The sequence below is a fragment of the Bombina bombina genome, chromosome 5 (genome assembly GCF_027579735.1).
Source record: "Bombina bombina isolate aBomBom1 chromosome 5, aBomBom1.pri, whole genome shotgun sequence".
NCBI classification, from domain to species: Eukaryota; Metazoa; Chordata; class Amphibia; order Anura; family Bombinatoridae; genus Bombina; species Bombina bombina.
Window position 1 is genome coordinate 106,038,673 of NC_069503.1, and position 72,089 is coordinate 106,110,761.

General features: G+C 40.0%; 1 protein-coding gene across 1 annotated transcript; it reads left to right on the forward strand.

Moving 5' to 3' along the window:
• Positions 1–44,800: 44,800 nt before the first annotated feature.
• On the forward strand, positions 44,801–55,258 carry LOC128660018 (gastrula zinc finger protein XlCGF52.1-like). The gene is made up of 3 exons (XM_053713619.1): positions 44,801–44,917; positions 51,619–52,378; positions 52,801–55,258. Exons 1-3 carry the CDS (start codon positions 44,899–44,901, stop codon positions 53,300–53,302), a joined length of 1,281 nt encoding a protein of 426 aa, XP_053569594.1. The 5' UTR covers positions 44,801–44,898; the 3' UTR covers positions 53,303–55,258.
• The last annotated feature ends 16,831 nt before the right edge of the window (positions 55,259–72,089 follow it).

Genomic DNA, 72,089 nt, shown 5'->3' on the forward strand with positions numbered 1-72,089 from the left:
ATACCGACAAGATCCGTACCACCATCTAAAGTCAGTAGTTATGAGTTTTACGTTACAAAGCTGTAACATAACACTCATAACTAAAGTGTTAAAAAGTACACTAACACCCATAAACTACCTATTAACCCCTAATCCAAGGCCCTCCCACACAGCAAACATTATAATAAAATTATTAACCCCTAATCTGCCACTCCGGACATCGCCGCCACTATTAAAATTTATTAACCCCTATTCCGCCGCTCCCCAACATCGTCGCCACTATAATAAACCTATTAACCCCTAAACCGCCTCCCTCCCACATCGCAAAAACTAGTTAAATATTATTAACCCTTAATCTGCTGTCCGCCCACACCGCCGCTATAATAAACCTATTCATCCCTAAACCGTCACCCTCCCGCATCTCAAAAACTAGTTAAATATTATTAACCCCTAATCTGCTGTCCGCCCACACCACCGCTATAATAAACCTATTAACCCCTAAACTGCAAGCCCCTACAACAAAATATACTAAAATAAACTATTAACCCCTAAACCTAACGATCCCCTAACTTTATATTAAAATTACAATTTCCCTATCTTAAATTAAAACTTACCTATCAAATAAAAAAAAAATATTTTAAACTAACAATTAAACTATTATAATTATTAAAATACAATTAAACTACCAATTAAATAAAACTAAACTACACATTAAATGAATCCTAACACTACTCTAAATTACAAAAAGTATCTAATTACAAAAAACTAAATTCCGAAAAATAACAAATTATCAAAAATAAAAAAGAATTACACCTAATCTATTAGCCCTATCAAAATAAAAAAGCCCACTCAAAATAAAAAAAACCCTATCCTACAATAAACTATCCCCAAAGATATCAGCCCTTTTACCTGTAAAAAAAAAATAATACAAACACCCCCCCAACAGTAAAATCCACCACCCACCCAACCAACCCCCCAAATATAAAAAAAAATATATATATATAAAATAACCTAAGCTAACCATTGCCCTACAAATGGCATTTTTATGGGCATTTAGCTCTTTTGCCTTGACCTTAAAAGGGCATTCAGCACTTTTAGAAATAGCCCAAACCCTAAGATAAAATAAAAACCCACCCAAAAAAACCCTTAAAAATACCTAACATTAACCCCCGACGATCCACTTAGTTGTTGAAGTCCCGCTTGAAGGATACATCCAGCCAGCAAAGTCTTCAGCCAGGTGGCCTCTTCTATCTTCATCCAGCCAGCACGGACAGGGTCCATCCTGAAGACATCCGGCTCAGAGCATCCTCTTTATACGATCATCGCCGTAAACTGAAGCTTCAATGCAAGATAGCGTCCCTTGCATTCCTATTGGCTGAAAGATTTCAATCAGCCAATAGGAGCTGCTAAAATCCTATTGGCTGTTCCAATCAGCCAATGGGATCGAGTTCTCATTCTTTTGGCTGATTGGAACAGTCAATAGGATTTTAGCAGCTCCAATTCCTATTGGCTGATTGAAATCTGTCAGCCAATAGGAATGCAAGGGACGTCATCTTTGATGGCGTCACTTGCATTGAAGCTTCAGTTTACATTGGCGACCGTATGAAGAGGATGCTCCGTGCCGGATGTCTTCAGGATGAACCCACTCCTCGACGGCTGGATGAAGACTTCTTGCCACCTGGATGAGGACTAAGCCGCCTGGATGAATCCTTCAAGCGGGACTTTAACAACTGTAAGTGGATCGTCGGGGGTTAGTGTTAGGTATTTTTAAGGGTTTTTTGGGTGGGTTTTTATTTTGTTTTAGCTTAGGGTTTGGGCTATTCCTAAAAGAGCTGAATGCCCATACAAATGACCTTTTCAGTGCAATGGTTAGATTAGGTTATTTTAGATAGGGTTTTTTTTTCCATGGGGGGGGGGGTTTACTGTTGGGGGGTGTTTTGTATTTTTTTACAGGTAAAAGAGCTGATATCTTTGGGGCAATGTCCCACAAAAGGCCCTTTTAAGGGCTATTGGTAGTTTATTGTAGGCTAGGTTTTTTTTATTTTGATGGGGCTATTAGATTAGGTATAATATTTTTTTTATTTTTCATAATTTGTTTATTTTTTTGTAATTTTAGTATTCTTATTTTTAGTAATATTAGTGTTTATTTTTTTAACCCCTTAATGACAACAGCACGTTTCCATTTTCTGTCCGTATGGGACCAAGTCTATTTTTACATTTTTGCGGTGTTTGCGTTTAGCTGTAATTTTCCTCTTACTCATTTACTGTACCCACACATATTATATACTGGTTTTCTCGCCATTAAATGGACTTTCTAAATATACCATTATTTTCATCATATATTATCATTTACTATAAAAAAATATAAAATATGAGGAAAAATACACACTTTTTCTAACTTTGACCCCCAAAATCTGTTACACATCTACAACCACCAAAAAACACCCATGCTAAATATGTTGTCCTGAGTTTAGAAATACCCAATGTTTACATGTTCTTTGCTTTTTTTTTTGCAAGTTATAGTGCAATAAGTAGCACTTTGCAATTTCCAAACCACTTTTTTTTCAAAATGAGCACTAGTTACATTGGAACCCTGATATCGGTCAGGAATCCCTAAATATCCCTTGACATGTATGTATATAATTTATTTTAGAAGACATCCCAAAGTATTGATCTAGGCCCATTTTGGTATATTTCATGCCACCATTTCACCACCAAATACGATCAAATAAAAAAAATCGTTCACTTTTTCACAAATTTTTTCAAAAACTTTAGGTTTCTCACTGAAATGATTTACAAACAGCTTGTGCAATTATGGCATAAATGGTTGTAAATTGTTCTCTGGGATCCCCTTTGTTCATAAATAGCAGACATATATGGCTTTGGTGTTGCTTTTTGGTAATTAGAAGGCCGCTAAATGCCACTGCGCACCATACGTGTATTATGACCAGCAGTGAAGGGGTTAATTAGGGAGCATGTAGGGAGCTTTTTGGGGTAATTTAGCTTTAGTGTAGTGTAGTAGACAACCCAAAGTATTGATCTAGGCCCATTTTGTTATATTTCATGCCACCATTTCACCACCAAATGCGATCAAATAAAAAAAAAAAACTGTAAATTTCTCAAAATTTTAGGTTTCTCACTGAAATCATTTACAAACATCTTATGCAATTATGGCACAAATGGTTGTAAATGCTTCTCTGGGATCCCCTTTGTTTAGAAATAGCAGACATATATGGCTTTGGCGTTGCTTTTTGGTAATTAGAAGGCCGCAAAATGCTGCTGCTACCACACGTGTATTATGCCCAGCAGTGCAGGGGTTAATTAGGGAGCTTGTAGGGTTAATTTTAGCTGTAGTGTAGTAGACAACCCCAAGTATTGATCTAGGCCCATTTTGGTATATTTCATGCCACCATTTCACTGCCAAATGTGATCAAATTAAAAAAAAAAAAGTCAACTTTTTCACAAACTAAGTTTCTCACTGAAATTATTTACAAACAGCTTGTGCAATTATGGCACAAATGGTTATAAATGCTTTTCTGGGATCCGCTTTGTTCAGAAATAGCAGACATATATGGCTTTGGCGTTGCTTTTTGGTATTTAGAAGGCCGCTAAATGCTGCTGCGCATCACACGTGTATTATGGCTAGCTTACGGGGTTAATTTTAGCTTTAGTGTAGAGATCAGCCTCCTACCTGACACATCACACCCCCTGATCTTTCCTAAACAGCTCCCTTACCTCCCCCACCCTACAATTGTCCCCGCCATCTTAAGTACTGGCAGAAGGTCTGCCAGTACTAAAATAAAAGCTATCTCTGATTTTTTTTAAAAAAAAGCATATTTACATATACTGCTCTTTAGGATCCCCCTTAGCCCCCAACCTCCCCGACCCCCCCTACAAACAGCTCTCTAACCTCCCCCTCTACCTTCTAGGGAGCCATCTTGGGTACTGGCAGCTGTCTGCCAGTACCCAGTTTACAATATAACAAGTTTTTTTTTCTTTTCTGTAGTGTAGCTTTCCCTCCCCCCTTTCTCCCATTTAAAAACTTTTTTTTTCTGCAGTGTAGCGGTTCCCACCCACTCCTTCCCCGTGCACTTGCCCGCCCCCCTCCAAGATTCAAACACATCAATGGCCACCCACCCGCCTCCCACTTCAGCTCCCACCCACCAACGAATGCGGCCATCGATGTCCGGTGCAGAGAGGGCCACAGAGTGTCTCTCTCTGCACTGGAGGGGTAAAAATGGTTATTGCAGGATGCCTCGATATCGAGGCATCCTGCAATAACCGGAAAGCAGCTGGAAGTGATCAGTATCGCTTCCAGCGCTTGTTTTACCTGTGGACGTACCAGGTAAGTCCATTGTCATTAAGTGCCAATTTTTGAGTGACGTACCTGGTACGTCTATTGTCATTAAGGGGTTAATTTTAGGTTTTAGTGTAAGGCAGGTTAGGTTTTATTTCACAGGTAAGTTTGTATTTATTTTAACTAGGTAGCTAGTAAATAGTTAATAACTATTTAATAACTAGTCTATCATTAAAAATCCATTTTCTTTATTCAAATAAGGATAAAATCCATGACACCAAAACACAAGAGAATACAATACAGGCTGGTCTGACTAGACTAGTTTCGGCATAGTGTCGTAATCATAAACCTGCTACACAATACTGATGCTCATTTTGTGGAGGAGAGTACTCGTATGATGAATAGATTGATTGAGAGAGGCTATCGGCCAAAGATGGTTAGAAATGTGGTTAGAATGAACAGACAGGATACTTTTAGTCATAAGCCAAAAACTACTGGGGATGAACGTGCTTTGTTCATCACACAGTAGTCCTCTGAGTTTTATGATATACTAGGCCTAAAGACAATGGTTGAGAAAGGGTTTAAATGTGTGTATTTGAGAAATCTGACCCTGGGCAACATTCTGTCTCCCACTCAACTTCCACAAAAACAACAGCCAACAGCTTGGCTAAGTGTTAATGGGGGGGGGGGGCAGATGCAAAGCAGGTGAATCCAATGTAGAAGGAATAGATTTTTACTCGTGTCACCAATCAAACCTTTGAAACTAAAGGTTGTGTGAAATGCTCAACATCCTATGTTGTATATCTAATTGAATGTGTCCATCATCGATGTCAATATGTAGGTATGACCACTAGAGACATACAAACTAGGATACGTGAGCACCTTGGCTAAAAAAAACCCCAAGAAATGATGCTCCGCCCTATCAAGACGTTTTATTGAGGTACACAAGGGGTGTGTGAGAGCCTTCAAGTTGGGGGCAATTGAAACCATCAGGCGACCACCCGGGGGGGGGGGGGTAACAAAGATGAGCTCCTGTCTAGGCAAGAAGCCTTCTAGATTTTTAAATTACATACCCAAGTCCCTGATGGTTTCAATTCAGAGTTTGATTTAATTAATCATTGGCACTGAACTATTGTTTGTGCATATATTAACATACTCTGATATGGGTCCTTTATAATACAAACATGATGACCCTTTAGTCATAATGTAGATTTGTATCATTGCTTATATATATATGGGGTCTTGTCTTGTTCATTTTTAGTGCACTGGTACCCTTTACACATTTTCATATATATATATATATATATATATATATATATATATATATATATATATTTGGCAGCTATCATCTCTGCTCCCGTCTATACCATAGATATTATGAAAAACTATGGTTACTTTAGATGTAATTTTATATTTTTTAGCACTGAATAGGTATAGGGGGGCCAATTATATGTTTGGGTTAGTAATAATATACTCATAATATATTTGAGCGATATTTGTAACTAATGTTATGTAAATACTGTTTAAAGCCGCTTTTTCATGAAGTTTGGTACAAATTAGTCCTCCTATATACAATGTCAAAGTCTAATTTTGTTTTATTATGTTATAACCACTATGTTCAAAACAAATATTGAGTAAGATAATTAAGGGGTTAAAGAGGAGGTCCTATTCCTCCCTTTCAATTAACCAATACTTGTGCAGGATACCCTTTTTAAGATGTCCACTTCCCATTGTGTAGCAGGTTTATGATTACAGCACCCCGCCACTACCCAAAGGAGGTAGTGAATGCCAATACCCTAGATACATTTAAAAATTATTTGGATACATTTCTGTCTATAAACAAAATTCATGGATATGATTGCTAGTGTTAAATGGGTCACTTTTTAGTGGGATTATTTAAGCTTAACTGGAGCTTTTTGTATATATTTTAGATTTGTATAGGTTGAACTCGATGGACTTCGGTCTTTTTTCAACCTCATCTACTATGTTTTTGTTTAAATTTGAATCATGAAAGTTTAATTTTGACTTTGCTGTTCCTTTTAATGCGTTTCTAATAATTTGTCATTCCAGTGTATAAAAGTATAAAGAGTAATGGAAATGTCACCTTTAGATTTATTTGTGTATATAAAATAGCTGTAATTGTACACAGCCTTTTAAAATACACTTTATAAGGCACCAGTTTCTACTTAGCAAATGCAAGAGTTTCTATTAAATAAAATACACATTATACGCCACCAGTTCCTACTTAGCAAGTGCAAGTTTATATTAAATCAAATACACATTATACAGCACCAGTTCCTACTTAGCAAGTGCAAGAGTTTATATTAAATAAAATACACTTTCTAAGGCACCAGTTCCTACTTAGCAAGTGCAAGAGTTTGTATTAAATAAAATACATTTTATACGACACCAGTTCCTACTTAGCAAGTTCAAGAGTTTATATTAAATAAAACACACGTTATACAGCACCAGTTTCTACTTACTAAGTGCAAGACTCTATATTCTGACTCGATAGTTGTGATAGTGATCTATACAGGGGCAGAACTATCGGCGATGCAGCAGTCATAATCACGACGGGGCCTCTGGGAGGTCCCCCATAAGGGGGGGCCCATGCTTAACCCCCTAGTGACCGATGACGTGCAGGGTACGTCCGCAAAAAAAAAGGCAGTTAACGCCTGAGGATGTACCCTGCACGTCGTCGACTAAACTGAGTGCTGGAAGCGATCAAGATTGCTTCCATACACTCTTACAGTATTGCAGGGATGCCTCGATGTCCAGGCATCCTGCAATACTGTTCCAGAGTGCCGGGACCAGATTGATCACTCCCCCACGAGTGATCACTTCTGGTTTTGCTCCACATGGAGCACGGCAGTGCAGCAGAGCATCAGAAGCAATCGGACACGCTTCCGATGCTCTGCTTGTGTGCTAAGTGCCTCGGTGGGTCGAGGCACTTAGTTATAAAACAAAATAATTAAAAAAAAAAAAAGTTATAAAAATAAATAAAACCCCTATATAGCCCCCCTTTCCCCACAAGGCTTCCAATATGGTGATGCCCAGTGCATCATGGGGCCTCTGGGGGGTGTCCCTAGCCTGCCTCATCATAGGGGCAAGCTTTGGTCACCCAATCTGAGCCTCCCACCCAAAAAAAAAATCATAATAAAATACTCAATTTGTCTGATCATGTCAATATTTGTAAATATTGACTCTGATCAGTGTGGATCTCCCTCCCTCTCCTAACTTGCGATTCTGTTGGAGAGAGAGAGAGACTTGTGTTTAGCAGAGAGAGATTTATTTCTTTTATTTGTTAAAAATGTAGAGATCCAAAGGCTCTTTTCAGAGCCATTATCCCCTAGCTTGCCAGTGATCACTATAAATCACTGGCAGTAGCATAGCTGTACTTTTTTGCTGTCTGTGCATTTTTTTAGGGGTTCATTTTAGTTGTCATTTTTTTAAAAACCCAACGGCTCTTTTCAGAGCCATTTAGTTAATTAATTAATTTTTAATTTGTTTTTCTGTGACAGATACAATAATGTCACATAAAACATATAGTGCTGAGGAGGCGTATGCCATCCTTGCGTCAGAGTCAGATGCCTCTATGTCTGACTCAGACCCTGCCATATGCTTAGATACATCATTATATGCAGTCTCAACTGATAGTGATGTATCTGTGGCTGCTAGCCCCCCTGCCAGCAGGAGGCGTGTTGCTGCCATTGCCACTGAAGAGTGGGTAACGCCTCGTCTCCAGAGGCCAGATATCCCACCCTTCACAGCATATCCTGGCATAAATATAGATGTGGCAGGTTTTAGCCCCCAACAGTTTATGGAGGTGTTTCTGGGTGATGATGTATTGGGGAACATTGTCGCCCAAACTAATTTATATGCCCATCAGTACCGTGCTGCAAAGCCTGAAACATATTTGGCAAAGCAGCAATGGGCCCCCATCAATGTGCCAGAATTTAGAGTTTTTACATTTCACTAATCAATTTTTTTTCTAAATTTGGGGCTGTTTTTTTTTTTTTTTTTTTTTTTTTTTTTTTTTTTTAACCAAAACCCCTGTCAAACCTATGCATGGGGGACATAAATGTTCTCAGGGTGCCTTGCAGAAAACAACCTGAAGTATTTTTTTTGCACTAACTTACAACAGTCTCTCCTAAATCATAGTCCAAAAGCAGTGTGTGTAAAAATGAAAATTGAAAAATTACCACCATACACTTTCTCCAATTTTTTTTTGGCTAAAACGGTTGCTTCAAACGCATCAAAGCACACCATATACAATACCTTGGGGTGTCAACTTTTCAAATATATGCACATTCATGGAAACAAATAAATTGGGGTATTATAAAAGACCCCCAAAAAGACAATAGGCAAAATAAAATATGTTAAATGTGAAAAAAAATCACAAACGCATGTCGGACATTTGGCATTGCACCCCCCAAAAAAGCCAACAAACCCATGCATAGGTGATATCACTGTACGCAGGAGATGTTGGTGAACACATATTGGGGTCTTCTTTGGCAGTAACACATTACAGGAGCTGAGAATCCATGTCTAAAGTACAATGTGTGTGAAAAATAACACAAATGACTGCCCAATAGTTTGACAAAGACTAGTGGTTGAATTAGTGCATGGAAAGTGTTAAAATACCAGCATTTGAAATACCCTAGGGTGTCTACTTTTCAAAATTATATGGTTTGATGGGGGTAAATTACATTGGCCGGCATCAGAAATGTCCTAAATAGGACATGGGTGCATGGGATATGAAAAATCCAAGTTGAAAAACTGGAATGTGCCCACTACTTTTCAAAAATATATGGTTTGATGAGGGTAGTTTACATTGGCCGGCTTCAGAAATGTCCCAAATAGGACATGGGTGCATGATGACGGATGTGAAAATTCCAAGTTGAAAAACTGGAATGCGCCCCCTACAAATAAGGCCTTTTAGCCCCCAGAGAACCTAACACACCGATACATGGGTGGTATCACTGTACTCAGGAGATGTTGTTGAACACATATTGAGTTTTTTTTTGGCAGTAACACATAACAGGAACTGAGAATCCATGCCTAAAGTAAAATGTGTGTGAAAAATAACACAAAAAAATGACTACCCAAAAGTTTGACAAAGACTGGTGGTTGAATTAGTGCATGGAAAGTGTTAAAATACCACCATTTGAAATACCCCAGGGTGTCTACATTTCAAAAATATATGGTTTGATGGGGGTAATTTGCATTGGCCGGCTTCAGAAATTTCCCAAATAGGACATGGGTGCATGGTGACAGATGTGAAAATTCCAAGTTGAAAAACTGCAATGCGCCCCCTACAAATAAGGCCTTTTAGCCCCCAGAGAACCCGACACACCTATACATGGGTGGTATCACTGTACTCAGGAGATGTTGTTGAACACATATTGAGGTGTTTTTTGGCAGTAACACATAACAGGAACTGAGAATCCATGCCTAAAGTACAATGTGTGTGAAAAATAACACAAACAAATGACTACCCAAAAGTTTGACAAAGACTGGTCGTTGAATTAGTGCATGGAAAGTGTTAAAATACCAGCATTTAAAATACCCTAGGGTGTCTACTTTTCAAAAATATATTGTTTGATGGGGGTAAATTTCATTGGCCAGCTTTAGAAATGTCTCAAATAGGACATGGGTGCATGATGACAGATGTAAAAATTCCAAGTTGGAAAACTGCAATGCGCCCCCTAAAAATAAGGCCTTTTAGCCGCCAGAGAACCCGACACACCTATACATGGGTGGTATCACTGTACTCAGGAGATGCTGCTGAAGACATATTGGGATGTTATTTGGCAGTAACCCTTAACGTTCTCAGTAAATGTATTCTTCAATTGCTATTTTGTCACAAAATCACCACTTTTTTGGTGGTAAAATGGTTTCATGGAAAGAGTCAAAATACCCCATGTTTAATACCTTAGGTTGTCTTCTTTTAAAATATATATACATGTGAAGGGTTATTGAGGGATTCCTGACAGATCAGTGTTACAATGTAACTATCGCTAATTTTGAAAGAAAATGGTTTGGAAATAGCAAAGTGCTACTTGTATTTAGGTATGTATTTTATAATTGTTTTTATAGTAAATTATAAGATTTTATGAAAATAATGGTATCCTCAGAAAGTCCATTTAATGGCGAGAAAAACGGTTTATAATATGTGTGGGTACAGTAAATGAGTAAGAGGAAAATTACAGCTAAACACAAACACTGCAGAAATGTAAAAATAGCCTTGGTCCCAAACGGACAGAAAATGGAAAAGTGCTGCGGTCATTAAGGGGTTAAGCACATTACATTTTTTTTTTTCAACCTATTTTTTTTTCCCCCAAAAAAATGTCGCCCCCCTCCATTTGATGTCCACTAGTACTCCTACTCCTCCTGTTCTGACAGTTTTAAATCAGAGCATTGCCGGGGGTTATCATGGCAATGCTCTGAAACATTTCCTGCTTAGCGGGAAAGGACAGAGCTGCAGAAGACAGAGGCGGAAGACAGAACTGCAGCTGACAAGACACCAACTAAGGAGTCACCACATTTGCTTAGCGACGTTACTGGTAAGACTGTCATTTTAAGCAGTTTTAAAAATTCTTAATTACTCTTCTTCCGGGCACGTTTACATTCCATTCCACAAATGAGTCCTAGTGCAGCTTTCAGACCAGGCTTTGCTGTTGCTGGAAGAGCAGGTTATTGTTCTTTTGTAAAGAAGCTCCCTTCCTTGCAGTTGCACCTTAAACTTTAGGTGTCTTTTGTAAATTATGTTATGTTGTGCATAGTTGTTGTTAAAAAGGTTCCAGACATTTGCTTGTGAATTTCTCAAAGGAGCTAAATAAAAAATAAAAAAAACATGTATTTTTGTATTGTGAGAAGTTTCCAGTCATTAAGGAGAAAGATGCACATCACATATATACTAGGAATATATAAATATTAATCTTCTACATTTACTTTTAAACTTCTAGTTAACTTTAAAGTCGGTGACAGTTAGAAAGTATAGAAGCTCCAGCTCTGATAGTGAATAGGTGAGTGACACTAACACAAACGTCACATGATACGTTCTGCAATACAGCACAACCCAGGTATTCACTCAATAATAATATACTGTATCTGCTCTGCATTACACAGTGCATAATGTTTCAGTCACTAGCCTTTAAATAATTACAGACTGTTGCAAGCGCCAGACAGTATTAGAGACTCATTCTCGGCCCTGTACGAGCCATTTCATTTTGCATAAGTAGCAGAGAGAGCGAGACAGTCAGTGACAGAAGTGCGGATAGTCTGCAGACTGCGGTGCAGTAATTTAAAGTGACATAGTCATGTATACACCATGTGCAGGCCTGTGCAATGTTGTTTTTTAAACATTAACAAATGAGTGCTTGATCATGTCAGTCACTGTATTCCTTCCTTCGTCACACAGTGCAGGAGTGTTTGTCCCTTTCTCATTTTAAGTGTAAGTTGTCATGATTAACAATTTTTTTTATTGTGTTACATGGTGCAAAAAAAGGAGTAAAATGTATAAACAAGCAAATTGTTTTTTTTGGGGGCCCTTCGTGGATTCTTGCACCGGGGCCCTGAGGTTTCTAGTTACGCCTCTGGATCTATCCCTTGCTGAGACCTCTATGCCTGGCCTCTATAAGAAGATACAATCACTGCAGACAATCCTTGTCAGATAGCTGAACTCACCATTACCTTGTCCATCCACAAAGTTGCTTTATTCTGAATATCGGGATAAAGCAGATAATAAGATACAGCAGATGAATGGTTACAGTATTTAAGCGGTCAAAGTTGATACTGTTCATAGCGTGCAATGTAGATTAACATGTGTGCTTGTTACATGAGGCCTGTTAGCTGCAGCCATGACACAGGAAAAGCATCATCAAACTACAAGGGCGGAGCAATACACAAAAGGGAAATGCATAATAGGTCTGAGGGAAGATACTACAGAAAACAGGAGCGTTACTAAAAAAGGTCACTAGATGGCAGCACAGAGTAAACATAGAGAAGCTTTGAGAAAATGGCATAGAGAACTATATAATTTCTAACTATATCAACCTGAATATTAACAGAGGCTATCTGATATTCTATGCCCCATTGGGGTGGCAGACTTCCCGTCTGGCATAGTAAATGTCACTATTTAAATCGTAACGGAAGTTATATATAACAATGTAATTTGCCTAGATGTCTTGAAGACCTGAAAGATATAAGGAGAACATACATATAATGCAACAGCAACTATAATATAAGGCTTCTAGTTGTGTCAATTAAAGTTTGAGATACTTCCTTCTTGAAGTGACAGGAAGAATCCGACAGCATACGTAAGTAAGCTCAGTCTCCAAAGGGCAAGAGCAAAATAAGTTCTGTGATCGGTCTGATGAAAGTTTTTATAGTCCCTTGCCTTGCAACTTTCACCTCCACCTTATGCACCTTACCATCCTCACTAGGAATGCTTTTTTCAATCAGTCCCATGGGCCATTCAATTCTTTTAGCTTGCTGGTCCTTGAGGATAACAAAATCTCCAACCTTGATGTTGGGGTTCAGACGTTTCCATTTCCTGCGTCCTTGCAGAGTAGAGAGATACTCCATTCTCCAACGATTCCAGAAGCAGTTGGCAAGGTGTTGTACTTTGATTGATTATGGCAGATGCTTCTGCCAGGAAGGTGGTTAGAATCTCATGGGTTCGTCTTGTGGATTTCAAGTCCATAAGCATGGAGTCCAGTATTTTATGTGTGATGCCTATCATTCTCTCCCATGAGCCACCCATGTGGGAAGAATGAGGAGGATTGAAAATCCATGTACAGCCCTTTTCAGCTAAAAGGTCTTGAATTGACCTAGAGTTGAGATGTAACTCTCGACAGGCTCCAACGAAATTAGTTCCACAGTCAGATCTTAATGTTTTGACTGGTCCTCTGATGGCAAGGAATCGCCTTAGAGCATTGATGAAACTTGAGGCATCCATATATTCTATTACTTCAATGTGTACTGCATGCACACTCATGCAAGTGAACAGCACTGCCCATCGTTTGCAATTTGCTTGGCCACCTCGAGTTCTGCAGGCTGTTACCATCCATGGTCCAAAGACATCCAAACCAACATGAGTGAAAGGTGGGTCAGTACTTAACCTGTCAGCTGGCAAATCTGACATTTGCTGTTGCTGATGTTTACCTCTTAATTTACGGTACTGAATACAGCTGTGCAGTGTAGCTGTAATCTGTCTTTTTGCTCCTATAATCCAAAGACCTGCAGCTCTTATAGCACCCTCTGTGAAGTGTCTACCTTGGTGCTTAACCCATTCATGGTAGTGACGTATGAGCAAAGTGGTGATATGATTGTGAGCAGGTATAATGAGAGGATTCTGTTCTTGACCTCACAACTTAGCCTTGTTTAATCGTCCTCCAACCCTTAACATGCCATCATCGTCAATGAATGGGTTCAGGTTAGCCATTGGACTGTTTTTTGGAATGTCTCTCTTGTCACGGATACATCTACTTTCTGAGCCAAAGACATCCTGTTGTACACAGCGTATTATGAACAGTTCACTTTCAGCAATATCCTTTGCAGAAAGAAACCCTTGGCACATGTGCCAACCTTGCCAGTGAGCATCTGTGGGCTTTGTGTGAAAGCACTGTGCAATATGGACTAACCTTGCAATGGTACATACAATGAAGCTCAAAAGGGTACAACACCTTTACAGACAGATTAAACCCATGAAAGACTAGAGGAAGGCTGGTAATACACAATTAAAACGTCCATTTATTGGTTACTTATAGTAAAAACTTATAAAGGCACAGTGAACTCAGACCTGATGGTCTGAGTTCACTGTGCCTTTAAGTTTTTACTATGAGTAACCAATAAATGGACATTTTAATTGCGTATTACCAGCCTTCCTCTAGTCTTTCATGGGTTTAATCTGTCCGTAAAGGTGTTGTACCCTTTTGAGCTTCATATTACCTGTTTACTGAGGGCGGTGTAGGGGAGCCCTTTCAACACCGGAAGGATAAGCCTTGACATTGTCTGGACGCAGTCGGTGTCTGAAGTTGCTGTATTTAGCCTCACGGAGGTTGGCATAAGGCTACCCGCTTACCAGACATCACTCTTCGGGATCAAGCAACACCCGGTATTCTACCGTGGATTCAAGTTAGTTACATATACTCTCAAGTTTGACTGTGATCTGTGAATAACGGTGTATATATTCTTTTACACCGTGAGTGGTAAACAATCTGGGGATTTGGCCATAAAGTTTGAATACAATAATTTCTCTTAAAATTGCACAGGATGTTGTGTACACAATAAGGTGTGATTTGATTTTGACAGTGTAGAAGGATATTGCACTCTGTCATGTATTGGAATTTACCTTATTTTGAATGCGGTGTAAGTCCGATTTGCAACATACTAAAAAAATGGTATGTACAAGCCTTGTCCACTTGGAGAAACGTTCAAAGCGTTGACAGCCCAAGACGAGTCTTTGTTCAGTTCTGGTGACAAGGATTTTTTACTTCAGGACAAATCTCTGGATCGTTGTCAGGTTCTAGAAGACATCAGCTGTGGTTTCTTCTGGATGATCCAGCAGGAATTCAGGGCCTGTTAACCAAGAAGAATTTGCAAATACACTTGCAGACACTGGCCTGGTGGCATGATCTGCAGGATTAATTTCTGATGGAACATAATGCCATTGTTTGGGCTTAGATTATTTCCTGATTCTTTCTACACGGTTACTGAAATAGACATAGAAACGTTTAGTCTGGTTGTATATGTAGCCCAAAACAACTTTGCTGTCTGTGTAGAACTTGACGTCATCTATCTGAATGTCTAGCTCTCACAAAATAAAATCTGCAATTTCTACAGCTAGCACGGTCCCACAAAGTTCAAGCCTGTGTTCAGGCTTAGGAGCTAACTTAGCTTTCCCAAACAGAAACCCTATATGGGTTTGATTAGAAGAGTCTCTCTTACCTTGAGTTAGGCAACAGCTGCTATGGCCTCAGTAGATACATCTGAGAAGATGTGAAGCTCTTTTCTCTGACTTGTAGCAAGGGAAGCTAAAGTGTAGTAGAGTGGTATACGAATTCCATCTAAGGCATGTAGAGATTGTTTCCAGGACTCCCACATTGAAAGCTAGTCTATTGGTAGTGAATCATCCCAATCTTTAATAGTCTCTGAGAGCTGTCTCAATAGGGCTTTATCTTGTATGGTGCCACAAATCCCAGTGGATCATATAGGCTGTTCACCACTGACAGAACACCACGTTTTTTTAAATGGCTTATCTGCATAGCTGACTTGAAAGCCAAAGGTGTCCTTTAATAAGTCCCACCGTAGGCCCAGACTTCTCAGGTGGAATGTCCATTCCCAGATTTAAGTCTTTAAACCCTGTGACATGGTCGCCAGGTTGAAAGGCCTTCATAACAGCAACACTATTTGAAGCAATACTTTGTGCCCTTTGGAGTAGATATATGGCTTCTTCATCTACAGGTAAAGATTTAAGTCCATCGTCCACATAGAAGTCTCTCTCAACGAAGTGTCGAGCATCCACACCATACTCCTTTTCTCCATCAAGAGCAGTCCTTCGTAAACCGCATGTTGCAACAGCAGGTGAAGGGCTATTTCCGAAAACATTTACCTTCATGCGGTATTCAATCATCTCATTGTCCATGTTGTTGTCACAGTGCCACAGAAACCTTAGGAAGTTCCTATGGTGGTCTTGCACAATGAAGCAATGAAACATTTGTTCAATATCAGTAGTTATGGCAACTGGCTCTCTTATGAACCTCATCAGTACACCTACAAGGTTGTTGGTTAGGTTAGGATCAGTGAGAAGAACATCGTTCAGGGATACGCCTTGATGTTTGGTACTGGAGTCGAACACTACCCTGATTTGTTTCGGCTTACGTGGATAATACACTCCGAAGAATGGCAGGTACCAGCACTCATGGAGTCTTTAAAGTGGTGGAGCTGGCTCGGCATGATCATGGTCAAAGATTCTTTTCATAAAGTCAATGAAATGGTCCTTCATTTCAGGCCTTTTCTTTAGTGTTCGTTGAAGTGAGTTGAATCTGGATAACGCCTGTTCACGATTGTTTGGGAGTTTGACCCTTGCAGCACGAAAAGGCAATGGTGCAACCCAGTTGTTAGCCTCGTCCTTGAAGAATTCTTTGTCCATTACTTTTTATGAATTCTTTATCTTTAACTGACAAGGCTATTTTGTTGTCTTTACTTGTAGTACAAAACACTGTGGTACCCAGATTGTCATCACAAAGTATAGGAGTAACATCAGGTATTTGGATGATGTCAGGAGGCTTCTCCCTTACTTCATAATGGCGAGAGCACTGTTTGAAGTGGGATGCACATCCATTTCCTAATGTGTAAGATTTGAAGGAGTGGATCTCAGATGATGTACGCATTCTATTCAAGCATACATCACCCACTATCACCCAGCCTAGATCAAGTCTTTGTGCATAAGGTGCATCATCAGGTCCATCGCACTGCTCGCATACTTTATGTACTATGAGAATGTCTCTTCCTAGCATGACCAAGATTTCAGCATTCATGTCCATTGCCGGAATCTCATCAACAAGGTGCCTTAAGTGCGGATGGTGATATGCAGCCTCTGGAGTAGGAATCTCTACCCTTTTCGTCTGGTATCTGGTCACACTCGACTAATGTTGGTAGGGGTATGCCTTTGTTTCCTTTGATATGAGAGACCATGAATCCATCGATCCTTCTGCCGAAGGCCTCTATACGACCAGAACAGGTTCTGAAAGTAAACGGTGTTACATGACCCTCTATGCCGAAGATCTCAAAGAATTTAGGCTTAACCAGGGATCTGTTGCTCTGTTCATCTATTATAGCATACATCATAGCAACTTTATCAGGTTGATCCTGTGGGTAAATCTTGACTAGGCATACCTTGGCACAGCATTTGTGGTGCATGCAGAGGAAACACTTGCTGTGACTGGAGAATGACTTTGTTGCTCCCCGCCATGAATTGAGACAGGGGTGGAGGCAGCTGCTGTGGGTTGTCTGGAAGTGGAGTAGGATGCATAGCTGTAACGTGTCTGTCGCTACTTCAATTTGTGCACTTGATGACAACTTTAAAGTCTTTAGCAAAGTGACCATAAGAAGCACAACACCTGTAGCATACTCCAAGTTTCTGGAGAATCTCCCTGTGCTCTTGTAAAGTCTTTGCCCTAAGCCCACGACATTTCTTAAGAGGGTGAGGCTTCCTGTGAATAGGGCACTGACGATTAGCGTCTTTATCTCTTTCACCCAAGTCACTCTGGTGTGCAGGAGAGGATACGGGTGGTGAGATGTCTGTCCTTTTACCAGATATTGCTCTATTAAAGTCTCTTCATTTAGCTGCTGTGTTATCATACCTTGTTGGTGAAGATGATGAAGCAGGCAAGTTGAGTTCGCAGAAGCTGAAGCTGGGATCGTTTCTCATCCAGGCTTGATCGGAGTATCAGGTATCTGGCGAAGTCAGTCAAGTCTGATCTCTCACTCTTTTTGGTGCCAAAGTAACTTGAGGAACCCCTTGGGTGTGAAAAAAATACATCTCTGCTTCTCTTCTAGTAAAGGAGCTTTGCACTTTTTTGATTCATCAGCACGGGCCTCTATTAGCTTGTCGCTTAATGTTGAACTTCTGTAGCGAGAGGATCTAGAAGAACGTGCAGTGAGCTTAGTTGATGTGGATCTATGAGATCTGGTCTCCTGCTGATGAGCAATGCGGAACTCTGCCCTTTCTTTAGCAATTTGTACTAAGAGATCTCTATGTTGGTCCAGTGCATCAGTCCTGGTCAGTTCTGCTAAAGAGTCCTCTATATTAAAGTCCTGTAAGAAGGCTGTGTATTTTGCAGACAGCCGCTGGTAGCAGATAGGTGATCTATAGATTGTCTGTCTCAATTTGGCTGGTTGATCATTAAAGTGTGACAAACCTGACATGCATCGCGAAATTCTGTCCCATAGGTCTGACAGATTGCTGGATAACTCATCTCTAGTGGATTCATAGTTTTCTCTGACTTTCTGTGTCGGTTTTATTGTACGTTTGGGTCTTGTACTCTGTTCGGCAATATCTGCAGGATCTGCTCCCTGTACGTCTGCGGGTTCAGAGGCATGATGTATCTGTGTTGGTTAAAAGAGTGCTCGGAGCCTTGTTTAGACATTTTTTCAAGTTTTGCAAAAAATGGTACTGTCTCTTTAAGAAGACGAACAGCAGGTTAGACAGGTGGGGTAACAGTTCAATGCAGAGAAACGCATGAAGTGCAGTAACCTTGTGCGACCATGTGCTTGATTGCAGATTAGGCACGCACATATACAAAGCAGGCTGTAGGAATTCTATACAACTTTTTACTATTCTGACTCCGACAGTTGTGATAGTGATCTATCCCTTGGTGAGACCTCTATGCCTGGCCTTTATAAGAAGATACAATCACTGCGGACAATCCTTGTCAGATAGCTGAACTCACCAATACCTTGTCCATCCACAAATTGCTTTATTCTGAATATTAGGAAACAGCAGATGAATGGTTACAGTATTTAAGCGGTCAAAAGTTGATACTGTCCATAGCATGCAATGTAGATTAACATGTGTGCTTGTTACATGAGGCCTGTTAGCTGCAGCCATGACACAGGAAAAGCATCATCAAACTACAAGGGCGGAGCAATACACAAAAGGGAAATGCATAATAGGTCTGAGCGAAGGTACTACAGAAAACAGGAGCATTACCAAAAAAAAGTCACTAGATGGCAGCACAGAATAAACATAGAGAAATCTTTGAGAAAATGGCATAGAGAACTATATAATTTCTAACTATATCAACCTGAATATTAACAGAGGCTATCTAATATTCTATGCCCCATTGGGACGGCACACGTTATATTAAATAAAACAAAAAGGTTATACGGCACCAGTTCCTACATAGCAAGTGCAAGAGTTTATATTAAATAAAATGCACGTTATAAGGCACCAGTTCCTACTTAAAAATGTGAGTCTGTTATTGGCTGATAGCTGTCACATGGCACAGGTTTAGAACAAAATGTCAGAAAAAAAATGTACTTTTGAAATTCATAGTAAGTTGTATTGCATTTTATTGTTAGTATGCATCTGTTGATTTATTTCCTAAGACATGGAGTCGACTATGTCATTCCAATTACTACTGGGACATTCACTCCTATCCAGCAGGAGGAGGCAAAGAGCACAGCAGTAGAGCTGTTAAGTGTCACTTCCCTTACCCATAACCCCCAGTCATTCTCTTTGACTCTGTCAATGGAGGAGGTGAAGTTCGGTGTCTGAAGATATTTCCTTCCTAAGATATGGAGAGTCCACGGCTTCATCCCTTACTGTTGGGAAATACAACACCTGACCACCAGGAGGAGGCAAAGACACCCCAGCCAAAGGCTTAAATACCTCTCCCACTTCCTCATAACTCCAGTCATTCTTTGCCTTTTGTCACGTCACCCAGGGGAATGGTTCACCCAGGGGAATGGTCTCTCCATCCCGAGGTGTTTGCAGAAATATGCAACAAATGGGGGACGCCAGACATAGATCTCATGGCGTCCCCGTCTCAATACCAAGTTACCCAGGTACAGGTTGAGGTCGAAGGATCCTCAAGCAGAGCTAGTGAATGCACTGGCAGTGCCTTGAAGGTTCAATCTCATCTATCTTTTTCCTCCATTTCCGCTTCTTCTTCGTGTGGTGGCTCGCATCAAGCACAAGTGTGTATCAGTGATCCTGATTGCTCCATTGTGGCCGTGGAGGATGTGGTTTGCGGATCTGGTGGGGATGTCCTCATCTCCTCAGTGGAGATTACCTTGTCACAGGGATCTGCTGTCACAAGGTCCCTTTGTTCATCAAAATCTAGATTTTCTGAGGCTGACTGCGTCTCCACGCATTGAAAGCTTAGTCTTAGCCAAGAGAGGGATTGTCCCTACTGATGCAACCTATCTGGATGGGGAAAAGTTTTGCAGGCTGTGGTGCTGTCCGAATAGGATTCGCCTGCTATTTTATGTTCCCTCCCGTTATTCATTCAGTGTCCTCTGGAGCTTGGGTATAGTTTTCCCAACAGTAAGGAATGAAGTCGTAGACTCTCCCTATCTTAGGAAGGAAAACATAATATATGCTAACCAGATAAATTCCTTTCCTTCCAGATAGGGAGAGCCCATGGCCCCTGCCCGTGTGTCTCTTCTTTAAGGGCGACTCACTATTGTTTTTTTTTTTTGTTTTGGCACCATTTATACCCTGATATTTCTTCTACTTTCCTTGTTCCCTCGGCAGAATGACTGGGGTTATAAGGAAGTGGGTGAGGTATTTAAGTCTTTGCCTCCTCCTGGTGGCCAGGTGTTGTATTTCCCAACAGTAAGGAATGAAGCCGTGGACTCTCCCTATCGGGAAGGAAAGGAATTTATCTGGTAAGCATAATTTATGTTTTTTGGGGTACTTTTCCCTACAAGCAAGGATTTGGGTTTAGCTGTGTCCACGTCAATCTCTTGAGTAAGAGTAGTGGTGGCTTTTAAGCAGTTAGGAAGTGGTGAGGTGGTCTTTACTTTGTTTCCTAACATTTTTGCTGCCCTAGTCACAGAGAGCCAGAGTTGGTCACTGTGTTGTTTCTTTTTCCACAGGTCTCTGTAAGGAGTATGTGTCCTGTCACGCCTTGTGAGCTGTATTCCTGCCAGACAGCTAGATTGCAGGTAAGTGCTTTTGTCTTCTAGGTGTTGGAGACTTCAGGAGTTAACTCTGCAGAATATTGGGACAGAAAGATAATCCTTATGTTTAGGATTCCTGAGGCAGTGGGCAGGCACTTATGTATGTGAAGGGGACAAATGGGTTAATTTTTCTCTTTATTGGGGAAGTTTTTACTTATGTGGCTCTTAGGCAAAATAAACTTTGTGTGTGCAAGTTTATATTGGGGCATGTTGTGTAAGGCTGTGAAGTGGGGACAGACATTTCATTTTTAAAGTCTGTTTTTATTTTTCAATGGCGGTTCCTTTAAAACAGTGAGAGCTGTAAACGTCTTTTCCTTCTTCGGCAGGGAACACGCGCTTTTAGTGCTGCACAGTTCCTCTTTGCCAGTCATGTGATTTCCTTCTCTTCCAATATCAGAGTGGAGTCACGTAGGAGCTGCCTTTTCTGTGTCGGCTATTGAGGCAGTGGGGAATTGAAGTGACGAACAGGCCCTGTGCTTCCATCATTTTGGGAGAAGACACTAGCAGTTGTTCTTTTCCTTTGGGGCAGTTATGTCTCATTAGCGCGTTAACACTTATAGGAATTAGTTTCTTAAAGTAACAGTAATTCTTATTTAAAAAAATAATAATAATTTTAAGGTATTTTTATTTTTGCAGCCATGGATATGCATCCAGAATCGGATTCTTTCGACAAGTGTCTATGTCTAGAGGCCCAAATTGTTTTGTCTATGCAATTTTGTGCTAAATGTTTAGCTAGAATGTACAGACAAATTATTGCCCTCTGAGACTATTGCCAACCAGAATAATGCTGTTTAGGTTATGCTGCAGCTTTCTTCTAAAGCTTCCCAAGCCTCATTGGCATCATATACAGTGCCCTGCAGTTCCTTTCAGCCTCCTGGAGGCATATATTTGCCTGTAGATTTTGCTGCACAGATATCTTCTGCGGTATGTGCGGCATTATCTGCTTTTCCCATGTTGGGGAAGCGCAAGAGGAAATTTAAACATTTTTTCTGATAGTAAGGTGTCTGCTGCCTCTGCTGCTGTGAAGGTTGACCTCCATCCTACGTCTGATGAGGAGGATACCTCGGTAGCTTCTGAGGGTGAAATCTCAGATTCAGAGAGTATAATTTCTTTGACTGACTGAAGAGGTAAACTTCAGATTTAAGCTTGAACCTCTGTGTACTGTTAAAGGAGGTACTGGCTACTTTGGACGACTCGGATTCATCTGTCGCTATCAACCCTAAGAAATCTAGTAAACTTAACAAATATTATGATGTTCCTTCCCCTGTGGAAGTGTTTCCTGTCCCAGACCGCGTGTCGGAGATCAATGCACAGGAGTGGGATAAGCCAGGGATATCTTTCTCCCGGTTTCCCGTTTTTTTAAAAATGTTTCCCGTTGCTGACTCCATTCAAACTCATGGTGCACAGTGCCTAAGGTAGAAGGGGCTATTTCTACTTTGGCTAAGAGAACCACAATTCATATTGATGATAGCTGTTCCTTTAAGAATCCCATTGACAAAAAGCTGGAGGCTTTTTTAAAAAACAGGAACAGTCCAAGCCTTCCTGGAGACCCAACCAATCTTGGAATAAGGGAAAGCAATCCAAGAAGCCCGCTAATGATCCAAAGTCAGCCTGATGGGTCTGCCCCTGATCCGGGATCGGATCATGTTGGGGGGCATACTTTCCTTTTTCACTCAGACTTGGGTTCGGGATGTTCAGGATCCTTGGATGATAGACATAATGTCCCAGGGATACAAACTAGAATTCAAGACTTTTCCGCCCAGGGGCAGATTTCTTCTCTCAAGATTATCTGTCAACCAGATAAAAAGAGAGGCATTCTTATGTTGTTCAGGATCTATCCAAAATGGGGGTCATAGTTCCTGTTCCAGGGTCTGGGATTTTACTCCAATCTGTTTGTGGTTCCCAAGAAAGAGGGAACCTTCAGAACAATCTTGGATCTCATGAGTCTAAACAAATTCCTCAGAGTACCGTCCTTCAAAATGGAAGGCTATTCGTTCCATTCTTCCTTTATTTCAAGAGGGTCAATTTATGACAACAGTAGATTTAAAGGATGCGTACTTTCATGTTCCCATCCACAGGGATCATCACAAGTTTCTGAGATTTGCCTTTCTCCACAAACACTTCCAGTTTGTGGCTCTTCCTTGCAAACTTGCTACAGCTCCCAGAAGTTTTTCAAAAGTTCTGGGATCTCTGTTGGAAGCGCCGGTTACAAGGTATTGCAGTGGCGCCTTATCTGGAGGACATTATGGTTCAGGCCCAGTTTTTTCATCTAGCAACCTCCCACACGGAGATGCTTTTATCCTTTCTGTTCTCTCACAGTTGGAAGGACCCACAACTGCTGTCCTTTCACCCGGGGGAATAGGAATTACATCCGGAAGTGTTTTCCAACTTGATCCTCAAATGGGGACAGCCAGATCTAGATCTCATGGCATCTCGTCAGAATGCCAAGCTCCCGAGGTATGGGTCGAGGTCCAGGGACCCTCAAGCGGTTCTGATAGATGCTCTGGCAGTTCCTTGGAATGTCAATCTTGCATACCTATTTCCTTCGTTCGTTCTCCTTCCTCGGGTCATTGCTCGGATCAAGCAAGAGAGGGCGTCGGTGATTCTCATTGCTCCGGCGTGGCCTCGCAGAATTTGGTATGCAGACTTAGTAGAGATGTCATCTCTCCCTCCTTTGAAACTTCCTCTAAGAAAGGACCTTCTACTTCAAGGGCCCTTCCTTCATCCAAATCTAGTTTCTCTGAAGCTGACTGCTTGGAGATTGAACGCTTAATTTTATCTAAGCGTGGTTTTTCAGATCAGGTCATTGAGACTATGATTCAGGCTCACAAGCCTGTTACCAGGAAAATTTACCATAAGATTTGGCAATATCTTTATTGGTGTGAATCCAAAGGCTACTCTTGTAGTAGAGTTCGGATTCCTGCCTTTCCTTTTTTGTTACATAAACCACTGGCAGAGGTACCAGATGTTCAATCGTTCTGTCAGGCCTTGGTCAGAATCAGGCCTGTGTTCAAACCTGTTACTCCTCACTGGAGTCTTAATCTTGTCCTTAAGGTTCTTCAACAGGCTCCGTTTGAGCCTATGCATTCCTTAGATATTAAGTTGTTATCTTGGAAGGTTTTGTTTCTTGTTGCTATTTATTCTGCTTGCAGAGTCTCAGAACTCTCGGCTTTACAGCATGAGACTCCCTATCTTGTTTTTCATTTGGATAAGGTTGTTTTATGTACTAAAGTGGTTTCAGATCGGAACATTAATCAGGAGATTGTCCTAATCCATCTTCTACACAACCTAGACGTGGTTCTTGCTCTAAAATTCTATTTACAGGCTACTAAGGATTTTCATCAGTCTTCTGCTTTGTTTGTAGTTTCCTCTGGGAAACGTAAAGGGCAGAAGGCTACGGCTACTTCTCTTTCTTTGTGGCTGAAGAGTATAATTCGTTTCACTTATGAAACTGCTGGACAGCAGCCTCCTGAGAAGGTTACGGCTCATTCTACAAGGGCTATTTCCTCTTCCTGGGCATTCAGATGAAGCTTCTGTGGAACAGATTTGCAAGGCTGCAACTTGGTCCTCTCTACACACTTTTTCAAAATTCTATAAGTTTGATACTTTTGCCTCAGCTGAGGCTTCCTTTGGGATAAAGGTTCTTCAAGCAGTGGTGCCTTCTTTTTAGGTTCCCTGTCTTGTCCCTCCCTTATCATCTGTGTCCTCTAGCTTGGGTATTGATTCCCAATAGTAATTAGATGATCTGTGGACTCACTGTGTCCTTAGAAAGAAAACGAAATTCATGCTTACCTAATAAATTTCTTTCTTTCTTGACATGGTGAGTACACAGCCCGCCCTGTTTTTGACGTCAGGGTATTTTTCGTTATGTTATAAACCTCAGGCACCTCTGTACCTTGTTGCTTCCTTTCTCTCCTTTACTTCAGTTGAATGACTGGAGTTGGAGGGAAGGGAGTTGATATTTAACAGCTGTGCTGTGGTGCTCTTTGCCGCCTCCTGCTGGACAGGAGGTGAAATAAATAAATTTATCAGGTAAGCATAAATTTAGTTTTTATAGAATTATAAAGGATGAAACAAATGCAAATGCATGAGCGCAATTGCAATTTACATTAGAGTGATTACTGCAACTTCAGAGCTCTGGTTAATTGTTACGAGTCAAAAAAGTGGCACAAAAGACATCAACAATACATTTATAAGTACAGTTATACTCATAATAACACTAATGAACAGTATTTTAAAAAAATTGCAATAAAAAGTTATAAGGGCTCAAAGATATGAGATGTCAGGTGTTAGAAAAAAAGTGCTTTTACATAGGGATCCATATGAACACTTGTATAAATATAGGTATTTATATGTGTGCATATGTATTTACATACACATAAATACAGTCATACATATATAGAAATACATACGTATATCTCATTGCATCCTGCATTCGTTTTTTGTGTGAGCTGGCAGCTGGGTTGTTTTTTTTTTGTTCTAAATGAGGCTCCATTAAAGTTTATGGGGGATACGATCCTGAATTTGTAACTTCGCAAAGTCTTTTTTTGTGTGCGAGGATGTGGTTTTGAGAGAGCCTGTAATACATGTGCAATGGTAAAAAAAAGTTGAACGCAGATAAAGCACTTGCAGGAGCTCAAATTTGCGTTCCTCTCATAATCCAACCCAAAGTGCAATGTACAGGTTTTTAGTTGGCTTCAAAATGACTGATATGGGGACGATATAAAACTGTTATTCTAAACCATAAAAAATCTGTTTATCTTGTATTTTAGCACCATTTTTTCAAGTTATCTAATACCTTAGACTTTTTAAAACACCATTTCTTTCTCGTTTCAGTAGATTTTTTTGGGCTGTTTACACAACATATTTTTAATATGAACGTTTTGTGCAGCTCAGTTCATTGGTTGATAAAACACAATAGTTTTCTCATTTAAAAAAGTTTATAATTAAACTCTAACCACACAATTTAAATAATGAAAAAGATTAAATAGTCATCTACATAATAATTTATAATTGTTATTAAATGGAGGAATATAGATATTAAATATGACTAATAAAATTAGCATAAAATGATTAACTGCACATGTTATAAATTGGCAGCCTTGGGTAAGTGAATAGGCTGTATTCAGACTCATTAGGGACTCTACAGACTAATACTGAATACATTATTGTCATGTTTTCCTATCCCTGTGGAGGAGATTTTGTTTCTTCCATGATAGTCTTTGAACATATGAAAAAAACAATTGTTAAACTGTTTCTTATCATTTTTGTTCATTCTCCATGTGTTTAACTAGAGTTGACTGTGATATTGTTTTCTAATTTAAAAAAATATTTGTTCTTATTGACTGGAGTAGCTGTGAAAGGGGTCCAGACTGAGATAAAATATTAAGAAAAAAGTTTGTAGGGAGTAAAAGAGTTAAATGATAAAGTAAAGCTGTGGTTAATTATAACAGATGCACTGTGGAAACAAATAATTATTTAGATTAACTTAGTTACATGGCAACCAAGGGACATTAAGCTAAGCTGTAAATCACTAGCGCAGGGTAAAATACGCGATTCAGAAGCGTTTGTGTGAAACGCGTGTTAGAGGTGTTTTGCACTTGGAATTCCATCTCCTTTTTATGTTTGTGTGTGCCTGAACTATAATCATGTTGGGAAGTTATGGATGGGGAAATCTAGCTAATGATAAACTTAATATAGTTCCCGGATTGTAGGAGCTTAGCCCATAGTTGAGTTTGGTGTGTATGCGGATTATGAATGAATGTTTTCACTCTATGGTTTATTCTCATCCATTTAATACTGTATAATCATCTTCAGGCAACCTGCACACAGCAATATTAGTCACAGATAGGTACTGTGTTAATATTTTTACAAACTAGTAACCATTTCTTTCATGTAATTGCCAAGAGTCCATGAGCTAGTGACATATGGGATATACAATCCTACCAGGAGGGGCAAAGTTTCCCAAACCTTAAAATGCCTATAAATACACCCCTCACCACACCCACAATTCAGTTTTACAAACTTTGCCTCCTATGGAGGTGGTGAAGTAAGTTTGTGCTAAGATTTCTATGTTGATATGCGCTTCTCAGCATTTTCAAGCCCGATTCCTCTCAGAGTACAGTGAATGTCAGAAGGCTGTGAAGGGAGTATCACCTATTGAATGCAATGGTTTTCCTCACGGGAGATCTATTTCATAGGTTCTCTGTTATCGGTTGTAGAGATTCATCTCCTACCTCCCTTTTCAGATTGACGATACACTCTCATATTCCATTACCTCTACTGATAACCGTTTCAGTACTGGTTTGGCTATCTGCTATATGTGGATTGGTGTCTTTTAGTATGTATGTTTTCATTACTTAAGATGCTCTCAACTATGGTTTGGCACTTTATGTATTTATGTAAAGTTCTAAATATATGTACTATACTTATATTTGCCATGATTCAGGTTTTCAGTATATTTCCTTTTGCAGACTGTCAGTTTCATATCTGGGAAATGCATTTTTAGAAAAAATGTATTTTTTACCTGGGATATAGTCTTTTTTTCAATTGACTGTCATTTTAATTTGCGGGCAGAATTAGGCTCGCGAGGGCGCAAAATGGCAAAGTATATTGCGTAATTTTTGGCGCAAAATGTTTTGTCGCAAAGTTACGTTCGATGACGCAAAATCATCACTTCCGGCGTCTTAGTTGGCGCCGATTCCTTTCACAGGGTTGCGTCTTAAATGACGCGAGTAGGTCATTTGCGGATGTTGTTAGCGCCCACATTTTTTTTTCTGTTTGTGTTGTGCGTCATACTTGGCGCCAAATATTTAATTATTTCTAAACCCCATTCCTATGTACCTCTTGCCTTTTTTCTCTATCAGAGGGCTATGCTGTTTGCATTTTTTTCCCATTCCTGAAACTGCCATATAAGGAAATTGATATTTTTGCTTTAAATGTTTGTTTCTATTACATTTTCAAGATGTCTCAACTGATTCTGTCTCAGAAATCACTGTTGGAACCCTGCTGCCTGACTACAGTTCTACCAAAGCTAAGTGCATTTTTTTGTAAACTTGTGGAGATTATATCTTCAGCTGTGGTTTGTAATAGTTGTCATGATAAACTTTTACATGCAGATAATGCAATCATTAATAATACATTGCCTGTTGCTGTTCCTTCAACATCTAATGTAAAAGATATACCTGGGAATTTTAGAGAATTTATTGCTGATTCTATTCAGAAGGCTTTGTCTGCCATCCCGCCTTCTAATAAACGTAAAAGGTCTTTTAAAACTTCTCATAGAGTTGATGAAATTTCAAATGACCGACAACATACTGAATTATCCTCATCTGATGAGGATCTATCTGATTCAGAAGATCCTTCCTCAGATATTGACACTGACAAATCTACTTATTTATTTTAAATGGAGTATATTCGTTCTTTGTTTAAATAAGTGTTGATTACATTGGATATTGAGGAAACTAGTCCTCTTGATATTAAAACTAGTAAACATTTAAATTCTGTTATAAACCTTCTGTGGTTACTCCAGAGGTTTTTTCCAGTTCCTGATGCTATTTCTGATATGATTTCTAAGGAATGGAATAGGCCTGGTGGTACTTTTATTCCTTCTTCAAGGTTTAAAAAATGGTATCCTTTGCCAGCAGCTAGATTGGAGTTTTGGTAAAGATCCCCAAAGTTGATGGGGTTATCTCTACTCTTGCTTGACGTACTACTATTCCTATGGAAGATAGTATTTCTTTTAAGATCCTTTAGATAGGAAACTTGAATCTTATCTATGGAAAGCCTATTTATATTCAGGTCATCTTTTCAGTCCGGCATTTTCTTTGTCTGATGTTGCAGCTGCATCAACTTTTTGGTTGGAAATTTGGCGCAACAAGAATTGGATTCTGATTTGTCTAGCATTGTTTGCTTGCTTCAACATGCTAATATTTTATTTGCGATTTTTTGATATCATCAAAATTGATGTTAAATCTATGTCTTTAGCTATTTTAGCTAAAAGAGTTTTGTGGCTTAAATCTTGGAATGCTAACATGACTTCTAAGTCCAGATTGTTATTTCTTTCTTTCCAAGGTAATACGTTATTTGGTTCTCAGTTGGATTTGATTATTTCAACTGTCACTGGGGGAAGGGAGTTTTTTTGCCCCAGGATAAAAGATCTAAGGGTAAATCTAAAGCTTCTAACCATTTTTGTTCCTTTCAACAAATAAGGAACAGAAACCCAATTCTTCCCCCAAGGAATCTGTTTCCAATTGGAAACCTTCTTTAAATTGGAATAAATCCAAGCCATTTAAGAAACCAAAGCCAGCCCCCAAGTCCGCATGTAAGTGCGGCCCTCATTCCAGCTCAGCTGGTAGGGGGCAGATTAAGATTTTAAGGTTATTTGGACAAATTCTGTTCAAAATCAATGGATTCTGAGTATTGTTTCTCAGGGGTACAGAATAGGATTCAGAGTAACCTCCTGTGAGAAGATTTTTTTTCTGTCACGCATTTCAACACATCCAGTCAAGGCTCAAAATTTCTTGAAGTGTGTTTCAGACCTGGAGTTTTCAGGTGTAATCATGCCAGTTCCGTTTCAGGAACAGGGTCTGGGGTTTTATTCAAATCTATTCATTGTCCCAAAAAAAGAAAATTCATTCAGACCAGTTCTGGATCTGAAAATTTTGAATCGTTATGTAAGAGTGCCAGCTTTCAAAATGGTGACTATAAGGACTATTCTGCCTTTTGTTCAGCAAGGGCATTATATGTCCACAATAGACTTACAGGATGCATATCTTCATATTCTGATTCATCCAGACCACTATCAGTTTCTAAGATTCTCTTTTCTAGACAAGCATTACCAATTTGTTGCTCTTCCATTTGGCCTAGCAACAGCTCCAAGAATATTTTCAAAGGTTCTAGGTGCCCTACTCTCTGTAATCAGAGAACGGGGTATTGTGGTGTTTCCTTATTTGGACAATATCTTGGTACTAGCTCAGTCTTTCCATTCTGCAGAATCTCGCACAAATCAACTAGTGTTGTTTCTTCAAAGACATGGTTGGAGAATCAATTTACCAAAAGTTCTTTGATTTCTCAGACAAAGGGTCACCTTTTTAGGTTTCCAGATAGATTCAGTGTCCATGACTCTGTCTCTAACAGACAAGAGACTATTAAATTGGTTTCAGCTTGTCAGAACTTTCAGTCTCAATCATTCCCTTCAGTAGCTATGTGCATGGAAGTTTTAGGTCTCATGACTGCAGTATCGGACGCAATCCCCTTTGCTCGTTTTCATATGATTCCTCTCCAGCTTTGTATACTGAACCAATGGTGCAGGGATTATTCAAAGATATCACAATTAATATCTTTACATCCCAATGTTCAACTCTCTCTGACTTGGTGGTTAGATCACCATCGTATAGTTCAAGGGGCCTCTTTTGTTCATCCAACCTGGACTGTGATTACAACAGATGCAAGTTTTTCAGGTTGGGGAGATGTCTGGGGATCTCTGACAGCACAAGGGGTTTGGAAACCAGCTTTTTAGAACTCCATGCTATTCTCAGGGCTCTTCAGGTTTGGCCTCTGTTGAAGAGAGAACCGTTCATTTGTTTTCAGACAGACAATATCACAACTGTGGCATATGTCAATCATCCGGGTGGGACTCACAGTCCCCAAGCTATGGAAGAAGTATCTTGGGTACTTGCTTGGGTGGAATCCAGCTCCTGTCTAATTTCTGTGGTTCATATCCCAGGTATAGACAGTTGGGAAGTGGATTATCTCAGCCGGGGGAGTGGTCTCTATCCAGATGTGTTTTTTTCAGATTGTTCAGATGTGGGGTCTTCCAGAAATAGATCTGATGGCTTCCCATCTAAACAAGAAACTACCCAGTTACCTGTTCAGGTCCAGGGATCTTCAGGCGGAAGTGGTGGATGCGTTAACAGTTCCTTGGTGTTACCAACCTGCTTTTATCTTCCCGCCTCTGGTCCTTCTTCCAAGAGTGATTTCCAAGATAATCATGGAACAGTCGTTTGCGTTGCTGGTAGCTCCAGCATGGCCTCACAGGTTTTGGTATGCGGATCTTGTTCGGATATCCAGTTGCCAACCTTGGCCACTTCCTTTAAGACCAGACCTTCTGTCTCAAGATCCATTTTTCCATTAGAATCTCAAATCATTAAATTTGAAGGTATGGAAATTGAACGCCTAGTGCATAGACATAGAGGTTTCTCCTACTCGGTGATTAAAACTATGTTACAGGCTCGTAAATCTGTTTTTAGGAAGATTTATTATTGAATTAGGAAGACTTATATTTCATGGTGTTCTTCTCATAAGTTTCCTGGCATTCTTTTAGAATTTCCAGAATTTTACAGTTACTTCAGGATAGTTTGGATAGGGGTTTGTCTACCAGTTCCTTGAAGGGACAAATCTCTGCTCTTTCTGTTTTATTTCACAGAAAGATTGCTAAACTTCCTAATATTCACTGTTTTGTACAGGCTTTGGTCCGTATCAAGCCTGTAATTAAACCAATCTCTCCTCTTTGAAATCTTAATTTGGTTTTGAAGACTTACAGGCTCCTCCTTTTGTGCATATGCATTCTTTGGACATTAACTACTTTCTTGGAAAGTGTTGTTCCTTTTAGCCATCTCTTCTGCTAGAAGAGTTTCTGAATTATCTGCCCTTTCTTGTGAATCTCCTTTTCTGATTTTTCATCAGGATACAGCAGTTTTGCGGACTTCATTTAAATTTCTTACTAAGGTTGTGAATTCTAACAACATTTATAGAGAAGTTGTTGTCCACTCTTTTTGTGTCCTAATCCTAAGAATTCTCTGGAGAGATCCTTACATTCTTTGGGTGCGGTAAGAACTTTGAAAGATTATCTTGAAGCTACTAAAGATTTCAGGATGACTTCTAGTCTATTTGTTATCTTTTCTGGTTCTAGGAAAGGTCAGAAGGCTTCTGCCATTTCCTTGGCATATTGGTTAAAGCTTTTGATTCATCATGCTTATTTGGAGTCGGGTCAGGCCCCGCCTCAGAGTATTACAGCTCATTCTACTAGATCAGTCTCCACTTCATGGGCTTTTAAGAATGAAGCTTCAGTTGATCAGATTTGCAAAGCAGCAACTTGGTCTTCTTTGCATACGTTTCTAATGTCTACCGTTTTGATGTATTTGCTTTCTCGGAAGCAGTTTTTGGTAGAAAAATTCTTCAGGCAGCTGTTTCAGTTTGATTCCTCTGTTTATGTTTCAGTTTTTTTTCTTTTCATTATAAGAATAAACTTTTTTGGGTTGTGGATTAATTTTCAGCGGAAAATGGCTGTTATTATTTTATCCCTCCCTCTCTAGTGACTCTTCCGTGGAGTTCCACATCTTGGGTATTGCTATCCCATACGTCACTAGCTCATGGACTTTTGCCAATTACATGAAAGAAAACATAATTTATGTGAACTTACCTGATAAATGAATTTCTTTCATATTAGCAAGAGTCCATGAGACCCACCCTTTTTATGGTGGTTATGATTTTTTTGTATAAAGCACAATTATTTGCAAATTCCTTTGTTGATGCTTTTTACTCCTTTCTTTATCACCCCACTACTTGGCTATTCATTAAACTGAATTGTGGGTGTGGTGAGGGGTGTATTTATAGGCATTTTGAGGTTTGGGAAACTTTGCCCCTCCTGGTAGGATTGTATATCCCATAGGTCACTAGCTCATGGACTCTTGCCAATATGAAAGAAATTAATTTATCAGGTAAATTCTTACATAAATTATGTTTTGTTGCAATTTTTGTTTAAGCAATTGAATATTGCTACATCTGATGGAGATTACTAACATAGTAGGTAAATCAAATATTTATTTGATCAAGAGTGGTAGATGTGTATATTACTTGTTACTTAAGGGCGTAATAGAATCATTAACTAACTCTGTTAACAGATAAGCTTGCCTTATACTATGGTGTATGTGTAAGGTGATATGATTGCACACCCTTACTTAAATACTTTACAAGACAGCTATATTTAAATTTTTATCCCTGTCCCTTTGTCTTGTCATATTGCTTAGGATTATTCCAGTAGTTATATAATTACCACAAATGATTTATTTACACTATGACAAATATTTGTATAATTGTTTATTAGGGCTATGGCCGATTGTGACTATATTAATAAGTAATCTTGTGACTATCTAATTTCCTTTAATGTGATTTTAATCTGCGCTAGAGGTGTACTGCTTAGCTTAATGCCAAATAAAAAATAGTTTACATTTTGGAATAGAAACTGTAGTTTATATTGTCTTGCTAAAAGATATAGCACTTTTTTTTTTTTTTACTATGGCCTTCCTTTGTTCCTCGAGATAAAATGCGTTTACAACCAAATTTAATTTTACTTCAATGCAGATCTGTTTTTTGTTTAACCCCTTAAGGACCAGTGCCGTACCCTGTACAACGCTGTTCGTTAAGCCCTTAAGGACCAGCATCTTACCCTGTAAGAAGCTGCTGTCCTGGGCCTCTCTCTGCCGCAATCTCACTAAAAGTAGCAAGATTGCGCTATTTCTGCATGCCCCATGAGTGGAGGTGGGAAAGTAAAAGGGATAATCTTACACTGAAGAAGATAATTATAATTAAAAACATACATAAAAAAGGTCTAATACTGCATACTGGAAGACTGTCTGCCAGTATTTAAGATGGGGGTAACCATTGGGGAGTGGGGGAGGGAAGAGAGCTGTTTGAGAAGAATCAGGGGATGAGAATTGTCAGGTGGGAAGTTCTACACTAAAGCTAAAGTTAACCTTACAATCTACCTAATTAACCCCTTCACTGGTGAGAATAATGAGTGTGGTGCACAGCTGCAATTCACGGCCTTCTAATTACCAAAAAGCAATGGCAAACCCCTATATGTCTGCTATTTCTAAACAAAGGGGATCCCAGATAAGCTTTTACAACCATTTGTGCCATGATTGCACAAGCTGTTTGTAAATAATTTCAGTGAGAAACCTTAAGTTAGTGAAAAAGTTAAAGATTTATTTTTTTTGATCGCATTTGGTGGTGAAATGGTGGCATGGAATATACCAAAATGGGCCTACTAGATCAATAATTTGGGTTGTCTACTAAAAAAAATATATATAGTTTTGATAGGTAAATATAAATAACGGCTCTATTTCTTTTTAAATGTAGTGATGGCAAAAATGCTAAAAATGCTCAGGTCTTTTGGGGAAGTTTTAGTCTGAAATGCCCGGTCCTTAATGGGTTAAATTATGGAAGTTACAATCTGAAAGTACTGAGTGTGGTAACATTTAGATGTAAAAACAATTGGATAACATAATATTGGAGACTCATGGAAGGTAACTTTTTAGATGTAAAATATTGTGCATTTTATAAAGTAGTAATATTAATACATTAAAAATATAAAGCTGACTCTTTTAACCCCTTAACGACCATGAACGTACAGGGTACGTCCTACAAAAACTGGTAGTTAATGACCAAGGACGTACCCTGTACGTCCTCAGGGGTTTCAAGCATTATAAAGTCAAAAAAGATGAATAGCACCAATAAGACGTAGTATCTGTTGTGGTAAGAAATGTTTATTGTACAATCCAATATTAGTGTACAAACAAAGTCACAGTGGAGAACGCCTGACGCGTTTCGCGCATGCGTAGATGCGCTTCTTCGGAGGCTAATTCAAATCTAAATGTGACAGCTTTTAAACAGATTTTCTACCAATCATTTGCGAGTTTGAATGTGAGCCAATGGTGTGGCTATCCAGTGCAATTTATGCAGACATAACTTAATTCGATAGTAAGTGTTGATGTGCATTCTTTTGTCCCAAAAAGGTACAATTGCTCTGGAGTGTCAGACCTTAAAAATACTGAGGCTCATATCAAGTTTTATATATGCTTGTGCACAATCTCTATATATAGCGAGAATATGTATAATATGTTATAAAAACTCCTTCAGTAACAAGCATTAAAATTCTAGGCATAGATATCATGTAAGCTAAAGACATAAAAAGGAAAGGATAGATGTGCATATAGATACATATCGATACCTGTACAAATTGACAACTATGTAGTTTCTACTGTTAATGCTTCATAAACTATGCCTATATAATGACTAGATGCTGCTAGATATTAAACGTAAAAATAGGAAATTATATAAAAAATGTACATAAATACAGTATAGTACATATACATCGCACATAGTTAAAGAGATATAGGTAAAAGAACCAAAGATAAATAAAATCAAATTAACATTCAAACGTCTGATTGAACATTTATTCCCTATTCTCAGTAAGATACTACAATAAGAGTGTTATATGTGGTCCTTCTGTGTAATTAGGCCTTAATAAAATCAGGCTAATTGATGCTCCCTTATTCCCTATGTTTTAGAGCATGGTCAAATGCTAGCATTTAGACATTGCTCAGAAGTGAGAAGTCTGAGTGGTTAAACTGTCAGAGGTAAAGGTTGATGTGAAGGACTAATCTATAGGTAGTTAGGGAATAAATAGATATAAGTAAAATATGCATATGATAAAGAAAAATAAAGTAAGAAAGAATAAGGCAGAGATACTCTGAAAAAATGTAAAAATAGAAATAAAAAATAAATAAAATTAAGAATAAAAAGTAAGCAAACAGAGATTAAGATTAAAGCTAAGACTAGATATAAAACTCTAAGGGAAGACACTAGGTTGTATAATCATGTGTCAGTGGTAATAAGTTCTTAAATGTATGTGACATTTTCCGATGTTACTGCAATTACCAAGCTAATATTTGGTAAAGTGAATTGTAGTCAAAGGTATAAAGTCAGAGGGGTAAAGTGGTAGCCACTAGAGTATATTGAGGTTAACAGGGCTTATTCCAATGAACTACACCATTGGATAAGGCTATGTTCATTGGGCATAGGATATGTATTCTATTTTTTAGTTTATTATTTTGTAATTTGATGATTTTTGTTGTTTTTTGTTATTTATTCTTTGTTATTATTCTCATGGGTGACCTTTAATTAGGACCTGAAATTTCCCCACGATTGGGTGCTTTGATATACGTTTTTGAGCACCTGGGGATTATTTGATTCTGAACACAGCTTCCTTTTGATGATTTATTGGTTTCAAGCATTAGCAGCGATCCTGATCACTTTCAGCCACTTTCAGGGTAATGCAGCGATATTGAGGCATCGTGCAATACCCTCTACTAAGCAACCGATGCAGAGAGGGCCATTCTGTGGCCCTGTCTGCATCGGCCAGTGATGGTGCCGATCGTTGTTGGCGTGGGAGGGAAATGAGGGGGGCGGGTGGGGGGCCCATCACTGGAGGGGGTGGGAGGAGGGCGGGAAGCAGCCTAAGTGTTCTCAGTGAGGTCCAGGAGCAAGCGGGAATGGGTTGGAGGGGGTGGGAACGAGCGTGAGGGGGCAGAAGCGGGTGGGACCTCTACACTATGGCACAAGATTAGTGAGTGGAAAGGAGGGGGAGGGTAGATATGTGCAAATAGATCTGGGAGGGGGGTAGGGTATTGAGGGGGGCAGCTAAACTACAGAACAAAATGTGTCTTTTTTTTTTACAAATTATTACCTATTGATTACCCTCCTATGAGGCTACCAATGTAGCTAACAAACAGAGTCAACAAATGAGCGTGTGGTGATTTAATATACTGGGAGCCTAAATGTGAAGTTATAGATTCAAAAGCCAAACTGGCTGAATCTCATTACCTATTATTACCGTTGTAAGCTGATACTAAGAACATAAGCTAGGGTTATGTGGTTACATTAATAATGGTAGCGATAACGAGAAACTATTACTATCGCAGCCAAAGTGGTTGCAATATTGTTACCAATTAATACCGTATTCTATGCCACCAGGTAACCACAGTTAGACAGAGTAAGGATTGGACTAAGTATTAAGCTAAGCAGTAAAGTAAATGTGAACCGGAACCGCATACAAATTACAGCGGTTAAGGGAAAGTTACAAATAAAAAATACACAATCAGGGGAGCAGTATGAACGCGTTCATACTGCTCCCTGCTTGTGGCATAGAATACGGTATTAATTGGTAACAATATTGCAACCACTTTGGCTGCGATAGTAATAGTTTCTCCTTATCGCTACCATTATTAATGTAACCACATAACCCTAGCTTGAGTTCTTAGTATCAGCTTACAATGTTAATAATAGGTAATGAGATTGAGCCAGTTTGGCTTTTGAATCTATAACTTCACATTTAGGCTCCCAGTATGTTAAATCGCCACACACTCATTTGTTGACTCTGTTTGTTAGCTACATTGGTAGCCTCATAGGAGGGTAATCAATAGGTAATAATTTGTAACATTTGTTGCTGGGTACTTTATAGCCTGATAACGTATCAACCACTTGAGACTTTTCCTTATACGCAAGCATAGCCTAAACTTAATGTTAAGGGTTTGAATTTTGGTAGCATTGACAAAGGTAATAATGATTAATGGTATCAGCTATTCTGGCTGAAAATACAATAGGTTCTAGTTGATGCTACCTTCCCATGAACCCCCCCTCCTATATATTGGATGATATGCCTCTCTTTTTGTGATTACCAGATTGGGACCTAATAGTATTTGCCCATACACACAGTCATCCTTATATGTTTTTTAGTTGTTTTTAAATGTCTGTGTTTTTACCCCTTTTTATATATATTTTGAGTAAAAGTTACGTTTTAATCTTTAAACTGGTTATACCCCCCATTTATACTCAATATGGTACCACATATCACCCCCTATAGTACTTAAGAGTGCCACCAAAATGCTTCTTTCTTTTCTTAACTATTCTATATACTAGCACTAGGCACTGCCCTCATGTATGTATATATTGCTATCGGAGGGATTTGGGTGATTGTTTGTTTAGCCTTACCCCTCTGATTTAACCATCAGGGACCTTTTTGTTCAAATTACAAAAGCACACAGTTAGTTGCAGAGTACAGCAATTTATATGTGTAGAATAATAAATATATATATATATATATATATATATATATATATATATATATATATATATATATATATATATATATATATATAAGAAATGTATGCTAGAAAGATTAGAAAAAGAAACAGTACATTTTCTGTTAACAAACAATAAAAGGGTCAAATTAATAATATTGAAATGCTCAGCATTGCATCACATATGTATCTAATAAAATGTTAATATTATATGTCTGTTTGCAACTAAGTTCTGTTAAAATAACAATTTCCATCAATAAAAACATAATATAATGCTGTATCCTGAGATAATTTAGGACACAGAACAATCTCTCACATTTAAATAAACAGTTTGTTTCCTCCTTACTTATCCATATGATAATCACACCCTGAGGGAGAGGCAGGGACTCTGTAGTCATGTGGGACTCTGTATTCATGTGACACCAGAGGGGACAATATACATCTATATGAGAACAAAAGTCCAGGTGTGACCCTCTCATTGCCTCCCAACTGACAAGTTGTACTCATGTGAGTTACACAGAAAAAGGTGACACTCTCACATTAGTATAAATATCTGTTACACTCAGTTATATCACAGGAAGAACCAGACAGACTTCATACTTACAGAGCTTCTGCTAAACGGTAATATGCAAAACCTGACACAAATCTTTATTAACAGCCTGACACTGTTGTGTTTTATATAATGATGAGAAAATATTGTTCTCTTTTTCTTTTTAATGACACGATGAGTCCACGGATCATCTTAATTACTAATGGGATTTTCACCTCCTGGTCAGCAGGAGGCGGCAAAGAGCACCACAGCAGAGCTGTTAAATATCACCTCCCTTCAACCCAGTCATTCTCTTTGCCTACGTTAGTGCTAGGAAGTGGTAAAGTTAGGTGTTAAAAAAGATTCTTCAATCAAGAGTTTAATATTTTTAAAGTAGTTTAAGATTGTGCTGCTTTGCTCTAGGGTGTAGCCGTAATCCATATCAGTCTCTTCAGTAGGGCAGTGGTGGCTTTAGAGCAATGGGAACTGGTGGGACATAATTCTCACTGCGCCTCCCATATTTTATGCTGCCCTAACTCCTAAAGCTTGAGGGACATTACTCAAGTCTTTTATTTCTCCACAGGTCGATGTGAGGGAGAGGACCTCTGAAACCTGGTGAGCTGCCTTGCTGTCAGGCAGAAGTAGAGGTAAGTGCTACTTTAATTTTTCTGGGGTAAACCATAAGAAAGACTCAAAAAGAAGTGAGCACGCTATGTAAAACCTGAAACAAAACATAAAGGGCTCAGGAAAAAAGGGGCACTTTATTGCTGGGGACACTATAAACTTTCCTAGGCTGGAGAGGACTTGAGACAGTGTTACATTGCAGGCACTGGAGCTGGAGAAACGCTAATATATGGCTCTGGTGGTTAAAGCAAAATGACGAACGAAAAAATTTTTTTTTGCTTTGCTTCATGGTAACGCCCACGATGGGCGGATCATACTGAGTTACGCGCCACTTTTGTTGCGCCTCAGTCTGTGACACATTAGAAGTAAAGTTTGTCAGGTCTTTCCTCTTCTGCAGCCCTGAAACAGATCATCTGCTGATTATAGGGGAAGATTAACACTGGTTGCCAGTCAGGTAGGAACACCTCAGCAAAGTAGCTGAGGTGCAGAGGTGTGTTATTCCATTCAATTGTAGTTTGCTAGGCTTCAGTAAAAAAGTTACCGTTTTTAATTTAAAGAGACAGTAACGTTTTTTCATTTAAATTTTTTTATATAAATTTAAATTTTTTATTGGATATTTGGTCAATTGTGAACCAGTATGGACCAAGGGGCCTTGCAAGATGTTACTTGCTCCTTGTGTTTTGATGCCATTGTGGAACCACCAATCCCTTTCTGTTCCTCATGTATTGAGAGGACTTTAAATTATAGGGAAAAGATTTTTTCTGAGCCAACTTTTTCTAAAGCGGGTGTTGTCCAGGAGTCTAATGATGAGGTTCAATATATGCCACAGCTTTCTTCACAAGCGTCCCAAATTTTACTGCCCTCACATGCAGTGCCCTGTGTTTCCTCTCAAACTCCTGCTGGAGTTACGTTAAGGGACATCGCTTTTATCATGTCTTCTACAATTTCAGATGCATTGTCTGCTTTTCCAATGTTGCAGGGAAACGTAAGAGGAAAATCAGATCAGTTAGCGAGGTTTCTGATGCAGTTGTTGCAATTTCGGAGGTCCCCTCCCAGAAGCCTGAAGAGGAGGATACCGTAGTAGCATCTGAAGGGGAAATTTCAGATTCAGAAAGTAATTCCCCTTGCTGATACTGAGGTTGTATCTGTCAGGTTTAAGCTAGAACACCTCCGCCTGTTACTTAAGGAGGTTTTAGCTACTTTGGACAACAGCAACTCCACGGTAGTTGTTCTTGTTCCTAAGAAATCCAGTAAGCTGAACAAATATTTTGAGGTTCCTTCCTCGACAGACGTGTTTCCGGTCCCAGACCGAGCTTCTGAGATCATTGCTAAGGAGTGGGAGAGGCCAGGTATACCTTTTTCTCCATCTCCTATATTTAAAAAGATGTTTCCCATAGCCGACTCTATTAAGGAGGCTTGGCAAACAGTTCCCAAGGTGGAAGGAGCCGTTTCCACCTTAGCTAAGAGAACTACTATTCCCATAGAGGATAGTTGTGCCTTCAAAGACCCTATGGACAAGAAGTTAGAGGGTTTACTCAAAAAGATGTATGTGCACCAGGGCTTGCAATGGCAGCCAGCTGTGTGCATTGCTACCGTCACTAGTGCGGCGGCATATTGGTTCGATGCGTTGTCTGATGCCATCAGGACGGAAACTTCTTTGGATGAAATCCAGGATAGGATATAAGTTCTTAAACTAGCTAATTCCTTTATTACGGATGCTTCCCTTCAAGTTATCAAACTCTGAGCAAAGATTTTGGGTTTCTCTATTCTAGCTTGCAGAGCCTTATGGTTAAAGCATTGGTCTGCAGATGTGTCCTCTAAGTCTAAGCTTCTAGCTATTCCTTACAAGGGGAAAACCTTGTTTGGACCTGGCCTGTCGGAGATTATCTCTGATATAACAGGAGGTAAGGGTCATCTTCTCCCTCAGGATAAGAGAAACAAACAAAAAGGACAACAGAGCAATTTTCGTTCCTTTCGAAATTTCAAGGGAAATTCTTCCTCTACTGCCTCCAAACAGGAACAGACTAAGCCTGCATGGAGACCCAATCAATATTGGAATAAGGGAAAACAATCCAAAAAGCCTGCTGTTGAATCAAAGACAGCATGAAGGGCATGCCCCCGATCCGGGACCGGATCTTGTAGGGGGCAGACTTTCCTTCTTCGCTCAGGCTTGGGTTCGAGATGTTCAGGATCCCTGGGCAATAGAAATTGTGTCCCAGGGATACAAATTAGAGTTCAAAAGTTTTCGTCCCAGAGGCAGGTTTCTGCTTTCAAGATTTTCTGCAGACCAGACAAAAAGAGAGGCGTTCTTACACTGCGTAAGAAACCTTTCCAACCTGGGAGTGATTGTTCCTGTTCCAGTACAGGAACATGGTCTGGGATTTTATTCCAATCTGTTCGTGGTTCCCAAAAAAGAGGGAATCTTCAGGCCGATTTTAGATCTCAAGAGTCTAAACAAATTTCTCAGAGTACCTTCCTTCAAGATGGAAACTATTCGTTCCATTCTCCCTTTGATCCAAGAGGGTCAATTTATGACAACAGTGGATTTAAAGGATGCGTACCTGCATGTTCCCATTCACAGGGATCATCACAAGTTCCTAAGGTTTGCTTTTCTGGACAAACACTTCCAGTTTGTGGCTCTTACCTTCGGTCTTGCCACAGCTCCCAGAATTTTCTCAAAGGTTCTGGTATCGCTGTTGGCGGTGTTTCGATTACGGGGCATTGAAGTGGCGCCCTATCTGGACGATATCCTAGTCCAGGCACCATCATTACAACAAGCAAGATCCCACATGGACATGGTGTTATCCTTCCTGCAATCTCAGGGGTGGAAGGTAAATTTGGAAAAGAGTTCCTTCGTCCCAAATACAAAGGGTAACTTTCTTGGGAACTATAATGGATTCCCTATCAATGAAGATTTTTCTGACGGAAGTCAGGAAATCAAAGATTCTCGATACTTGTCTAGTCCTTCAGTCCACTCCTCGGCCATCAGTGGCTCAGTGCATGGAGGTAATCGGGCTGATGGTGGCGGCAATGGACATCATCCCGTTTGCTCGGTTCCACCTCAGACCTCTGCAGTTAAGCATGCTCAGGCAATGGAACGGATCTTATGCGGATTTGTCTCCTCGAATACTACTGGAGCAGGAGACAAGAGATTCTCTTCAATGGGGTTTGTCTCTGGATCATCTCTCCCAGGGAACCTGCTTTCGCAGACCATCTTGGGTGATTGTGATAACAGACGCCAGCCTTCTAGGGTGAGGAGCAGTCTGGGGTTCCCTAAAGGCTCAGGGAGCTTGAACTCAGAGCCTGTTCTTCCTATAAACATCCTGGAGCTGAGAGCGATCTTCAATGCTCTTCTGACCTGGCCTCAGCCTCGGTCCAGTTTATCAGGTTCCAGTCGGACAGCATAACTTCAGTGGCTTACATCAATCATCAGGGAGGAATGAGGAGTTCCTTAGCGATGACAGAGGTAACCAAGATAATTCAGTGGGCGGAGCCCCATTCTTGCTGCCTGTCGGCGATCCACATCCCAGGGGTGGACAACTGGGAGGCGGACTTCCTGAGCAGGCAGACCTTTCATCCGGGGGAGTGGGAACTCCATCCGGAAGTGTTCTCCAGCCTGATTCTCAAGTGGGATCAGCCGGAATTAGATCTCATGGCATCTTGACAGAATGCCAAGCTCCCGAGATACGGGTCGAGGTCCAGGGATCCCCAGGCTGAACTGATAGATGCTCTGGCGGTTCCTTGAACCTTCAGTCTAGCATACCTATTTCCTCCGTTTGCGCTTCTTCCTCTGGTCATTGCTCAAATCAAGCAGGAGAGGGCATCGGTGATCCTCATTGCACCTGCTTGGCCTCGCAGGATTTGGTATGCAGATCTGGTGGACATGTCATCTCTGCCACCTTGGAGACTTCTAATTCAAGGGCCCTTCCTTCACCCAAATCTAGTTTCTCTGAAGCTGACTGCTTGGAGATTGAACGCTTAATTTTATCCAAGCTGAGTTTTTATGACTCGGTCATAGAGACCATGATTCAGGCTCGTAAGCCTGTAACTAGAAGGATTTACCATAAGATATGGCGTAAATATCTCTATTGGTGTGAATCCAAGGGCTACTCATGGAGTAGAGTTAGGATTCCTAGAATTTTGTCTTTTCTCCAAGAAGGTTTGGAGAAAGGTTTATGGACAAGTTCACTAAAGGGTCAAATCTTGGCCTTATCTATTTTGTTACACAAACGTCTAGCGGATGTCCCAGATGTACAATCATTTTGTCAGGCCTTGGTCAGGATCAGGCCTGTGTTCAAACCAGTTACTCCTCCATGGAGTCTGAATTTAGTTCTCAAAGTTCTTCAAGAGGTTCCGTTTGAGCCTATGCATTCCTTAGATATTAAGTTGTTATCTTGGAAAGTTTTATTTCTTGTTGCTATTTCTTCTGTTCGTAGAGTGTCAGAGCTCTCGGCATTGCAGTATGAGTCCCCTTACCTTATTTTCCATTCAGATAAGGTAGTTTTACGTACTAAATTAGGATTTCTTCCTAAGGTTGTTTCTGATCGGAACATTAATCAGGAGATTGTTGTTCCTTCCTTGTGTCCTAATCCTTCTTCTCAGAAGGAACGACTTCTGCACAATTTAAACATGGTCCCTGCTTTAAAGTTCTACCTGCAGGTGACTAAGGACTTTCGTCAGTCTTCTTCTTTGTGGTTTTCTCAGGAAAACGTAAGGGACAGAAAGCTACGGCTACTTCTCTTTCTTTTTGGCTGAAGAGTATCATACGTTTTGCATTTGAGACTGCTGGACAGCAGCCTCCAGAGAGAGTTATGGCTCATTCCACGAGGGCTGTTGCTTCCTCATGGGCATTCAAAAATGAAGCTTCTGTCGAACAGATTTGCAAGGCTGCAACTTGGTCCTCTCTTCACACTTTCTATAAATTTGATACTTTTGCCTCGGCTGAGGCCGCTTTTGGGAGAAGGGTTCTTCAAGCAGTGGTGCCTTCCATTTAGGTTCCCCGTCTTGTCCCTCCCGTATCATCTGTGTACTCTAGCTTGGGTATTGATTCCCATTAGTAATTAAGATGATCCGTGGACTCATCGTGTCATTAAAAAGAAAAGAAAATGTATGCTTACCTGATAAATTTATTTCTTTTTTGACACGATGAGTCCACGGCCCGCCCTGTTTTTGTAAGAGACAGGTTGTTGGTTATTATAAACTTCGGTCGAATGACTGGGTTGAGAGTGAAGGGAGTTGATATTTAACAGAACTGCTGTGGTGCTCTTTGCCGCATCCTGCTGACCAGGATATGAATATCCCATTAGTAATTAAGATGATCTGTGGACTCATCGTGTCAAAAAAGAAATAAATTTATCAGTAAGCAAAAATTTTCTTTTTGTTATGATAAAGATAAAATATTTCACTTCATATAAGAAACTGAGTTTATGTAAAAAAAAAACCCTCAACTGTACTTATTTAATTTGTTTTTGTATATTTTTCATGTTGTGTTAATGAATTTAATGTTTAGTTATTTCGTTAAAAAGGCTAATTTAATACATAATAATTTACTGCGGTTTGTAAAATTAATTTTAACACCCACAGAGCTAACTGTACTAAATGCTTGTGGTGAATCAATAGCACATATGTAATAACCTAAACAGCTAAACTGTATCACACAAATTGTTATGTGTGCCTTTAATTATACCATACGTACAGTTAATCAGAACTATTATTTATTATTATTTGTCTAAACCATTTAATATACTTTTTACAGACACGGCCAGAGCACTGAGAGATATCAGGTATTGATGTAACTGGAGTGAATAAGGGAACCTTCTTCCTGAGCACAGACATTGGAGCCTGTTATCAGCATGAACTCATATGTGTTAGGTGAGTAAAATAGATATTATGCTGACTTTAATTACTGCGAAAATAGAATAGATCACTCATTAAACAAAACTAAACTATTATATTTATATCTGCGTCTTTAAGAACATTTGTGTCAGTGACGTTATAAAGAAGGACCAGCCCATCATTCCTTACTGTTGGGAAATACTGAAGCTAGCCACCAGGAGGAGGAAAAGACACCCCAGCCAAAGGCTTAAATATTCCCCCCACTCCCCTCATATCCCAGTCATTCTTTACCTTTCGTCACAGGAGGTTGGCAGAGAAGGGTCAGAAGATTTGGAGTAGTTCCTTAGGAATGGTATCTGCCCTTCAATATGGGACTGGAGTTTTAAGCAGTCTTGTCAGCCTCTCAGTATGTATGCATGTATGTATGGGGTACTTGTAAAGCGCGGCTAATCACCCGTAAGGGTCTCAAGGCGCTGCTCATTTTATCGACCTTGGAAGAATGAAAGGCTGAGTGGACCTCGCCGGGGATCGAACCTGCAACACTTGGGTTGCTACAGAGCTCAGCCACAGTGCCTTAGCATGCTGAGCTATCTGTACGACACCAGTGAGAGCATTGACGAAGGTTAGAGTCTTGAGATGCAGGGAGAGTCTTTCTGCGAACCCATCCAGACTACCAACTAGCGTCTTCTAAGCAATCAGTGTTGACAAGTTTCACTGCCTGCTTTTATTTCACTCAAGTCCATGTCAGAAGTAATGCTGCAAGCTGTCACACTTGAGAGGCTGTGTTCCTGTTCCACAGCATGGATTCTGGTAAGATCGTTTCAATTTTACACATATTGTAAACGCTAGAAGATAGGGTCACAGTGTGGCTCCTTTTATCTTTATGGAATCATGGGTTAACATCACCTGAAGGGGATTATTGAACAGGGGGCATTTATGAAATCAGGTCACTTTGATTTATGCTGCTTAAGTGTGAGATGTTATTAGGCTCATAGGCTGATGTGGAACATGCAGGTTACTTTTACTTTCACTTTGAGCGTTGCGCAGCTTATACAGCTTGGCGTGCTTTTTCACATAGCAAGGGTGGTCCTGCCTTTTGGGTGTGGTCATGCTTTCGTTTCCTCTTCCTGACCGATCTATTTACCGGAGAAGACGTTTCTCTGTATTGTCTGGGTCATAGGAGGTGCTGAGTGCCCCAGCCTTTGGGAATATAAAGGTACCGTTTTTTTCATAAGAAATAAAGATGGTTTATTTTCTTCTACTGTTAATACACTAGCTATGGAGGACTCTGATGTGTTAGAGAGTACTCCCTCTTTTCCAAAGAGTAACACCTGTTTGTATTGTGAGGAGGCCTTGGTATATCCACCCTGACAGTTATGTTCCACATACCTTGATAAATTGATTATATCAAAGAAAGTTAATATGTTTGATACCACTGAGCCATCCACCTCTGATGAATCTCCATCCTGTGAGGTGTGTACCCTACATTCATCTCCTGCTGCACATACAGCTTCCCGTAGCATGCCTAATCCTCCATCTGGAGGGGACCTTTTACCACCAGATTTTACAGCGCAGTTGCAAATGGCGGTATTTGTGGCCATTAGTGCTTTACCTCGCCCTGCTAAGCGCAAGTGAAAGGTTAAACATAGCTCTCCTGCCCAGGGGTCATCAAGTGCTTTATTGGATTTATCTGCTTTTCAGGTATCCAAAGATGAGGTTCACTCTGAGGCTTTAGAGAATGAACTTTCTGGGACAGAGTCTGCTGCCTCTAAACCTCGGCTGTGGAGGATCCAGACTTTAGATTTAAGATTGAACATTTACGTTTTCTCCTAAATGAAGTTCTATCTACTTTAGAGGTCCCAGAGGCCAAGTTGCCAGATGAAACTTTAATTCCTAAGTTAGACAGAGTTTAAGAGGACAGGGTAGTACCTTTAACTTTTTCCTGTTCCTGTAAAGATGGCAAATATTGTTAAGAACAAATGGGACAGGATTGGATCTTCCTTTTCCCCTTCGTCTTCTTTTAAGAAATTATTCCCGGTCCTGGACTCTCAATTGGAGTTGTGGAGTTCTGTCCCTAAGGTGGATGGCGCTATCTCCACACTTGCCAAATGCACGACTATCCCGCTTGAGGATAGTTCGCCATTCAAAGAGCCGATGGATAAAAAGATGGAGACTCTTTTAAGGAAGATGTTTCAACATGCAGAATATTTGTTTCAACTGGCGGTGGCTGTTGCTGTGATTGCTGGAGTGGCTACCTACTAGTGCGACTACTTATCTGATTTTTTCAAGGTGGAGGGTCCCCTCAACGTTATCCAGCCTGAATGATAAGCCTTCAGGTTTTTCTGTTCAAGACCGTATGGCACTCTGGTCGAAGTCCTGGTCTGCGGATATGACTTCTAAGTCCAGACTTCTTTGTCTCCCTTTTAAGGGTAAGATTTTATTTGGTCCAGGCCTGGAGTGTATTATCTCCACGGTTACTGGGGGCAAGGGCGCTGCCTTACCGCAGTATAAAAGGAACAGTAAGGGACAGGGTTCCAATTTTTGTTCCTTTCGTTCTGATAAATACCAATGTCAGCAGTCCTCCACTAAGTCAGAGCAAACCAAGAGTACCTTGAAGCCGGCACAGTCCTGGAATAAGTCCAAGCAGAGCAAGAAGCCCACCGATACAATTTCAGCATGAAGGGGCGGCCCCCAATCCGGTTCTGGATCGCATAGGGGGCAGACTGTCGCAATTTTCAGATGCTTGGTTTGGGGACGTGCAGTATCCATGGGTCCTGGAGGTCATAGCTCAGGGATACAAGATAGGTTTCAAGTCTCATCCACCCAGGGGCAGATTCCTCCTCTCAAACCTTTCTTCCAGACCAGAGAAGAGGGAAGTCTTTCTGGGGTGCGTGAGGGATCTGTCCTCCCTAGGAGTCATTGTCCCGGTACCTTTAGCAGAAAGAGGTTTGGGATACTATTCAAACCTTTTCGTGGTCCCAAAGAAGGAGGGAACTTTCCGCCCGATTCTGGACCTAAAGTGCTTCAACAAATTTCTAAATGTCCCCTCGTTCAAGATGGAGACGATAAGGTCCATCCTTCCCTTAGTTCAGGAAGGACAGTTCATGACCACTAAAGATCTGAAGGATGCTTACCTTCACGTTCCAATCCACAAGGAACACTTCCGGTTCCTAAGGTTTGCGTTCCTAGACCAGCACTTCCAGTTCATTGCCCTTCCATTTGGTCTAGCCACTGCTCCAAGAATGTTTATGAAGGTTCTAGGGGTTCTGCTAACAGTTGCCAGAACCAGAGGTATAGCAGTAGCACCATACTTGGATGATATTCTGGTTCAAGTACGATCTTGTCATCTGGTGGAAGACCATTCAGATTCTCTTCTGTTTCTTCTTTAATCTCATGGATGGAAGATAAACTTAGAAAAGAGTTCTCTTATTCCCAGTACCAGGGTGGAATTCCTGGGTACTATAATAGACTCCATATCCATGAAAATATTTCTTACAGACCAGAGATGTTGCAAGTTAGCTTCCGCTTGTCTCCTTAAGGCCCTCTGTGGCTCAGTGTATGGATGTGATTGGTCTCATGGTGTCCAGCATGGACATCATTCCCTTTGCCAGGTTCCATCTCAGGCCGTTGCAGCTGTGCATGCTGAGACAGTGGAAAAGCAATCATTCAGATCTGTCTCAACAGATTTCTCTGGACAACTGGTCAAGAGAATCACTCGCCTAATAGCTCTGTCCAGATCACATGTCCCGAGGGACATCTTTCTTGAGACCATACTGGGAGATTGTGGCTACGGATGCAAGTCTATCAGGATGGGGAGCTGTTTGAGGTTCCAGGAAGGCACAGGAGGAATCCTCCCACCCGATCAACATTCTGGAACTTTGGGCAATCTTCAATGCTCTGAAGGCTTGGCTTCTTCTGGGTTCGTCCCAGTTTTATCAGATTACAATCAGACAATATAACCTTGGTGGCTTACATCATCCACCAGGGGGGAACGAGAAGCTCTCTAGCAATGAGGGAAATATTTTGGATTCTGGAATGGGCTGAGGCCCACAACTGCTCGCTGTCAGCGATCCACATTCCGGGTGTGGACAACTGGGAAGCAGATTTTCTTAGCAGACAATCCTTTCATCTGGGGAATGGTCTCCATCCTGAGGTGTTTGCAGAGATTTGCAAAAGATGGGGGATGCAGGAGATAGATCTCATAGAGTCCCGTCTTAATACCAAGCTACCCAGGTATGGGTCGTGGTCTAGGGATCCTCATGCAGAGCTAATAGATGCATTAGCAGTGCCTTGGAGGTTCAGTCTAATTAATTTTTTCCCGCCGTTACCACTTCTTCCTCGTGTTGGGGCTAACATCAAGCAGGAATAGGCGTCAGTCATACTGATTGCTCCAACGTGGCCGTGAAGGATGTGGTTCGCGGATCTGGTGGGGATGTCATCATCTCCTCTGTGGAAGTTGCCTTGTCGTAGGGATCTGCTGGAATAAGGTCCTTTTTGTTCACCAAAATCTAGATTCTCTGAGGCTGACTGTGTGGAGCTTGAACGCTTAGTCCTAGGCAAAAGAGGTTTCTCTGAGAGAGTTATTGATACTCTCATTCAACCTCATAAACCTGTTACTCGTCGCATCTATCATAAGGTGTGGAGAACTTACTTATTCTGGTGTGAAGAGCGTGGTTTATCCTGGCATAAGGTTAAGGCTGCCAGGATATTTTCTTTTCTCCAGGATGATCTGGTGAAGGGCCTTTCTGCCAGTTCCTTGAGGGGACAGATTTCGGCCATATCTGTTTTGCTGCACAAGAGACTCGCAGAACTCCCTGACCTGCAGTCTTTTGTTTAAGCTCTGATTAGGATCAGAGGATCAGACCTGTATTTAGATCTAATGCTCCTCCTTGGAGTTTGAATCTTGTTCTTAAAGTTTTGCAACAGGCTCCGTTTGAGCCTATGCATTCAGTTGGCATTAAATTGTTGTCCTGGAAGGTTCTTTTTCTATTGGCTATTCCTACGGCGCGCAGAGTTTCTGAAATAGCTGCCTTGCAATGTGAGCCACCTTATCTAGTTTTTCATTCTGATAAGACTGTCCTACATACTAGCTTGGGTTTTCTTCCCAAGGTTGTGTTTGACCACAACATCAATCAAGAGACTGTAGTTCCTTTCCTTATGTCCTAATCCTTCTTCGAAGGAACGTTTACTTCATAATTTGGACATGGTTCGAGCCTTGAAGTTCTATCTAGACAAACTTCTTCTTTGTTTGTTATCTATTCTGGGAAGCGTAAGGGTCTGAAGGCTTATTCGACTTCCTTATCTTTTTGGTTGAGGAGTGTTATCCGCTTAGCTTATGAGACAGCGGGACATAGACCTCCTCAGAGGATTACGGCTCATTCCACTAGAGCAATGGCTTCCTCTTGGGGCTTTAAGAACAAGGCCTCTATGGATCAGATTTGTAAGGCGGCTACCTGGTCCTCCTTACATACCTTTTCTAAATTTTACAAGTTTGACGTTTTTGCTTTGGCTGAAGCAGCTTTTGGGAGAAAGGTTTTGCAGGCTTTGGTGCCCTCAGATTAGGGTCCGCCTCTCTTTTATACCTCTCATTATCATTCAGTGTCCTCTAGAGCTTGGGTATAGTTTTACCAACAGTAAGGAATTATGCCCTGGACTCTCCTTATATTAAGAAGGAAAACATAAATAATGCTTACCAGATCATTTCCTTTCCTTCTGTATAAGGAGAGTCTACGGCCCTTGCCCGTGTACTCCGATGGGCGGACCAAAATTATGTTTTTCTTCTGGCACCATTTATACCCTGATATTTCTCCTACTGTTCCTTGTTCCCTTGGCAGAATAACTGGGATACAAGGGAAGTGTGGGGAGTATTTAAGCATTTGGCTGGGGTGTCTTTGCCTCCTCCTGGTGGCCAGGTTCAATATTTCCCAACAGTAAGGAAAGATGCTGTTGACTCTCCTTATACTGAAGGAAAGGAAATTATCTGGTAAGCATAATTCATGTTTTTGCTGAGGAGTAGGGTAAAAAATACTACTCCCCTCTTTGTCCTTTTAGTCAGATTATGTCTAACAACTGTCTAACCTCACCCCCTGACCTGGTTCATTACTCAGAACACCTGCAACTGCACCTTCCCCTGCCCTGCCCTCACTCATGGAACACCCACAACTCACCTAGTGTTCCCCACCCCAGAACCACCACTGATTTGTGTGCTAAATTTTACAGTGAGTATTATGAAACTAATAAAGTTTTTGGCTGTTTATATAAATAGAATAAACACAGCCGAAAGCTAAAGATTATCATAAGGTCACTGCTTCTTACCCTCTCAAAAACTCACACTGATTATTAGTCAATGATGATTAAGACATCATGTTCTCACCCATTTGGTTGAGCATAAGCCAGGCAGCACTGTATGTGCATTTGCTTGTGCAATGTTAAATGAGGATGGTGGATGCCACCTCTCTTGCCCATAATACAGATTTACTTTTTCCCTGGCTGAGAACATTATCCACACGCACCTTGTTTAATGTGGCCCTATAACTTGTTTTCATCAGTAATTTAGGTTACTATGATGTTGTAATGTTTACATTCTATCTCATGCTATTTGTGATTTACAGGTAAATAAATTTAAAAATACAAAACGGAAGACATTTTTGATTATATATATTTTTTTAATCGAGATGGGTTATATTATAAATGAATTAACAGTCTTATTTTTCTTTATTCTATTTCTTTTTATGTAGACAAACACATCAATAGTTCATATCTATCCTTCACTACAGGAAGCATCAGAATGATACCGCAAATTCCAATAGTCTTAGACACCAATGACTATTCACAAACATTGGGGATATCAAAACATATATTTAAAGAAAATGATGAATTGTCAGGAACTGGGAAGCAATCATTATGTACAGAGAGTAATTTAGTCATCAAACAAGAGGACAACATTTATGACTTATCTAGTGAAATTATTATCCCTGAGGATAAACCACACACATTTACTGAGTTTTCAAAACATAGTAAAGAAGGGAAAAGTCTACAGTCTAGCCAAATAACTAATTCAAAGGAGAAACCTTTCAAATCTACAGAATGTGAGAAAAGATTTAGATGGAAGTTTCATCTATTAGAACACCACAAAATTCACACAGATGAGAAGCCACACACATGTACTGAGTGTGGCAAATGTTTTACACAAATGAATCATCTGAGAACTCATAAAAAGATTCACACAGGAGAAAAGCCGTTCACATGTACAGAGTGTGGAAACAGTTTTACACAAAAGAGTGATCTTAAAAAGCATGAAAGGATTCACACAGGGGAAAAGCCATTCACATGTACAGAGTGTGGAAACAGTTTTACACAAAAGAGTTATCTTAAAAAGCATGAAAGGATTCACACAGGAGAAAAGCCATTCACATGTACAGAGTGTGGAAAAAGTTTTACACAAACGAATTGTCTGAAAACTCATGAAAGGATTCACACAGGAGAAAAGCCTTTCACATGTACACAGTGTGGAAACAGTTTTACAGCAAAGAAAAAATCTGAAAAGACATAAAAAGGATTCACACAGGAGAAAAGCCTTTACATGTACAGAGTGTGGAAAACGTTTTACACAAAAGAGTGAGCTGAAAAGTCATGAAAGGATTCACACAGGGGAAAAGCCGTTTACATGTACAGAGTGTGGAAAAACGTTTTACACATAAGAGTGAGCTGAAAAGTCATGAAAGGAGTCACACAGGAGAAAAGCCATTCACATGTACAGAGTGTGGAAAAAGTTTTACAGCAAAGAGTAATCTGAAAAGTCATGAAATGATTCACACAGGAGAAACGCCTTTCACATGTTCAGAGTGTGGAAAAAAATTTACACAAATTAATTGTCTGAAAACTCATGAAAGGATTCACACAGGAGAAAAGCCATTCACATGTACAGAGTGTGGAAAAAGTTTTACACACATGAGTAGTCTGAAAAAACATGAAAGGAGTCACACAGGGGAAAAGCCTTTCACATGTACAGAGTGTGGAAACAGTTTCATACAAAAGAGTGATCTTAAAAAGCATGAAAGGATTCACACAGGAGAAAAGCCGTTCACATGTACAGAGTGTGGAAAAAGTTTTACAGTAAAGAGTTATCTGAAAAAACATGAAAGGAGTCACACAGGGGAAAAGCTTTTCACATGTACAGAGTGTGGAAAAAGTTTTACAGAAAAGAGTCATCTGAAAACTCATGAAAGGATTCACACAGGAGAAAAGCCATTCACATGTACAGAGTGTGGAAACAGTTTTACAGCAAATAGAAATCTGAAAAGACATAAAAGGATTCACACAGGAGAAAAGCCTTTCACATGTACGGAGTGTGGAAAAAGTTTTATACAAATGAAATTTCTGAAAACTCATGAAAGGATTCACAAGGGAAGAAATCTTTAACAACTTTAGAAAGTGGGAAAAAAGGTTTTTATTGAAATCGGGTATCACAAAACACCAAATATTTACACACAAATAAACTTTATATACACAGTGTACAAACCTTTTTACAATTATTGTAAAGAGTACAAACTCTCTAAATAGAAGCATCAAAAAGGATAATATTGTAAATAATACTTTCTAAATCCCAGTTATAAAAGCCCCAGATTTAAAGTGCTCATGTGCACCTCAATTTCTCTCATATAAATGTGATAGAATACAAACACCACACAGAATATACAAATCTGTCCTCATACTGACCAGTTTACACAACCATTCACCAGTGTTAGAGTTATACGTTTTTATTTATATCAAAAGAAAAAGTTTATAGAATTTGGAGACGTAGCTCCATCAATGTGTATACAAAGCCAATTCCATTTTCGTAATTAAGATTAATATACAAGCGAAAGAGAACACTGTCACATTAATAAAGAAACTTGTAAACATTTAAATTAGACTGGGTTTACAAGGTGTGGCAAAATAAAGAAACAACATTATTGATGTATTAAACAACATAAAACTACATTGCTGCATGTTAATTTCACAAACAGACATGCTATATTCTAAACAGAAAATAATTCAGAGTATATAACATAATATTTTGTCTGTAGCACTTACAGTGATGCTATTAGAAGACTTTAGAGCCCTAAACCCTTAGATACCTTATTTTATATTGTTGAGTATTTTTTCTTTATTCTTATTTTATTGTTGAGGTTCATATATAAAGTTACGTACATTGTTTAAGACGTAATTTAAGGCAACTGAACATAGCTTTGTCATCTCAAAATTACAAAGTAAAAAAAAACAAAAAAAAACATCATAATATGTAGATTACTTTTCCAATTCCTCATGTTAATAAACTTTTTCTGTACAGCGACTAAAGAAAAAAAAAACTCCAGTTTTCTGTCCTCCTAATGTTATTACTACAAAAACTAAAATCACCAGAAGAAAACACACAAAGCAAAGCAAAGAGGGAAAAAAAAAGGACCTAAATAAATAATTCTCTTCGTCAATCTCCCCAATTATAACGCCATTCTCCTCTTAGTTTTGCTTCTAATATCAAAATAGAATCTTTGAAAGGATAAATTATATACTTCTGACGTTCTAACTCCAATGATTTTATATAACTTTCCCATTTCCTGAGAAAAGTTTTAATTTCATCTCGCTTCTTTAGGGGATTACCAATTTTTTAAAATCAACTTCCTACCTAGGAGAATGACTGTATTAAAAAAAAAATACATTCATTACCAAATGCATCATGTTTAGTCAAAAAAAAAGCATATGCAGTACATCAAATCTCACTGGGCAACTGGAGTCGTCGTTTTAGATTTGTTTATAGCAAAACCTGAAAAAGATTTAAATGTTTCCAAGGCCTTCAACAATATCGGTGTATATTTAGCAAGATCATCTGTGAACACTAGCATATCATCTGCATATAGAGCTAACTTCACAAAATTATTTTTCCATTTTATTCCAGTGATATTTTCCTATGCCAGATTAAATAATAAAGGAGAAATTGGACATCCCTGCCTAGTACCCCTACTTAACATAAAACAAGTTGATTGTATGTCATTTACACAAATTGTCGCAGTAGGGGAGTTATATAATAATTGTATCATATTAAAAAAAAATTACCCTTAAATCCATAATTAGTAAGTGACACAAATAAATGGTGCAGGAGGTTGTTAATCTATTTTTTATAACGTCTTGGGAATAACGTTTTTCTTATTGATGGTTAATTTGCCCCTTACTTGTGGTGTGAATCTTAGGCTACAATATAAGATACAAATATGCTAAAATTGTGAGCGTTATAGCTTTTTAAAGCAGATTTGGAAAAATTGTGTGCTTTTTTACTCCTTAAAGGCGCAGTACTGTTTTTCAAAATTGGTGTTTTCTTCAATAAATAAAGTGTTTTCAAGACTTTTTGTGGTTATTACTAGCCTGTTCAACATGTCTGACATTGAGGAAAGTCAATGCTCTATGTGTTTAGAAGCCATTGTGGAACCCCCACTTACATTATGTCCCTTATGTACTGAAAGGGCCTTAAATTGTAAAGAACATATTTTAGGTGATAAAATATGTCTAAGGATGATTCTCAGTCTGAAGAAAATCAGTTATGCCATCCAATTCTCCCTAAGTGTCACAACTTTTAATGCCCACTCAAGCGACGCCAAGTACCTCTAGTGCGTCTAATTCTTTTACTCTGCAAGATATGGCTACAGTTATGTCTACTACCCTTACAGAGGTATTATCAAAACTGCCAGTTTACAGGGTAAGCGCAGTAGGGTCAGGTATTAAGGTAAATACTGAGTCCTCTGATACTTATTGGCCATTTCCGATGTACCCTCAACAGTGCTCTGATTTGGGGGTCGGGGAATTGCTGTCTGAGGGTGAACTTTCAGATTCAGGAAATGTGTTGCCTCAGACAGATTCGGACGTGATGTCCATTAAATTTAAGCTTGAACACCTCTGTCTGTTACTCCAGGAGGTTTTAATGACTTTGGATGATTGTGACCCTATTGTCATCCCACCAGAGAAATTGTGTAAGATGGATAAATATCTAGAGATACCTATTTACACTGATGGTTTTTCCAGTCCCTAAAAGAATTTCGGACATTGTTACAAAGGAATGGGATAGACCGGGCATTCCGTTCTCTCCCCCTCCTACTTTTAAGAAAATGTTTCCCATATCTGACACCATGGTTCTTGGCAAACGGTCCCTAAGGTGGAAGGAACTATTTCTACCCTAGCAAAGCGTACAACTATACCTATTGATGACAGTTGTGCTTTCAAAGATCCTATGGATAAAAAATTAGAGGGTCTTCTAAAGAAATTGTTTATTCATCAGGGGTTTCTTCTGCAACCTATAGCTTGCATTGTCCCAGTTACTACTGCAGCATCTTTTTGGTTCAAGGCTCTAGAGGAGTCTCTTAAGGTTAAGACCCCATTAGATGATATTTTGGATAGAATTAAGGCTCTCAAGCTAGCTAATTCTTTTATTACTGATGCCGCTTTTCAAATGGCTAAGTTAGCAGCGAAAAATGCAGGTTTTGCCATTTTAGCTCGTAGAGCGTTATGGCTTAAATCTTGGTCTGCTGATGTGTTATCAAATTCTTAACTTTTAGCTATTCCTTTTAAGGGTAAGACCCTATTCAATTAGAAAAAGAGAAACCCAGAAATTAGAAGGCAGCCTATTGATATGATCAGCGTGAACAACAGACGTGTAAAGTGCAAAGTGCAATACAAGAACCCCTCTGGATTCACAGTGTAATAACCTGTTCCGTAGCTCCAGGTGAACAGTGGAGATCTCACTCACCCAATCCCATAGGTAAGGCAGGTATCGCCGAACGCGGCTGTTAGTTCTGTCCGGACGCCTCTGTGTAGGCGCGGCCTGGTCCTGGCCAATGAAGCACACTCTGGAACGAGGCAGGGAAATCCTTGCTCCGCCTCAACTTATTCCAGACACCTGCTCCTCCGGTGAAACAATACAGCTCCGCCAGTGACGTAGTGAAAAAAGTCCCTGCTCGAAAAACACTGCTGGGTTCAAAGTTGCAATGTGTACACTCTCTCTTATGTAGAAACAACTAAGCACAGATTGGAACAGCCAATCTCCGGACAATATAAACTTCGAAAAGAGAAAGTTGAGACTGTTCCATAAAATCAGTTCCTTTATTTGATTATTTAAAAAACGGCAAAACACAGCAACAAAAGGACATGGTGTAGAAGGCGCAGCACAGTCTGGCTTACGCATTTCGGATATAATCCGTAGTCATAGCCTACTGTGATGTGCTCTACACCTGGTTTAAAAACAAGGTAAAACAAGTGTGATTGGTACAAATTTACAAACACGCCCTCAGCTTTCTACCAATGTCTACATTCATTCTGGTTAACTCTCTAATGTCTGGAAAGCACAATCCTAAAACGCTATATATGTATATACACATTATATTACATATGTTTCTATTAGCACAATTCAGAAGTGAAAATACACTAAAATGGTTACACATATTTCTCTCACACATAAGCAAAAGGGGGGGGGACACAATAATAATAGAATAGTCAATGTGATAAATTTTCCAACAATGGTCACAAAAATGTATCTAATATATAGATAAATGAAGGAATGGATATAATATGGGGGAATATGCATATTGAAAAAAAAGGAGAGAAAGGATGCTTTTATTGCCAATGCTATCTATACAAGTGCCCATTATGTTAATAATAATAGTTCCTCTATACACGATACACTACATTCAATAACATATTAATGATGCTAATATTAATATTTCTATTTCATGTATAGACTAGGCAGAAAAAAAGAAAATAATCAAATTACAAAGTCAAAAGGTCACCCCAAAATTTGAAATTGGAAACATTATTTAGAAACTAGATACATCTATGGAAAATACTAATGAGATAATAGCTCAATATCCTAAGCAAATCACAACATAGGATGAATATTCAGTTTGAAAGTGTTGAAATATTATATTGACTAAAAAGTTGATTAAATTAAATAAATTGTGTATTATACATATCATAATAAAAAGTTGATAAATCTATCCACTATGGAAATAGGTGCTGCCAATGATTATTGTGGATAAATAGGTAACTACCCCTGCTGGGATAATGTTAGAATTATTGGCAAGAAAAACACAAGAAACATTACTGATGTGTCATGAGATAATGAAATTGTAATCGAATTCATTCCCACAAGTTCATTAATAATAATCTTGAATTTAAACCATCAGGCACCCGTGTGCCCAAGGTAAAAAATCCAAAACGCCTCGCGTCTGGCGAGCAGTTGATCAAAGTCACCTCCCCTACTTGGCCTGGTGACTTTTTCAATGGCACACTCCAAGTGAACCCCTTGAGGTTTTATTGTCATGATAGGACTCCAAAGTGTTGTACTATAGGAGTAGTGACCTCTTGGTGGTAAAGGGGAGGAAAGATGTTCCCTGATCCTAGAGTTCAGTGTCTCTTGAAGTTAATCCTATGTACTGGATCTGGCATAGTGTACACTCAATCAAGTAAGGACTACTGACTCTGTTTTACAATTCATGCAAGATATTTATCTTGTAGCTTTTTGTTTGTTTTGACACTCATGAACTCTTTGGTGACCCTTACAAAGTCACAAGGCTTGCACTTTCTGGTGTCCACATCTGTACATTCCAGTATGTTTAAGCCAAGGATCCTGTTTCTCCCTTGTCTGTCTTTAGTAATGTGGGCGAAAGTATAGAGGCCTAGGGGTAGGACTCTTTCTGTAAGCACATCTGAGTCTTGTGGTTGGACTGTATCTATCAACTTGTCCTCAGCCCTCAGTACTGAAAATGTTTCTTGATTATCTCGCATACCTGTGGATACTGGGCACTATGAGTTTGTAACAAAAGTTATACCCTGTTTGGCTGAATGTGTTTCTTTCGTACTTAATAGACTCTCCCTAGATGTTACCTGTACTGATTCTTTAGCTCTTTTAATGGCTTTTTTGGGGGGGGTACTTCCTTTCCTTCAATCTCATTCTCCAGTTTTCTAGCTTCATTTTGAAAATCCTCCTTAGAAGTAACAATTCCTTTTAATTCGAGTATATCTCCCTTTTGCAATAGCAAAGGGGAACATGTTTGGGATGGCAACTTGTTCCCAAAAAGTAAGGAATTTACCAGAAATGGACTTTTCTGAATATCCTAGAGTCTATTCTACCATTGGGATTACCCTCCAAAGTGATGTCCAAGTAATTTATGGAACTCTGACTGGTCTCAAAGGTAAAACTGAGTCCAATGTCATTGGTGTTCAAATGATCAATGAATCCCAAAATATCGCGATTTGGGTTACCTGACCATATAAAAAGAAGATCATCTATGGTATCTCCTATAAAAGGAGATACATTCCCTGTAGGGGTTTCTATCTCCAAAGATGTGGTAAAACTCCCCACCAGGCCAAGAAAGAGATTGGCAAAAGGAGGGAGGCAAAATTTTGCTCCCATGCGGGGTACACATCTCTGAGATAGAAAACCTCCTCAAATATTGAAAAAATTGTGCGACAAAAGAAAAAGAGTGACCCTCAAAATATATCTGATGAAATCATCAGAATAATCAGTATTATGTTCCAGGAAAAAAAAGCAATGGCCTCTATACCTTTGGAGTGTGGAATACTAGAGTAGAGCGACACTTGCATCCACCGTTAGCCACATAGACTGCAGGTGTCCACCTTATTTCCTCCATGACATTAAGGATATGTTTGGTATCCCTAATGTAGGAATGAAGGGTGACCACAAGAGGTTGAAGGATCGAATCTAACCACTCAGACAAGTTGCCTAAAAGAGACTCCACACCACTCACAATTGGACGTCCCTGACATTGTCCAGGGATTTATGTGTCTTAGGTAAATGATGGAACAATGGAATTTTCGGAAAATCTATCCAACAGATAATTCATTTGTTTGCCTGATCAATAAACCCTTGTTCTAATCCATCATCCAAAGTTGTGTTAGTTTTGAACGGAAATGAGTGTGGGATCTTTTTGTAGAACAAGGTAATTGTCTTTGACCTTCCTCAATGTTATTGTTGCCGGTCCAAGACCACAACCATTCCCCCTTTATCAGGAATCTTAATCACCAGACTAATATCTTCTTTTAAAGAGGCCAAGGCACCCTTCTCAACAAGTGACAGATTGAACTTACTAGGAAGGTTGATGAGGCCTTAAGTTGCAACAAATCCTTTTCCACCCTGTTGGTAGAAGGTTTCTATAACAAGATCCCCTGTTTTGGATGGGATAAAACTTCGACTTTTCTTTGAATTTAGGACCCATGTTGCGACCACCAGAGTTACCAGGTTGATTCAATTTCCAACTGTTGTAACGTAACAGTATCACAATATATGTTTGAAGTCACTGTGGTCCCTTGTGGTAGTATCAACATGGGTAAAAGACATGGTCTGTATGGTCCTGGTATTCAATCCCTGAAAATGTTTTTTTAAAGTTAAATTGCGTACCAATTTATTGACATCCATGATAGTTCTAAACACATCAAAATCAGTAGGTGGGGGTGAAATTCAAACCCTATTCAAGACACTATATTGTGCAACACTCAGCTGTTTAGAAGATAAATTGATAACATTACCTACAATTCTGGAATCCATTATTTGTATTGGTTCTGTGGACGGGGCTCCCTTTAATTGGTACTTGTCCTCGGTTCTTTGTATAATTGCACATTGGGTTGTGTTATTCTGTTTGTTCTGTTTCCCCTACCCCCGCTGATGCATCCTGGTCCTGGGGAAAAAACTGGTTAACTGGCTAAAAGTGTCAGGTCTATTTTGAATATACATATTAGGTGCAGATTCAGTATTAATTCCCCTGTTTGGATCTTACTGCTACTGTGTTGTGGGGTAGCCTTGATTATTACTAATGGTATCCGTGTATGTTACCTGGGGAATGTGCAAAGTAATTGGAGTAATTGGAGGGGCAATATCCTCATGGGCTAACCCTGACTGGGTTTGTTCACTGAGAGCTTCGCCCCTCACTAGATCCCTCAGAATCGGCTACCAGAGAAGGTCACATTCTTATTTTTAGATGTATTACCTTACCTATCATTTCCATGATTTCTGACTGCAAATTTCTATTGCCCCTACTCCTGACGGCCAAACTGGGGTTGATTAGCCCCTAAAGTTTCCCCTAGCGCTTCTGTTCCAAATATACACTGAATTGCTGGGATAAATCATATTTATCCCTAATGTATTTAGTATGTTTCGTTTCCATGATCCCATGACCTCCCCTTAGCAACCAACTCCCTCAACAGATTTTAATCAAAACCTTGCAAAATCATTATGGCTACTTCTCCTGTTAAGCTCTATCTGTAACTCATTAATATCAGCTCTAATACTCTCCAACAACTTATTTTTATACTGTATAAGCAGTATTTCATGAGTCTCATAGAGCATCTCAGATAGTACACTGTTTCCAGGCATCAACAAAATCTTTATCCTGGTGCATCAACTTCAAAAGTGGGAAACTTGTATAACCTTAGTCCCCTCGGTATCATACTCAGACTCAAATACTTTTCTAGTGTCCAAATATCCCACTGGGTTTTGGACTCTTTTAACAACAAAGTCTCCATTTGTTCAAATAAAGTGCTCAGTGCTAGGACCCCTTTATCCTCAGAAAAAATCAGTTCACAGTCTGTAGGCAAAGTCGTACGTGCAGTCACAGGCATAAGTGAATAAAAAGCATGCTGTGTTTCCTCCATGTCTGTGCAAAAGTCCAGAGAGTTTAAAGGCTAAGCCAATACTAAAAACTGGGTGTTGGTATGTCCGGTTAATACCCAAAGCAAATCAATTAGAAAAAGAGAAACCCAGAAATTAGAAGGCAGCCTATTGATATGATCAGCGTGAACAACAGACGTGTAAAGTGCAAAGTGCAATACAAGAACCCCTCTGGATTCGCAGTGTAATAACCTGTTCCGTAGCTCCAGGTGAACAGTGTAGATCTCACTCACCCAATCCCATAGGTAAGGCAGGTATCGCCGAACGCGGCTGTTAGTTCTGTCCGGACGCCTCTGTGTAGGCGCGGCCTGGTCCTGGCCAATGAAGCACACTCTGGAACGAGGCAGGGAAATCCTTGCTCCGCCTCAACTTATTCCAGACACCTGCTCCTCCGGTGAAACAATACATCTCCGCCAGTGACGTAGTGAAAAAAGTCCCTGCTCAAAAACACTGCTGGGTTCAAAGTTGCAATGTGCACACTCTCTCTTATGTAGAAACAACTAAGCACAGATGGGAACAGCCAATCTCCGGACAATATAAACTTCGAAAAGAGAAAGTTGAGACTGTTCCATAAAATCAGTTCCTTTATTTGATTATTTAAAAAACGGCAAAACACAGCAACGAAAGGACATGGTGTAGAAGGCGCAGCACAGTCTGGCTTACGCATTTCGGATATAATCCGTAGTCATAGCCTACTGTGATGTGCTCTACACCTGGTTTAAAACAAGGTAAAACAAGTGTGATTGGTACAAATTTACAAACACGCCCTCAGCTTTCTACCAATGTCTACATTCATTCTGTTAACTCTCTAATGTCTGGAAAGCACAATCCTAAAACGCTATATATGTATATACACATTATATTACATATGTTTCTATTAGCACAATACAGAAGTGAAAATACACTAAAATGGTACACATATTTCTCTCACACATAAGCAAAAGACACAATAATAATAGAATAGTCAATAGAATAGTCAATGTGATAAATTTTCCAACAATGGTCACAAAAATGTATCTAATATATAGATAAATAAATGAATGGATATAATATGGGGGAATATGCATATTGAAAAAAAGGAGAGAAAGGATGCTTATATTGCCAATGCTATCTATACAAGTGCCCATTATGTTAATAATAGTTCCTCTATACACGATACACTACATTCAATAACATATTAATGGATGCCTATGTGGCTAACGGTGGATGCAGTGTCGCTCTACTCTAGTATTCCACATTCCAAAGGGATAGAGGCCATTGCTTTTTTTCTGGAACATAATACTGATTATTCTGATGATTTCATCAGATATATTTTGAGGGTCACTCTTTTTCTTTTGTCCCACAATTTTTTCAAATGTGAGGTTTTCTATCTCCAGAGATGTGGTACCGCCATGGGAGCAAAATTTGCTCCCTCTTTTGCCAATCTCTTTCTTGGCTGGTGAGAGTTTTACCACATCTTTGGAGATAGAAACCCCTACAGGGAATGTATCTCCTTTCTCTTGTTAAGTGTGTTCAGTCCACGGGTCATCCATTACTTATGGGATATATTCTCCTTCCCAACAGGAAATTGCAAGAGGATCACCCAAGCAGAGCTGCTATATAGCTCCTCCCCTCACATGTCATATCCAGTCATTCTCTTGCAACCCTCAACAAAGAAGGAGGTCGCGAGAGGAGCTGGAGTTTTTACTTAACTATTCTTCAATCAAAAAATTGTTATTTTAAATGGTGTGCTGTTTTTCTATCTCACGCAGTATTTGGAAGAAGAAACTGCCTGCGTTTTTTATCTATGATCTTAGCAGGCGTAACTAAGATCCACTGGCTGTTCTCGACATTCTGAGGAGTGGGGTAACTTCAGAAACTGGGAATAGCATGCGGGGTCCTCCGCAAATGAGGTATGTGCAGTACTTTATTTTCTGGGAATGGAATTGACTAAGAAAATACTGCTGTTACCGTATGATGTAAGTACAGCCTTAAATGCAGTAGTAGCAACTGGTATCAGGCTGATAAATGTATGCGCAGTCGAGTTATATTCTAGGGACTAGAATTTGACTGAGAAAATACTGTTAACACTGAAATAATACCTAAGCCTTCTCTGCAGTGGTAGCGACTGGTAGCAGGCTTAGTGATAGCTTTGCATGACATTGAAAAATGTTGTTTTTTAATAAAACGTTTACTGGAATGTTATTCGTTTTTTGTGAGGTACTTTGGTGATAAATCGCTTTGGGCATGTTTTTTTCCACATGGCTAACATATTTTTCTGCATGGAAAACAGTTATATCAGGGCTCCCACTGTTGTGATTGGAGTGGGAGGGCCCTTGTTTTAGCGCCTTGTTGCGCAGTTAAAATGATTGCACAGTCTTTCTGCTTCTTCCTCCTTGATCCAGGACGTCTCTAGAGAGATCAGGGGTACCTGCAAATTTCATTTGTGAGGGAGGTAATCAGTCACAGCAGATCTGTGACAGTGTGCTGACTGTGATTAAAAGCGTTAAATCTTAATTGATATCTGTTTTATCCGTTTTGGGTATCGATGGGGTTAATCATCCTTTTGCTAATGGGTGCAATCCTCTGCTAATAGTACACTTCTTGTTAAGAATTGTTTAATTATATCTGTATTTTTGAAGCGCTGCAGCCGTTTGTATATTGCTTGTAAAACTTATTGAAAGTGATTTCCAAGCTTGTTAGTTTCATTGCTAAGTCGTTTTTAACATGTCTGATTCAGAGGAAGCTGTTTGTTCATCATGGTTCAAAAGCCAATGTGGAGCCCAAAGAACGATTGTTACCAATTGTATTGATATGCTTTGAATAAAAGTCAATCTGTACCGATAAAGAAGCTATCACCAGACAACGAGGGGAAGTTATGCCGCCTAACTCTCCTCACTGTCAGTACCTGCCGTTCTCCCGCTCGGGAGATGCGTAGGATTGAAACACCTAGTACATCTAGGCCCTTACAAATCACTTTACATGATATGGCTAATGTTATGAAAGAAGTATTATATAATAGAGCCATGTCTGATACTGCGTCACAACTTGCAGAACATGAGGACGGTGAGTTTCATTCTGTCGGTGACGGTTCTGATTCGGGGGATGACCGGATTCAGAAATATCAAATTTTAAATTTAAGCTTGAGAAACCTCCGTGTGTTACTAGGGGAGGTATTAGCGGCTCTGAATGATTGCGACACAGTGCAATTCCAGAGAAATTGTGTACGGTTGGATAGATACTATGCTGGGGTACCGGTGTGTACTGACGTTTTTCCTATACCAAAAAGACTTACAGAAATTATCAGTAAGGAGTGGGATAGACCCGGTGTGCCTTTTTCCCCTCCCCCGATATTTAGAAAAATGTTCCCTATAGACGCCACCACACGAGACTTATGGCAGACGGTCCCTAAGGTGGAGGGAGCAGTTTCTACGTTAGCCAATCGTACCACTATCCCGGTGGAGGATAGCTGTGCTTTCTCAGATCCAATGGATAAAAAATTAGAGGGTTATCTTAAGAAAATGTTTGTTCAACAGGGTTTTATATTGCAGCCTCTTGCATGCATTGCGCCTGTCACGGCTGCAGCGGCATTCTGGTTTGAGTCTCTGGAAGAGGCGATTCGCACAGAGCCGTTGGATGAGGCCTTGAGCAAAGTTAGAACCCTTAAGCAAACTAATGCGTTTGTTTCAGATGCCGTAGTACATCTAACCAAACTTACGGCTAAAAATTCCGGATTCGCCATACAGGCGCGCAGAGCGCTCTGGCTTAAATCCTGGTCAGCGGATGTAACTTCCAAGTCTAAACTACTTAACATTCCTTTCAAAGGGCAGACTTTATTCGGGCCCGTCTTGAAGGAAATTATTGCTGACATTACGGGAGGTAAGGGCCACGCCCTTCCTCAGGACAGGGCCAAACCAAAGGCCAAACCAGTCTAATTTTCGTGCCTTTCGTAACTTCAAGGCAGGAGCAGCATCGACTTCCCTCCGCTCCAAAACAGGAATGAACTACTGCTCGTTACAAGACAAGGTTGGGAAAGAGCAACCAGTCATGGAACAAGGGCAAAGCAGGCCAGAAAAGCCTTACTCCCGCCCTAAGACAGCATGAAAGTCAGGGCCCACTATCCAGAGACGGATTTAGTGGGGGGCAGACTTTCTCTCTTTGCCCAGGCTGGGCAAGAGATGTGCAGGATCCCCTGGACGTTAAAGATTATATATCAGGGATACCTTTCCTGGATTTCAAATCCTCTCTCCACAAGGGAGGTTCCTTCTTTCGAGGTTATCGACAAACCTAGTAAAGAGAGAGGCACTTTCCTACAATGTGTACAAGACCCTCTTAATCATGGGGGTGATCCACTCAGTTCCCCGGCGATCGGAACAGGGACAAGGAGTTTACTCAAATCTATTTGTGGTTTCCCAAAAAAGAGGGAACCTTCAGACCAATCTTGGACTTAAAAGATCTTAAACAAATACCTAAGGGTACCAATTGTTCAAGAAGGAAACCATTCGAACCATCCCTACCCATGATCCAAGAGGGTCAATATATGACATGGTGGACTTAAAGGATGCTAACCTTCAATACCCGATTCACAAAGATCATTATCGGTACCTGAGGGTTTGCCTTTCTAGACAGGCATTACAGTTTGTGGCTCTTCCCTTCGGGTTAGCCACGGCCCCGAGAATTTTTACGAAGGTTTCTGGGCTCACTTCTGGCGGGTACTAAGACCACGAGGCATAGCGGTGGCTCCGTACCTAGACGACATTCTGAAACAAGCGTCAAGTTTTCAGAATGCAAAGTCTCATACAGAGATAGTTCTAGCATTTCTGAGGTCGCATGGGTGGAAAGTGAACGTGGAAAAGAGTTCTCTGTTACCACTCACACGGGTTCCTTTTCTAGGGACTCTTATAGATTCTGTAGAGATGAAGATTTACCTGACGGAGTCCAGGTTATCAAAGATTCTCAATGCTTGCCGTGTCCTTCATTCCATTCCAAGCCCATCGGTAGCTCAGTGCATGGAGGTAATCGGCTTAATGGTAGCGGGAATGGACATAGTGCCATTTGCGCGCCTGCATCTCAGACCGCTGCAACTATGCATGCTCAGTCAATGGAACGGGATTACTCAGATCTGTCCCCTTTGCTAAATCTGGACCAGGAGACCAGAGATCGCTTCTCTGGTGGTTGTCACCGGCTTCATCTGTCCAAAGGAATGACCTTTCGCAGGCCAGATTGGACGATTGTAACAACGGATGCCAGCCTTCTAGGCCTGGGGAGCAGTCTGAAATTCCCTGAAGGCTCAGGATCGTGGACTCAGAGGAGAAACTCTCCCAATAACATTCTAGAATTAAGAGCAATATTCAATGCTCTTCTGGCTTGGCCTCAGTTAGCAAAGCTGAGGTTCATCAGATTTCAGGTTGGACAATATCACGACTGTGGCTTACATCAATCATCAAGGGGGGAACCAGGAGTTCCCTAGCGATGTTGAAGGTCTCGAAGATTATTCGCTGGGCAGAGTCTCACTCTTGCCACCTGTAGCAATTCACATCCCAGGCGTAGAGAACTGGGAGGCGGATTTCCTAAGTCGCCAGACTTTTCATCCGGGAGAGTGGGAACTTCACCCGGAGGTATTTGCTCAACTGATTCGTCGTTAGGGCAAACCGGATCTGGATCTCATGGCATCTCGCCAGAACGCGAGTCTTCCTTGTTACGGATCCAAGTCCAGGGACCCGGGAGCGGTAGCTGGTAGATGCATTAGCAGACCCTTGGGTTTTCAACATAGCTTATGTGTTTCCACCATTTCCGTTGCTACTCGCGTGATTGCCAGGATCAAACAGGAGAGGGCATCGGTAATTCTGATAGCGCCTGCGTGGGCCACGCAGGACCTGGTATGCAGACCTAGTGGACATGTCGTCCTGTCCACCATGGTCTCTTCCTCTGAGGCAGGACCTTCTAATTCAGTGTCCTTTCAACCATCCAACACCTAATTTCTCTGAGGCTGACTGCCTGGAAATTGAACGCTTGATTCTTTCAAAGCGTGGGTTTTCGGATTCGGTTATTGATACATTAATACAGGCTCGGAAACCTGTGACAAGAAAAATTTACCATAAGATATGGCGTAAATATTTTATATTGGTGCGAATCCAAGAGTTTACTCATGGAGTAAGGTTAGGATTCCTAGGATATTAGCTTTTCTTCAAAGGGTTTAGAAAAGGGTTTATCCGCTAGTTCGCTAAAGGGACAGATTTCAGCTCTGTCCTATTCTTTTACACACAAACGTCTGGCAGAGCATCCCAGACGTCCAGGCCTTTTGTCAGGCTTTGGCTAGAATTAAGCCTGTGTTTAAAGCTGTTGCTCCCTCGTGGAGCTTAAACTTGGTTCTTAAAGTTCTTCGGGTGTTCCGTTTGAACCCCTTAATTCCATTGATATTAAGGCTTTTATCTTGGAAAGTTTGTTTTTTGATGGCTATTTCCTCGGCTCGAAGAGTCTCTGAGCTATCTGCCTTACATTGTGATTCTCCTTATCTGATCTTTCATTCAGACAAGGGTAGTTCTGCGTACTAAACCTGGGTTTTTACTAAGGTTGTTTCTAACAGGAATATCAATCAAGAGATTGTTGTTCATCATTATGTCCTAATCCTTCTTCAAAGAAGGAATGTCTTTTGCATAATCTAGACGTGGTCCCGTGCTTGAAGTTTCTACTTACAGGCAACTAAAGATTTTAGACAAACTTCTTCTCTGTTTGTTGTTTACTCTGGACAGAGGAGAGGTCAAAAGGCTTCGGCTACCTCTCTCTCTTTTTGGCTTCGTAGCATAATACGTTTAGCCTATGAGACTGCTGGCACAGCAGCCTCCTGAAAGAATTACAGCTCATCTCCACTAGAGCTGTGGCTTCCCCTGGGCCCTTTAAGAATGAGGCCTCTGTTGAACAGATTTGCAAGGCTGCAACTTGGTCTTCACTTCATACTTTTTCAAATGTTCCAAATTTGACACTTTCGCTTCTTCGGAGGCTGGTTTTGGAGAAAGGTTCTACAGGGCAGTGGTTCCTTCTGTTAATGTTCCTGCCTTGTCCCTCCCATCATCCGTGTACTTAGCTTTGGTATTGGTATCCCATAAGTAATGGATGACCCCTGGACTGAACACACTTAACAAGAGAAAACAATAATTTATGCTTACCTGATAAATTTTATTTCTCTTGTAGTGTGTTTAGTCCACGGCCCGCCCTGTCTTTTTCAGGCAGGTTCTAAATTTTAAAATTATAACTCCAGTCACCACTGCACCCTTATAGTTTCTCCTTTCTCGTCTTGTTTTCGTCGAATGACTGGATATGACATGTGAGGGGAGGAGCTTATATAGCAGCTCTGCTTGGGTGATCCTCTTGCAACTTCCTGTGGAAGGAGAATATATCCCATAAGTAATGGATGACCCGTGACTGAACACACTACAAGAGAAATAAATTTATCAGGTAAGCATAACTTATGTTTTTATAGGAGATACATGGATGATCTTCTTTTTATATGGTCAGGTAACCAATCGGATATTTTGGATTCATTGATCATTTGAACAACAATGACATTGGACTCAGCTTTACCTTTGAGACCAGTCAGAGTTTCCATAAATTACTTGGACATCACTTTGGAGGGTAATCCCAATGGTAGAATAGACTCTAGGATATTCAGAAAATCCATTTCTGGTAATTCCTTACTTTTGGGAACAAGTTGCCATCCCAAACATGTTCCCTTTGCTATTGCAAAAGAGAATATACTCGAATTAAAAGGAATTGTACTTCTAAGGAGGATTTTCAAAATGAAGCTAGAAAACTGGAGATGAGATTGAAGAAAGGAAGTACCCCAAAAAAGCCATTTAAAAGAGCTAAAGAATCAGTACAGGTTACATCTAGGGAGAGTCTATTAAGTACGAAAGAAACACATCAAAGCCAAACAGGGTATAACTTTTGTTACAACTCATTAGTGCCCAGTATCCACAGGTATGCCGAGATAATCAAGAAACATTTTCCAGTACTGAGGGCTGAGGACAAGTTGATAGATACAGTCCAACAAGGACTCAGAGTGCTTACAGAAAGAGTCCTACCCTAGGCTCTATACTTTCACCCACATTACTAAATACAGACAAGGGAGAAACAGATCTTGGCTTAAACATACTGGAATGTACAGATGTGGGCACAGAAAGTGCATAGTCCCCCCCCCCCCCCTTGTGACTTTGTCAGGGTCAACCAAAGAGTTCATGAGTGTCCAAAAACAACGAAAAGCTACAAGATAAATACTTGCATGAATTGTAAAACAGAGTCAGTAGTCTACTTGATGAGTGTACACCTATGCCAGATCCAGGTACATAGGATTAACTTCAAGAGACCTGAACTCTAGGATCAGGGAACATCTTTCTCCCTTTACCACCAAAGGGTCCCACTACTCCTATAGTACAACACTTGGAGTCTATATGACAATAACCTCAAGGGGTTCACTTGGTGTGCCATTGAAAAAGTCACCAGGCCAAGTAGGGGAGGTGACTTAGATCAACTGCTCGCCAGACACGAGGCTTTTGGATTTTTTACCTTGGGCCATGGGTGCCTGATGGTTTAAATTCAAGATATGATGTAATGAACTTGTGGGAATGAAATTCGATTACAATTTATTATCTCATGACACTTCATAATGTTTCTTGTGTTTTTCCTTGCCCAATAATTCTAAACATTATCCCAGCAGGATAGTTACCTATTTATCCCACAATAAGCATTGGGCAGCACTATTTCCATAGTGGATAGATTTATCAACTTTTTATTTATGATATGTATAATACACAATTTATTTAATTTAATTTAATCAACTTTTTAGTTCAATAATAATATTCAACACTTTCAACTGAATATTCATCCTATGTTGTGATTTGCTTAGGATATTGAGCTATTATCCTCATTAGTATTTTCCATAGATGTATCTAGGTTTCTAATAATGTTTCCCCATTTCAAAATTTTGGGGTGACCTTTTGACCTTTGTAATTTGATTATTTCTTTTTTTTTCTGCCTAGCTATACATGCAATAGAAATATTAATATTGGCATCCATTAATATGTTATTGAATGTAGTGTATCGTGTATAGAGGGAACTATTATTATTAACATTAATGGGCACTTGTATAGATAGCATTGGCAATATAAGCATCCTTTCTCTCCTTTTTTTCAATATGCATATTCCCCCATATTAAATATCCATTCATTCATTTATCTATATATTAGATACATTTTTTGACCATTGTTGGAAAATTTATCACATGACCTGATTCTATTGACTATTCTATTATTATTGTGTCTTTTGCTTATGTGTGAGAGAAAATATGTGTACCATTTTAGTGTATTTTCACTTCTGTATTGTGCTAATAGAAACATATGTAATATCAATGTGTATATACATATATAGCGTTTTAGGATTGCTGCTTTCCAGACCATTAGAGAGTTAACAGAATGAATGTAGACATTGGTAGAAAGCTGAGGGCATGCTTGTAAATTTGGTACCAATTACACCTTGTTTTACCTTGTTTTAAACCAGGTGTAAGAGAACATCACAGTAAGCTATGACTACGGATTATATCCGAAACGCGTTAAGCCAGACTGTGACTGCGCCTTCTACACCATGTCCTTTTGTTGCTGTGTTTTGCCGTTTTTTAAATAATCAAATAAAGGAACTGATTTTATGGAACAGTCTCAACTTTCTCCTCTTCGAAGTTTAGACCCTATTCAGCCATGAATTGAAGGAGATCATTTCTGACATTACTGGAGGTAAAGGGTCATGCCCTGCCTCAGGATAAGACTGGTTAAGATTAGGGCTAAACAAAATAATCTTTCGTCTCCTTTCAAAACTTTAAAGGAGGACCCTCTTACTTCCTCTTCTGCCACAAAGCAGGAAGGGAATTTTGCTTGATCCAAGGTCTCTCTGGAGACCTAACCAGGCCTGGGAATAAAGGGTAAAAACAAGCCAAGAAGCCCGCTGCTGCTACCAAGACGACCATGAAGGGGCAGCCCCCGATCCGGGACCGGATTTAGTAGGGGACCAGACTTTCTCTCTCTGCTCAGGCTTGGCAAGGGATGTTCAGGATCCCTGGGCATGGAAATTGTGACCCCAGGGGATATTGCTGGAATTCAAAGATTTTCTCCCCAAGAGGGAGATTTTCATCTTTCACGTTTGTCCTGTAGACAGACAAAAATAGGAGGCGTTCTTACGCTGTGTAAAAGACCTCTATACCATGGGAGTAATTTGCCCAGTTCGAAAATGGGACAGGGGTTTTACTCCAAATCTATTTGTTGGTTCACAAAAAAAGAGGGAACCTTCAGACCAATTTTAGATCTCAAAGGTCTAAACAAATTTCTCAGAGTTCCATTGTTCAAGATGGAAACATACAAACAATTTTACCAATTATCCAGGAGGGTCAATACATGACCACGTGGATCTGAAGGATGCATATCTTCACATTCCTATCCACAAGGATCATCATCAGATTCTGAAGGTTTTGCCTTTCTGGAC

What these genes read in the sequence shown, in the direction of transcription:
- LOC128660018 (XM_053713619.1), top strand. An exon ending in ACAGGAGAAAAGCCTTTCAC is followed by an intron (nt 52,379 to 52,800) that starts ATGTACACAGTG and finishes AAAGCCATTCAC; the next exon opens with ATGTACAGAGTGTGGAAAAA.